The sequence below is a fragment of the Dipodomys merriami genome, unplaced genomic scaffold (assembly GCF_024711535.1).
Source record: "Dipodomys merriami isolate MVZ:Mamm:240054 unplaced genomic scaffold, mDipMer1.0.p SCAF_87, whole genome shotgun sequence".
Lineage (NCBI taxonomy): Eukaryota > Metazoa > Chordata > Mammalia > Rodentia > Heteromyidae > Dipodomys > Dipodomys merriami.
The window spans coordinates 4,794,660-4,861,802 of NW_027206479.1; positions in this window are offsets into that span (position 1 = coordinate 4,794,660).

Consider the following 67,143-nt stretch of genomic DNA (forward strand, 5'->3'; position numbering starts at 1 on the left):
TCTTTTCTTGTTTTCTTTCTCTTTTTCTTTCTTTCTTAATTATCTTTTTGTTTTTTGTCTAGCTCTACTGAACTTCTGATCTTTTCTTCTCCCTTTCCCATCCTTAAAGTTTTTCACATCTCCTCTATGTCCCTCCCCTTCTCTGAACATATTTACATTCCTCTCTAAATAGACGGTCTTTTAACCTCTATAATAACATTAATTTTTACGTTTCTATTTTTTTTCTGGTCTCTCTTCATTCCCCTTTCCGTCTCTACTTTTTCTCTCTCTCTCTACTTGCATCCTACCCAACCCATTTCCTGCATTGTGATTAGGACATAGTTAACTCTCCCTGTGCCTCCCCACACCAATCGATTCCTATTTTTTACCCACATCTCTCCCTAATCCTAATAATTTCTGGTTTTCCAAATTCTTTTCTGCGGTTCGAAGTCCTTTAACATATAGTTGTTTGATGTTGAATAGATGTATCTGTTGAACTAGATTGTATCTGTAGACTATTGACTGTACAAACGCAAACTTTGGTTGATGGTTGCCTTAAGATAGTGTTCTAGCACAAAACTGGTGCAATCTTCATCTCAAATGGTCCGAGTAAGCCGGAAAAACACAAGAAAAATGGCAAATTCGGGTATCTCAATTCCCAATCTTGATAATCAGGGATTAGAACAGATAAAGAATAATCCAGAGGAGAGTTCCCAAATAGCTCTACAAACACTAATAGCAAACATGATAAATGAGAAGTTTGACAATGTACAAAGGACTCTGTATGAGCGTGATAGGGAGAGAGAGGAGGCATCCCAGAAGTTTATACAGGAATATCACAAGCGTGAGGAAGCTACTCAAAAACTGATACAGGATTTGCGTGAACAACTTGAGAATACTCAAAGAGAAAGGGAGGAATGGCGTGAGCAGGCAGAGAACACTCAAAGAGAACTGCAGGAATCCCACAGACGGGAGGAAGCTAATCAAAGAGTAATTCAGGAATTGAGATACCAGGTAGAGAATACACAAAGATCACTAAAGGCATTCATGGAATCCATTAACAAAGAGCTGAAGGAAGTCAGGGAGACCACAAAGGGAATGCTGAATGGAACCCAACAGAAGGAATGGGAGTCCAAAGAAACCATAACCAATCAACTAAGTGATTTGAGAACAAACACTGAAAACCAAATTAAGGAAGTAAAGAAATTCATACAAGACCTAAAACAGAGCTTCAACAAAGAACTTGAAGCCATCAAAGCTGACCAATTAGAAGGAAAAGAGATAAAAAACAAAGTAGAGAGTCTTGACAGCAGGTTAGACAATGCAGAAGATCGAATCTCAGGGATTGAAGACAGCCTAGATATTATAGAGAAAGAACATACAACCATCCAAGACAAGTCCAAGAAATATGATAGGTCTATCCAACACCTGGAAGACACCATCAGAAGGCCCAATCTAAGGATAATGGGTGTAGAGGAGCACCTAGAAACAGAAGTTAATGGTCTAGGAAATTTGTTTAACAGGATCCTAGCAGAGAACTTCCCAAACATACAAAAAGATAGGCCTATTCAGATACAAGAAGCTTTTAGAACCCCAAATAGACCAGACCAGAATAGGACATCCCACTGTCACATTATAATCCACACAGGATCAACCCAGACCAAGGAAAAGATCCTTAAAGCTGTCAGGGAGAAAAGGGTAAACACCTATAAAGGGAAACCAATCAGAATTATCTCAGATTTCTCAGCAGAGACAATCAAAGCAAGAAGAGCCTGGAATGACGTATGCCATGCCCTAAAAACAAACAACTATCAACCAAGAATACTGTACCCAGCTAAACTCTCCTTCATAACTGAAGGCCAAATAAAAACCTTCCATAGCAAAGAAAAATTGAAACAATACATCTCCACCAAACCAGCCCTACAAAAGATTCTTAAAGATGTCCTACACATAGAAAACCAACAAGACCGCAACAAAGGCCAAGAAACTGCACCCAAACTGAGAATCCAAGAACCTTAGGAAGAACCCAGTTTTCGCAGCCCCCAATAAGGTGGATAACATGGCAGGAACTCCCAAATACCTCTCAGTCCTATCTCTTAACGTTAACGGACTGAACTCTCCAATTAAGCGACATAGACTGTCTAGTTGGATTAAAAAACAAGACCCTTCTATCTGCTGCCTGCAGGAGTCACATCTTGCCCGTAAAAACAAATACATTTTCAAGGTTAAAGGCTGGAACAAAATCTACCAAGCAAACGGCCCTCATAAACAGGCGGGAGTTGCAATCCTAATATCAGATAAAATAGACTTCAAATTAAAATTCGTGAGAAGAGATAAAGAAGGTCGCTGCATACTAATTAAAGGATCTCTCCTTCAGGAGGATATTACAATTCTAAATATCTATTAGCCAAACAATGGAGCACCCAAATTTATCAAAGAAACACTACTTTCCCTCAAATCCCATATAGATCCAAAGACATTAATTGTTGGGGATTTTAACACACCACTCTCCCCACTAGATAGATCAACTCGGCAAAACTCAACAGAGAAAACGCAGATCTAAACAGCTGCATAGATCAAGTAGACTTAACAGACATTTGCCGAACATTTCACCCAGCAGCATCAGAATACACGTTCTTCTAAGCAGCACATGGAACGTTTTCTAAAATAGACCACATTTTAGGCCACAAAGCAAACTTGTCTAAATTCAGAAACATTGAAGTTATACCTTGCATTCTCTCTGACCACAAGGGAATAAAATTAGAACTCAACACCAAAAGCCACCAAAGAATGTCCGGTATCACATGGAGGCTGAACAACACACTGCTGAATCATGAGTGGGTCATGGAAGAGATTAGAAAGGAAATTCAAATGTTCATGCTATTCAACAAAAATGAACACACAAATTACCAGCTCCTCTGGGACACAGCAAAGGCAGTACTCAGAGGCAAGTTTATAGCTCTGAGCTCCTACATCAACAAATTGGAGAGATCGGAAACTAACAATTTAATGACACATCTAAACCTCCTTGAAAAAGAGCAGCAAGATAAACCCCAATCCAGTAGACGGAAAGAAATAATCAAAATTAAATCAGAATTAAATGAATTAGAATCCAAAAAATCTATAGAAAGAATCAACAAAACAAAGAGTTGGTTCTTCGAAAAACTTAACAAAATTGACAGACCCTTAGCAAACCTTATCAGAAAAAGGAGAGAACACACCCAAATTAATAAACTCAGAGATGAGAATGGAAACATCACCACGGAAACAACCAAGATTCAGAACATTATAAGGGAATACTTCTCAAAACTTTATGCTAATAAGTTTGAGAACTTGACAGAAATGGACCTTTTCCTAGCAAATATTGACATGCCAAAACTAAACCAAGATGAGTTAAACCAGCTTAACAGGCCCATATCCAGCATTGAAATAGAAACAGCAATAAGAGACCTCCTAGCTAAGAAAAGTCCAGGACCAGATGGTTTTACATCGGAATTTTACAAGGCCTTCAAAGCAGAGCTCACACCAATACTCCTCCAATTCTTCAATGAAATTGAAAGAGAAAGCTCACTACCGAACACATTCTATGAAGCCATCATAACCCTCATCCCAAAACCAGGCAGGGACTCGTCAAAGAAAGAGAACTATAGACCCATTTCTTTGATGAACATCGATGCAAAACTTCTCAACAAAATTTTGGCCAATCGACTTCAACAATTCATCCAAAAAATCATACACCATGATCAAACAGGATTCATTTCAGGGATGCAAAGCTGGTTCAATATACGCAAATCAATTAATATTATTCATCACATCAACAGGAGCAAGAATAAGAACCACATGGTTATCTCAATAGATGCAGAAAAAGCATTTGACAAGATCCAACACCCCTTTATGATGAAGGTTCTGGAAAAATTAGGAATCCATGGAACATTCCTCAATACAATAAAGGCTGTATATGACAAACCTACAGCCAGCATTATACTCAATGGTGAAAAACTAAAGCCATTTCCTCTTGACTCAGGAACAAGACAAGGATGCCCACTCTCTCCACTTCTCTTCAATCTAGTATTAGAATGCCTAGCTACAGCAATAAGACAAGATGCAGACATAAAGGGGATCCAAATAGGGAAAGAAGAAATAAAACTCTCCCTCTTTGCAGATGACATGATCTTGTATTTAAAGAATCCCATAGACTCCACTCCAAAATTACTCAAGCTGATTCAAAACTTTGGCAAAGTAGCAGGTTATAAAATTAACCCCCCAAAATCAATGGCTTTTCTATATGCCAACAATGAGAAAAGTGTGGCTGAAATTAGGAAAGCAACTCCATTTGTAATAGCCCCACAAAAAATAAAATACCTAGGAATTAACTTAACCAAAGAAGTGAAGGACCTCTATGATGAAAACTTTAAAATCTTGAAAAAGGAAATCAACACAGAACTTAAAAAATGGCAAAACCTCCCATGCTCCTGGATTGGCAAGATTAACATCGTGAAAATGGCAATACTTCCCAAGGCTATCTACAAATTCAACGCGATACCTATCAAAATTCCACCCTCATTCTTCAAGGAAATAGAAGAGGCAATCCAAAAATTCATATGGAACAATAAAAGACCCCAAATAGCAAAAACGCTCCTCAACGGAAAGAACACTGCTGGAGGAATATCAATACCAAATTTCAAACTCTACTATAAAGCCATAGTAATCAAAACAGCTTGGTATTGGCATAAGAACAGACCTCAGGACCAATGGAATAGAATTGAAAACCCAGAAATGAACCTACAGACCTATAGCCATGTAATCTTCAATAAGGAAGCTAAAACAATAGAATGGAAGAAAGACAGCCTCTTCAGTAAATGGTGCTGGCAAAATTGGTTAACTACATGTAGAAAACTAAAGCTAGATCCTTATATATCACCCTGCACCAGAATCAACTCCAAATGGATCAAAGACCTTGAACTCAAAGCATACACTCTGAAAACATTACAGGATGGAATAGGAGAAACCTTAGGTCTCCTTGGCTCAGGCCGAAATTTTCTGAATAGAGACCCGGAAGCACAACAAATCAAAGAAAGGTTGGACAAATGGGATTGCATACGGTTGCAGAGCTTCTGCAGGGCAAATGACATAGCTAGCAAGATCAATAGAAAGCCCACCGATTGGGAGAAGATCTTTACTAGCCATACAACGGACAAGGGTCTCATATCTAAAATATACTTGGAACTCAAAAAATTAAACCACCCAACAACAAATCCTCAAAGAAACAACTGCCCAATAAATAAGTGGGCGAAAGACTTAAAGAGAAGCTTCTCTGAAGAAGAAAGAAGGATGGCCAATAGACACATGAAGAAATGTTCAACATCCCTAGCCATAAAAGAAATGCAAATCAAAACAACATTGAGATATCACCTCACTCCAGTTAGAACAGCAAAAATCAAGAACTCTAACAACAACAGATGCTGGAGGGGATGTGGACAGAAAGGAACCTTACTTCATTGTTGGTGGGAATGTAAACTTGTTCAACCACTTTGGAAAGCAGTATGGAGGTTCCTCAAAAGACTTCACATAGATCTCCCCTATGATCCAGCAATCCCACTTTTGGGTATTTACCCAAATGTTTACAAACAAGACCACACTAAAGCTACCAGCACAACTATGTTTATTGCAGCATTATTTACCATAGATAAGATATGGAACCAACCCAGATGCCCCTCAGTAGATGAATGGATCAAGAAAATGTGGTATATATACACAATGGAATTCTATGCCTCCATCAGAAAGAATGACATTTCCCCATTTGTTAGGAAATGGAAAGGTTTGGAAAAAATTATATTAAGTGAAGTAAGCCAGGCCCAAAGAAGCATAGGTCCCATGGTTTCCCTTATTTGCAATATCTAGTATAGGTATGAGTCAAGCAGAAAAGGTCAGATAATGTGATGTTAGGAAAATGAACCCTTAAATATGTATTTTAATGTTTTTGTTTTTTTCATGCATGTGTTTCTAACGCATTTATAAGATTATTTCTTTGTTGCTTTGTATGTCCCTCCCCCACAGTGTAACCCCCGCTTTCGCTATATTTGATATCAGTATAACATGTGGAGGAGATGGGGACAAACAAGTCGTTTAAGGATTCAGGTGGACCTGTTGCAACAATGAGAAGTACAAAATGTCATGTCAAAACCAGCTTTACAATGTCGGTGTGGGGGGGGAGGGGGGTATAATTGGGTGGGGGGAGGGGGGAGGCTGGGAAGGGAGGTGAAGGATAAACAAAGGAGGAGGCTGCAATGCTTGGTAAGAAATGTATGCATTATCCTGCCCATGTAATTGTTGCCCCTCTGTACAGTATGTTCTCAAATAAAATAAAATAATATTTAAAAAATTAAAAAAAAAAAGAATTAGTGTGACGGTTAGGGTGAGGGTGAGGTTTAGGGTTAGGATTTGGGTTATCGTTAGTGTTACGGTGAGGGTGATGGTGAGGGTGAGGGTGAGTTTTAGGGTTAGGGTTAGGGTGAGGGCTAGGATTACGGTTAGGGTTAGGGTGAGATTTAGGTTTAGGGTGAGGGTTCGGGTTACAGTCAGGGTTAGTTTGAGGGTGGTATGAGGGTGAGGTTTAGGGTGAGGGTTAGGGTTATGGTTAGGGTTAAAATTAGGGTGAGGGTTAGGGTTAGGGGTAGGGTTATGGTTATGGTGAGTATTAGGGTTAATGTGTGGGTTAAGGTTAGGGTGAGGATAAAGTAAGGGTTAGGGTTAGGGTGAGGGTGAGGTTTATGGTTACTGTTAAAGTGAGGGTTAGGGTTAGGTTTAGTGTTAAGATAAGCGTGAGGGTGAAGGTTAGGGTTAGGCTTAGGTTTAAGGAGATGGTGAGGGTGAGTGTGAGGTTTAAGGTTAGGTTTAGGGTTAGGCTGAATGTTAGGGTTAGAGTGGAGGTTAGGATTAGGGTTAGGGTGAGGGTTAGGTTTTGGGTTAGGCTGAGGGTTAGGGTTAGGATTAGGGTGAGGTTTAGGGTGAGGGTTAGGGGGAGGGGGAGGGTTAGGTTTAGAGTGAGGCTTAGGGTTAGGATTAGGGTTAGGGTCAGGGTTAGGGTGACTGTGAGGTTTAGAGTGAGGGTTATGTTTAGGGTTAAGGTGAGGGTTAGGGTAAGGGATAGGGTTAGGATGAGGGTGAGAGTTAGGTTTAGTATGAGAGTAACGGTTAGGGTAAGGGTTAGGATTAGTGTGAGGGAAAGAATTAGGGTGATGGTTATGGTGAGGGAGAGGTTTAGGTTTAGGATTAGGGATAGAGTTAGTGTTACGCTGAGGGTGAGGAAGAGGGTGAGGGTGAGCGTTAAGTTTAGGGTTAGGGTGAGGGCTGGGGTGAGGGTTAGGGTTAGGGTGAGGGTAAGGATTAGGTTTAGTTTGAGGGTGGTGTGAGGGTGAGGTTTAGGGTGAGGCTTTGGGTTAGGGTGAGGGCTAGGTTGAGGGTGAAATTTAGGGTTATGATGAGGGTTAGCATTAGGTTTAGGGTGAGGGTTAGGTTTAGTGTGAGATTTACGGTTAAGGATAGGTTGAGGTTGAGGGTAAGGGTTATGTTGAGGGTTCGGGTGAAGGTGAAGGTAAGGGTTATGATTAGAGATAGGGTTAGGTTTAGGCTGAGGGTGAGAGTGAGGGTGCAGGTGAGGTTTAGGGTTAGGGTTAGGGTGAGGGTGAGGGCTAGGGTGAGGGTCAGGGTTAGGGTGAAGGTGAGGTTGAGGGTGAGGCTGAGGGTTAGGGTGAGGGTGAGGGTTTGGTTTAGGGTTAGGGTTAGGGTGAGGTTGAGGTTTAAGATTAGATTTAGGGTTATTGTTAGGGTTAGAGTGAGGGTCAGAGTTCAGTTTAGGGTGAGGGTGAAAGTGAGGGTTATGGTTAGGGTTAGGGTGAGGTTTAGGGTTAGGGTTAGGGTTAGTGTTAAGATGAAGTTTATGGTGAGGGGTAGGGTTAGGGTTAGTGTGACAGTTAGAATGAGGGTTAGGGTTAGGGTGAGGGTTAGGGTGAGGTTAGGGTTTTGGTTAGAATTAAGTTGAGGGTGAGGGTTAGGGTGAGGTTTAGGGTTAGGGTTAGGGTTAGGGTGAGGGTTAGGGTTAGGGTGGAGTTTAGGATTAACTTTAGGGTTATGGTTAGGTTGAGAGTTAGGTTTAGGTTTAGCTGAGGGTGAGGTTTAGGGTTATGGTGAGGGTTTGGTTTAGGGTAAGGGTTAAGGTGAGGGTGAGTTTTAGGGTTAAGATTAGGGTTAGGGTTAGGGTGAGGGTAAAGGTTAGGGTTAGGTTTAGGGTTAGGGTTATTGTTAGGGTAAGGGTTAGGGTTACGGTTACTGTGAGGGTGATTTTGAGGGTTAGGGTTAGGGTGAGGTTTAGTGTTAGGGTTGTGGTTAGAGTTAGGGTTAGTGTGAGGGTGAGGTTTAGGGGTAGAGTTATGTTTAAGGTGTGGATTAGGGTGAGGGTTCGTGTTAGGGTGAGGTTTAGGTTTAGGGTGATGGTTAGGGTTAGTGTGAGGGTTAGTGTTAGGGTTAGGGTTAGGGTGAGGGTTTGGGTTAGGGTGAGAGTTATCGTTAAAGTGAGTGTTAGGGTTAGGGATAGGGTGAGTGTTAGGGTTAGGGTTAGGGTTATTGTTAGGGTTAGGGTTAGGGTTACGGTTGCGGTGAGGGTAAGGGTGAGGGTTAGGTTTGGGGTTAGGTTGAGGTTTAGGTTTAGGGTTAGGGTTAGAGTTAGGGTTAGGGTTAGGGTGAGGGTGAGGTTTGGGTTAGATTTAGGGTTAGTGTTATGGTTAGAGTTATGGTGAGGGTTAGGGTTAGGGTTAGGCTTAGGCTTAGGCTTAGGCCGAGCAAGAGGTTGAGTGTGAGGGTTATGGTTATGGTGAGGGTTAGGGTTAGGGTTAGGGTGAGAGTTAGGATGAGGTTTAGGGTTAGGATAAGGGTTAGGGTGAGGGCTAGGGTGAACGTTAGGGTTATGGTAAGCATTAGGCTTAGGGTTAGGATGAGGGTTAGCGTTATGGTTTGGGTTAGAGTGAGGGTGTGGCTGAGGATTAGATTTAGGTTTATGATTAGGGGTAGGGTTAGGGTTAGGTTTGAGGTGAGGGTTAGGCTTAGGGTTAGGCTTAAGGTGAGGGTGGGGGTGAGGATTAGGGTTAGGGTTAGGGTTAAAATTCGGGTTATTGTTAGTGTTTTGGTTTGGGTTAAGTGTGTGGTGAGGGTGAGGCTGAGGGTGAGGGTAATGGTTAGGGTTAGGATTAGGCTTAGGGTTAGGCTGAGGGTGAGGTTGGGGGTGAGGAATAGGTTTTGGGTGATGGTTAGGGTTAGGGTTAGGGTGAGGGTTAGGATGAGGGTTAGGGTTAGTATTAGTTTTAGGGTGAGGGCTAAGGTGAGGGTGAGGGTTAGGCTTAGGGTTAGGCTTAGGCTTATGTTTAGGCTGAGGTTGAGGGTGAGGATGAGAGTCATCGTTAGGGTGATGGACTGGGTTAGGGTTAGGGTGATTGTTAGGATGAAGGTTAGGGTTAGAATGAGGATTTGGGTGAGCGTGTTGGTAAGAGTAAAGGTGAGGCTTAGGTTGATGGTCAGTGTTCCCCTAAGGGTGAGGGTTTGGTTTAGGGTGAGGGTTAGGGTAAGGTTTAGGGTGAGGGTTAGGATGAGGGTGAGGGTTAGATTGAGGATTATTGTTAGGGTTAGTTTGAGGTTTAGGGCGAGGATGAGGGTTAGGGTTGGGTTTAGGGTTAAGATTACAATTAGGGTTAGGGTGAGGGCTAGGGCGAGGCTGAGGTTTACGGTTAGGTTTAGGGTGAGGTTTCAGGTGAGGGTGAGATTTAGGGTTACTGTGAGGGTTAGTGTTAGATTTAGGGTTATTGTTAGTGTGAGGGTAAGTGTTAGGGTGAGTGTTAGGGTTAGGGTGAAGGTTGTGGTTAGGGTGAGGGTTAGGGTTAGAATGAAGGTTTTGGTTAGGGTGAGGATTAGGGTTATGGTGAGGGTGAGGTTGAGGGTTAGGGTTAGAGTGAGGTTTAGGGTAAGGGTTAGGGTTAGAGTTAGGGTTAGCGTGAAGGTGAGGTTTAGGGTTAGATTTAGGGATCAGGTGAGGGTTAGGATGAGGGTTAGGGTTAGGGTTAGGGTTAGGTTTAGGGTTAGGGTGAGGTTTATTGTTAGGGTTATGGTTAAGATTAGGGTTAGTGTGAGGGTTAGGGTGAGGGTTAAGTTGAGGGTTAGGTTTAGGATTAGGGTTAGGGTTAGGGCTAGGGTGAGAGTGAGGTTTAGGGTTAGTGTTAGGGTGAGGTTAAGGGTTAGGGTTAGGGTTAGGATCAGTGTGAGTTTGAGGTTTAGGGTTAGAGATTAGTGTTAGGTTGTGGGTTACGGTGAGAGTTAGGTTTAGGGTTAGTGTTAGGGTTAGGGTTTGGGTGAGGGTTAGGGTGAGGGTGTGTGTTAGGGTTAGGGTTAGGTTGAGGATTGGGATAGGGTGAGTGTGAGGTTTAGGATTAGGGTTAGGGTGAGGGTTAGGGTGAGGGTTTGTGATAGGGTTAGGGTTAGGGTGAGGTTTAGGGTTAGAATTGGGGTTAGGGTGAGGGTTAGGATTAGGGTTAGGTTTAGGGGTTTTTTGAGGTTTAGGGATAGTGTGAGGGTTAGTGTTAGGGTGAGGGTAAGAGTTAGGGTGAGGTTTTGTGTTAGGGTGAGGGTTATGGTTAGGGTGAGGTTTAGGGGTAGGGTTAGGGTTATTGTTAGGGTTAGGGTTATGGTTACGATGAGGATGAGGGTGAAGTTGAGGTTGAGTGTTAGGGTTAGAATTAGGGTTAGGTTGAGTGCTAGGGTGAGGGTGAAGTTTAGGGTTAGTGTTAGGGTGAGGTTTAGGGTTAGGGTGAGGGTTTGGGTTTGTGTGAGGGTTAGTATTAGGGTGAGGTTAGTGTTACCTTGACGGTAAGTTTTAGGGTGAGGGTTAGGATTAGGGTGAGGTTTATGTTTGGGGTGAGGGTTAGTGTTAGGGTTAGGTTTATTGTTAGGGTTAGGATTAGGATTAGGGTTAGTGTGAGGGTGAGGTTAGGGTTAGGGTGAGGTTTAGGGTTAGGGTTAGGGTTAGGGTGAGGTTGAGGTTTAGGTTTAGATTTAGGGTTAGTGTGAGGGTTAGAGTTAGCGTTAGTGTTAGGTTTAGGGTTAGGGTTAGAGTTAGGCTTAGGTTTAAGCTGAGGGTGAGGGTGCAGTTTAGGGTTAGGGTGAGGGTGAGGTTTAGGGTTAGAGTTAGTGTTAGGATGAGGGTTAGTGTTAGGGCTGGGATAAAGGTTAGGTTTAGGGTGAGGGTGAGTGTGAGGATTAGTGTTAGGGTTAGAGTTAGGCTTAGGTTTAAGCTGAGGGTGAGGGTGAGGTTTAGGGTTAGTTTGAGGGTGAGGTTTAGGGTTAGAGTTAGGGTTAGGGTGCGGGTTACTGTGAGGGTTAGTTTTAGGATTAGTGTTAGGGTTAGGGTTTGGGTGAGGGTGAGTGTGAGGGTTAGGGTTAGGGATAGGGTTACATTTAGGTTTATGGTTAGGGTGAGGGTGAGGGTCAGGGTTAGGGTTAGGCTTAGGCTTAGGGTTAGGCTGAGGGTGAGGGTGAGTGTTAAGGTTAGGATGAGGTTTAGGGTTAGGTTTAGGATTAGGGTTAGGATGAGGTATAGGTTTAGGATTCAGGTTAGGTTGAGGGCTAGGTTGAATGTTAAGTTTAGGGTTAGGGTTAGTGTGAGGTTTAGGGTTTGGGTTTGGTTTAGGTTTAGGGTGAGGGTTAGGGTTAGAGTTACTGTATGGATGAGGGTTAGGGTTAGGTTGAAGGTTACAGTTAGGTTTAGTGTGAGTTTTAGGGTTAGGATTAGGGTGAGGGTTAGGTTGAGGGTTATCGTTTGAATTAGGGTTAGGGTGTGAGCTGGGTTGAGGGTGAGGTTTAGGGTTAGGGTTAGGCTTAGGCTTAGGGTTAGGCTGAGGGTTAGGGTGGGGATGAGGAATAGGTTTTGGGTGATGGTTAGGATTAGGGTTAGGGTGAGGATTAGGATGAGGGTTAGGGTTAGGATTAGGTTTAGGGTGAGGGCTAAGGTGAGTGTGAGGGTTAGGGTTAGGTTTAAGGTTAGTCTGAGGGAGAGGGTGAAGGTAAGGTTTAAGTTTAGGGAAAGGGTTAGACTTAGGGTTAGGGTACGGGTTAGGTTAGGGTTAGGGTTGGAGTTAGCCTTAAGGTGAGGTTTATGGTTAGGGATAGGGTTAGGGTTCTGGTAAGGGTGAGGTTTAGAATTAGCATGAGGGTTAGGGTGAGGGGTAGGGTTAGGGTTATGGTGAGAGTTAGGGTTAATGTGAGGTTTAGGGTTAGGTTTAGGGTTAGGGTTAGGGTGAGGGTTAGGTTGATCTTTAGGTTTCGGGTTACAGTTAGGGTGAGGGTGAGGGTTATTGTGAGTTTTAATTTAGGCTTAGTGTTAGGATTAGGGTGAGGTTACGGGTTAGGGTGAAGGTTAGGGTTAGGGTGAAGGTGAGGCTTAAGATTATGGTGAGGGTTACAGTGAGGGTCAGTGTTAGGGTTCGGGTGAGGGTTAGGTTTAGGATTAGGGTTAGGGTGAGAGTGATGGTTAGGATTAGGGTTAGGATCATTGTAAGTGTTATGGTTAGGGTTACATTTGCAATTAGGGTGAGGCTGAGGTTGAAGGTTAGCGTTAGGGTTAGGGTTAGTTTTAGGTTTAGGATTAGTGTTAATGTTAGGGTTAGGGTTAGAGTTACGGTTTGGGTGAGGGTGAGGGTGAGAGTTAGGGTTAGGGTTAGTGTGAGGTTTAGGGATAAGGTTAGGATTAGGGATAGGGTGATGGTGAGGTTTAGAGTTAGAGTTAGATTGAGTGTGAGGGTTATGGTGACTGTTAGGGTTAGTGTTAGTGTTAGGGTTAGCGTTAGGTCTAGGGTGAGGGTTAGGTTGAGGTTTAGGGTTAGGTTTAGGGTTAGGATTAGGCTTAGGGTGAGGGTGAGTGTGAGGGTTAGGATAAGGATTAGGCTTAGGCTTAGGGTAAGGTTGAGGGTGACGGTTGGGGAGAGGATTAGGCTTAGGGTGATGTTTAGCCTTAGGGTTAGGGTGAGGGTTAGGGTTAGGGTTAGGGTTAGGATTAGGGTTAGGGTGAGTGCTAGGGTGAGGGTGAGGGATAGGGTTAGGGTTAGGCTTAGGCATAGGGTAAGGATGAGGGTGAGGGTGAGGGTGGGGGTTAGGGTTATAGTGATGGATTAGTTTAGGTTTAGGGTGAGGGTTAGGATGAGCGTGACTGTAAGAGTAACGGTGAAGGTTAGCCTGAGTTTGAGGGTTAGGGTAAGGGTTAGGGTTAGGGTTAGACTGAGGATTTGGGTTAGGGCTAGTGTGAAGTTTAGGGTGAGGATGAGGGTTAGGGTTAGAATTAGGGTTAGGGTGAAGGCAAGTGTGAGGGTGAGGTTTAGGGTTAGGGTTATGTTTAGGGTGAGGGGTAGGGTTAGGTTTAGGATGAGAGTTAGGTTTAGTGTGAGGGTTACGTTTAGGGTGAGGGTGAGGGTGGGGGGAAGGGTTATGGTGAGGGTTAAGGTGAGGGTGAGGGTTAGGGTTATGTTTATGGTTAGGGTGAGGTCTATGGTGAGGGTGAGGGTTAGGGTGAAGTTGAGGTTTAGGCTGAGGGTCTTGGTTACGTAATGGTTAGGGTTAGCGTGAGAATTAGGTGAGGTTTAGTGTGAGGGTGAGCTTGAGCGTTAGGTTGTGGGTGAGGGTTAGGTTTAGGGTGAGGTTTCGGGTAATGGTGAGGGTTAGGGTGTCGTTGAAGGTTAGGGTTAGGGTTAGGTTAGGGTTAGGGTTAGGGTTAGGGATAGGGTGAGGGTGAGGGTTAGGATTAGTTTTAGGGTTAGGATGAGGTTTAGTGTGAGGGTGAGGTTTAAGGTTAGGCTTAGGTTTGGGGTGTGGGTAAGTGATAGCATGAGGGTTAGGGTGAGTGTTAGAGTTAGCATTAGGGTTAGGGTGAGGGTTAGGGTGAGGATTAGGGTGAGGGTGAGTGTGAGAGTGAGGGTTAGGGTGAGGATTAATGTGAGTTTTAGGGTTAGGGTGAGGGTTAGGTAAAGGGTGAGTGTTAGGGTGAGGTTTAGGTTTATGGTTATGCTTAGGGTTAGGGTGAGGTTTAGGGTTAGGATTAGGGTGAGGGTTAGGGTGATGGTTAGGGTGAGGGTAAGGGTTAGGAGTCGGGTGAGCGTTAGGTTTATTATTAGGGTTAGGGTCAGGTTTAGGATGACGGTGAGGTTTAGGGTGAGGGTTGGTGTGAGGTTTAGGGTTAGGATATGAGGGTTAGGATAAGGGTTAGTGTTACGGTTAGGGTGAGGGTTAGATTTAGTGTGAGATTTAGTGTTAGGGTTAGGTTTAGGATTAGTGTGAGGGTAAGAATTACGGTGATGATTAGGGTGAGGGTGAGGTTTAGGGTTAGGAATAGTGATAGGGTTAGTGTTACACTGAGGGTGAGGGTGAGGGTGAGGGTTAGGGTTAGGGTTAGGCTGAGGGCAAGGGTGAGGGTTAGGTTTAGGGTGAGGGTTAGGTTGAGGGTGATGGTAATTGTAAATGTGAGGGTTAGGCGGAGGGTGAGGGTTAAGATAAGTTTGAGGGTTAGGGTTAGGGTGAGGATTAGGATAAGGTTTTGGGTTAGGGTTAGGGTGAGGATTAGATTGAGGATTAGGTTTAGGGTTAATGTGAGGTTTAGGGTGAGGATGAGGGTAAGGGTTCAGTGGAGGGTTAGGGTCAGAATTAGTGTTAGGGTGAGTACTTGGGTGAGGTTTTAGGTAAGCGTTAGGGTTAGGGTGAGGTTTAGGGCTAGGATGACGGTGAGGTTATGGTTCAGGGTGAGGGTTAGGCTGAGTGTGAGGTTTAAGGTTAGGGTTAGAGTTAGGGTGAGGGGAAGGGTGAGGGTTAAAATGAGTGATAGGGTGACAGTGAGGGTGAGGTTTAGGGTTGGGGTTAGGGTTAGGCTGAGGGTTAAGGTGAGGGGTAGGGTTATGGTAAGGGTGAGGATTAGGGATAGTGTGAGTGTTAGGGTTAGAGTGAGGGTAAGGGTTAGGTTCAGGGTTAGGGTTAGGGTGAGGGTTAGCGTTAGGGTTAGGGTGAGGGTTAGTGTTAGGTTGGAGGTTAGGGTGAGGGTTAGGGTGAGTGTTAGGGTTAGGGTGAGAGATAGGATTAGGGTTAGTGTGAGTGTTATGGTTAGGGTGATGTGTAGAATGAGGCTGAGGGTTAGGGTGAGGGTGAGTGTGAGGGTTAGGGTATGGGTGAGGGTTAAGGTTGGGTGAGGGTTACAGTAACGGTGAGGGTTAGGGTGAGGGTGAGGTTAAGGGTTAGGATTAGGGTGAAGGTTAGGGTTACGGTTATGGGGACGGTTAGGTTTAGGGTTATGTTTAGGGTGAGGGTGAGTGTTAGAGTGAGGATGAGGGTTTTGGAGAGTGTGAGGGTTAGGGTTTCGGTGAGGCTTAGGGTTAGGGTGAGTGTTAGGGTTACGGTGAGGATAAGGTAAGGGTGAGGGTTGGGGTGAGGGTGAGGTTTAGGGTTACTCTTAGTGTGAGGTTTAGGGTTACGGTTATGGTGAGGGTTAGGTTTAGGGTTATGTTTAGGGTGAGGGTGAGTGTTAGAGTGAGGATGAGGGTTTTGGAGAGTGTGAGGGTTAGGGTTTCGGTGAGGGTTAGGGTTAGGGTGAGTGTTAGGGTGACGGTGAGGGTGAGGTTTAGGGTTGGGGTTAAGGTTAGAGTGAGGGGTAGGGTTATGGTTAGGGTGAGGGTTAGGGTTACTGTGAGGGTTATGGTTAGGGTAAGGTTTAGGGTTACTGTGAGGGTTCAAGTTAGGGTTAGCCTTAGTGTTATGGTGAGGGTAAGGGTTAGGTTGAGGGTTAGGGTTAGGGTGAGGGTTAGGGTTAATGTGAGGGTTAAGGTTAGGGTGAGGGTTAGGGTTAGGGTGATGTTTAGGGTGAGGGTAAAGGTTAGGGTGAGGTTGAAGTGAAGGTTCGGTTGAGTGTTTGAGTTAGGTTGAGGTTGAGGTTGAGGGTGAGGGTGAGGCTTAAGGTTAGTTTTAGTGTAAGGGTGAGTGTGAGGGTTAGGGATAGGGTTAGGCTTAGGCTGAGAGTGAGGGTGAGGGTTACGGTTAGGGTGAGGGTTAGCGTTAGGGTTATGGTGAGGGTTAGGGTTAGGCTGGAGGTTACGGTTAGGGTGACGGTTTAGGGTTAGAAATAGGTTTAGGTTGAGGGTGAGTGTGAGGGTTAGGGTTAGGGTTAGGATTAGGGTTAGGGTGAGCCTGAGGGAGAGGGTGAGTGTGAAGATTAGGGTTAGATTGAGGGTTAAGCTAAAGGTTAGGTTGAGGGTTAGGTTTAGGGTGACGTTTAGGTTGAGCGTGAGTGTTAGGGTGAGTTTGAGGGTGAGGATTCGGTTGAGGGTTTGGGTTAGGGTTATGGTGAGGGTGAGGGTGAGTGTTAGGTTTAGGGTTAGGGTTAGGGTTAGGCTTAGGATGAGGGTGATTGTGAGGGTTATGGTTAGGGTTATTGTTAGGCTTAGGTTTAAGCTGAGGGTGAGGTTCAGTGTGAGGTTTAGGGTTAGGGTGAGTGTGAGCGTTAGGGTTAGGGTTAGGGATAGGCTGATGGTTAGATGCCGGTGAGGGTTAGGGTTAGGATGAGTGTTAGGCTTAGGGTTAGGGTGAGGGTTAGGTATAGGTTGATGTTTAGAGTGAGGTTGAAGGTTAGGCTGAGGCTGATGGTGAGCGTGACTGTTAGGGTGCAGGTGAGGTTTAGGATTAGGTTTAGGGTCAGGGTGAGGGTTTAGAGTTAGGGTTAGGATGATGGTTAGGATGAGGGGCAGGGTTAGGGTTAGGGTGAAGTTCAGGGTTAGTTTAAAGGTTACGGTTAGTGTTTGGGTTAGGGTGAGGATTAGGGTTAGGTTTAGAGTTAGGGTGTGGGTTAGGGTGAAAATAAGTTTTAGGGTGAGGGTTAGGGTGAGTGTGAGGTTAGGGTTAGGGTGAGGGTTAGTGTTATTGTTAGGATTAGGTTTAGGGTTACGGTTACAGTGAGGTTGTGGGTGAGGTGAGGTTTAGCGTCAGGGTTAGTGTTAGGGTGAGGGTTAGGGTGAGGGTAAGTGTTTGGGTGAAGGTTAGGCTTAGGGTGAGGTTTAGGGTGAGAGTGAGGGTTAGTTTTAGGGTTAGGTTTAGGGTGAGGTTAAGGGTTAGTGTTAGGGTGAGGGTTAGGGTTAGCATTAGCTTTAGGTTGAGGGCTAGGGTGAGGGTTCAGGTTAGGTTAGGATGAGGGTTAGGGTTAGGGTGAGGGTTAGGGTGAGAGTAAGAATAAGTGTAAGGGTGAGTGTTAGGGTGAGATTGAGGGTTACGGTAAGAGTGAAGGTTATGGTGAGGGTGAGGGTTAGGGTTAGAGTGAGGGTGAGGTTGAGTTTTTGAGTGAGTGTTAGGGTTAGGTTTAGGGTGAGGGTTAGGATTAGGGTTAGGGTGAGGTTTAGGGTGAGGGTTAGGGTTAGGGTTAGGGTTAGGGTGTGGGATAGGCTGAGGGATAGTGTTAGGATTAGTGTGAGGTTTAGGGTGAGGGTAAGGGTCAGGGTGAGGGTTAGGGTTAGGGTGAGGGTTAGGGTTAGGATTAGGGTTAGGGTCATGTTTAGGGTGACTGTGAGGTTTAGGGTGAGGATTAGCTTTAGGGTTAAGGTGAGGGTTAGGGTAAGGGGTAGGGTTACAGTTAGGGTGACGGTTAGGTTTATTGTGAGAGTTATGGTTAGGGTTGAGGTTAGGATTAGTGTGAGGGTAGGAATTAGGGTGATGTTTAGGGTGAGGGTGAGGTTTAGGTTTAGGAATATGGATAGGATTAGAGTTTCGCTGAGGGTGAGGATGAGGGTGAGGGTGAGGGTTAGGTTTAGGGTTAGGGTTAGGGTGAGGGTTAGGGTTAGTTTTAGTTTGAGACTGGTGTGAGGGTGAGGTTTAGGTTGAGGCTTGGGGTTAAGGTGAGGGCTAGGTTGAGGGTGAACTTTAGGGTTATGATGAGGGTTAGGGTTATGTTTAGGGTGAGGGTTAGGGTGAGGGTTAGCTTTAGTGTGAGGTTTACAGTTAAGGTTAGGCTGAGGGTTAGGGTAAGGGATATGGTGAGGGTTAGGGTGAGGGTGAGGGTTAGGGTTATGATTAGAGATAGGGTTAGGTTTAGGCTGAGGGTGAGGGTGAGGGTGAGGGTGCAGGTGAGGTTTAGTGTTAGCGTTAGGGTTAGGGTGAGGGCTAGTGCGAGGGTGAGGTTTAGGGTGAAGTTGAGTTTGAGGGTGAGGCTGAGGCTTAGGGTGAGGGTGAGGGTTTAGGTTAGGGTTAGTGTTAGGGTGAGGGTGAGGGTTAAGATTAGGTTTAGTGTTAGGGTTATTGTTAGGGTTAGAGTGAGGGTTACAGTTCAGTTTAGGGTGAGGGGGAAGGTGAGTGATATGGTTAGGGTTAGGGTGAGGTTTAGGGTTAGGGTTAAGGTTAGTGTTAGGAGGAAGTTTAGGGTGAGGGGTAGGGTTAGGGATAGGTTGAGGGGTAGGGTTTTGGTTAGGGTTAAGGTGAGGGTTCGGCTTAGGGTGAGGTTTAGGTTTAGGGTTAGGGTTAGGGTGAGGGTTAGGGTTAGCAATAGGATCAGTGTAAGGGATATGGTGAGGGTGAGGGTTAGGGTTAGGGTTAGGTTTAGGGTGAGGGTTAGGCTTAAGCTGAGGGTTAGGGTTAGTGGGAGGGTTGGTGTTAGGGTTAGGCTTAGTGTTAGGGTGAGGATAAGGGTTAGAGTGAGGGTTAGGGTTAGGGTGAGGGTTAGGGTTAGGGTGAGGGTCAGGGTTAGGGTTAGGGTTAGGCTGAGGGTTAGGTTATAGTTAGGGTTAGGGTTAGGGTAAGGGTTAGCGTTAGGGTGAGGGTTAGGTTTAGGATTAGTGTTAGAGTTATGGTTAGGTTTAGGGTGAGGCTTTCGGGTTAGGGTTAGGGTGAGGGTTAGGTTGAAGCTTAAGGTGAGGGTGAGGGTTAGGGTTAGTTTTAGTTTTATCATGTGGGTAAGTGATAGTGTGAGGGTTAGGGTGAGTGTTAGAGTTAGCATTAGGGTTAGAGTGAAGTTTAGGGTGAGGGATAGGGTTAGGGTTAAGGTGAGCTTGAGGGCGAGGGTTAGGGTTAGCTTTATGGTGGGTTTTAGGGTTAGGGTGAGGGTTAGGGTCAGTGTGAGCGTGAGGGTAAGGGTGACGGTTAGGGTTAGAGTTAGGCTGAGGGTTAGGTTTAGTGTGAGGTTTAGGGTGAGAATGAGGTTGAGGCTTATTGTGAGGTTTAGGGTAAGGGTGAGGGTTAGGGTTAGTGTTAGGGTGAGGGTTAGGGATAGGGTTAGGGTTAGGGATAGGGTTAGGGTTAGGGTGAAGGTTAGGGTAATGGGTATGGTTATGGTTAAGGTGAGGGTTAGGTTTAGTGTAAGTATTAGGGTTAGGGTTATGGTTAGGATTAGTGTGAAGGTAAGAATTAGGGTGACGGTTAGGGTGAGGGAGAGGTTTAGGGTTAGGATTAGGGTTATGGTTAGTGTTATGCTGAGGGTGATGGTGAGGGTGAGGGTGAGTGTGAGTTTTAGGGTTAGGTTTAGGGTTAGGTTGAGGGTAAGGATTAGTGTGAGGGTTAAGGTGAGGGTGAGTGTTAGGGTTAGGCGGATGGTAGGGGTTAAGGTGAGGGTTAGATTGATGGTGAGGATTATGGTTAACATTAGTGTTAGGGTTAGGGTGAGGCTTAGGGTTAGGGTTAGGGATAGGGTGAGTATTAGGATTAGGATTAGTGTTAGGGTGAGCATTAGGCTGAGGGGTAGGTTTAGGGTTAGGCTTAGTCTTAGGGTTAGGCTTAGGGTGAGGGTGAGGTTGAGGATTAGGGTTAGAGTGATGGTTAGGGTTAGGGTTAGGGTGAGGCTTAAGATGAGGGTTAGGGTGAGGGTAAGGTTTAAGGTGAGGTTTAAGTTGAGGGTGAGGGTTATGGTTACCATTAGGGTTAGGGTTAGAGTTAGCGTGAGGGTTAGGTTTAGGTTTAGGGTTAGGGTGAGTGTGAGGGTGCGTGTTAGGTTGAGGGTTAGGATTAGCGTTAGGGTTCGGGTTTGGGTTAGGGTTAGGGTTAGTGTGACGGTGAGGGTGAGGGTTAGGGTGTGGGTGAGGGTGAGATTTAGGGTTAGGAATAGGGTGGGGGTGAGTGTGAGTGTGAGTGTGAGGGTTAGGGTGAGGAATAGGGATAGGGTGAGGGTGAGTGTTTGGGTGAGGTTTAGTGGTAAGTTAGGGTTAGGGTTAGAGTTAGTGTGATGGTTAGTATGAGAGTTAGTTTAAGGTTCAGGGTCAGGGTTAGGGTGAGGGTTAGGGTTAGGATTAGTTTAGGGTGAGGGTGAGGGTGAGCGTTAGGGTTAGCGTTAGGGTTAGGGATAGGTTTAGGTTTAGAGTGAGGTTTAGGATGAGGGTTAGGATTAGGGTTAGGGTTAGGGTTTACGTGAGAGTTAGGGTCAGGGTGAGGGTTAGTGTTAGGGTTAGATTTACGGTGAGAATAAGGGTTAGCATGAGGTTTAGGGTGAGTGTGAGGGTTAGAGTTAGCATTAGGGTTAGGGTGAGGGTTAGGGTTAGGTTTATGGTTAGGGTGAGGTGAGGGTGAGGGTGATTGTGAGGTTTATGGTTAGTGTGAGAGATAGGTTTAGGGTGAGGGTTAGGCTTTGGGTTAGGGTGCGGGTGAGCGTGAGGTTGACAGTGAGGCTTAGGCTGAGGGTGAGGGTGAGTGTGAGGGTTAGGCTTAGAGTTAGGTTTAGGGTTAGGGTGAGTGTGAGGGTGAAGGTGAGGGTAAGGGTTAAGAGTAGGGTTAGGTTTAAATTTAGGCTGAGGGTGAGCGTGAGGGAGAGGGTAATGGTTAGGCTTAGGGTTAGGGTTGGTGTGAGGGTTAGGGTGAGGGTAAGGTTAAAGGTTAGGGTGAGGGTGAGGGTGAGGGTTACGGTTAGGGTTAGGGTGAGGGTTAGGGTTAGGGTGAGGTTAGAGTTAGGGTGAGGTTTATTGTTAATGTGAGTGTTAGTGTTAGTGTTAGGTTGAGGGTAAAGGTTAGGTTGAGGGTTAGGGATAGGGTTAGGTTTAGGGTGAGGTTTCGGGTTAGGGTGAGGGTTAGAGTCAGGGTGAGTGTTAGGGTTAGCATTAAGTTTAGGGTGAGGGTTAGTGTGAGGGTAAGCATAAGGTTAGTGTGAGGGTTAGGTTTAGGGTGAGGGTTACGTTGAGGGTGAGAGTAATGTTAAGTGTAAGGGTTAGGGTTATGGTGAGGATTATGGTAAACTTGTGGGTTAGGGTGAGGGTTAGGTTTAGGTTTACAGTAAGGGTGAGTGTTAGGGTGAGTGTTAGGTTTGGGGTTAGGGTTAGGGTGAGGGTGAGATTGAGGGTTGGGAATAGGGTGAGGGTTAGGTTTAGGGTGAGGGTTAGGATTAGGATTAGGTTTAGGGTGAGGCCTAGGGTGAGGGTGAGGGTTAGGGTTAGGGATAGGTATAGGTTGAGGGTTAGGGTTAGGCTGAGGATTAGGGTTAGTGTAATGGCTAGTTTTAGGGTTAGGGTTAGTGTTAGGGTGAGCGTAAGTTTTAGGGTTAGGTTTAGGGTTACGGTGAGGTTGAGGGTTAGGTTAAGGGTGAGGGTTAGCGTTAGGGTGAGGGTGAAGGTGAGGGTTAGGATAAGGGTTAGGGTTAGGGTTATTTTTAGGGTTAGGGTTAGGTTTATGGTTACGTTGAGGGTGAGGGTGAGGGTGAGGGTTAGGGTTAGTGTGAGGTTTAGGGTTAGGGTTAGGTTTAGGGTTAGGGTTAGGATGAGGTTTAGGGTGAGGGGTAGGGTTAAGGTTAGGGTGAGGGTTAGGGTTAGTGTGAAGGTTAGGGTTAGGGTTAGGATGAGGGTTAGGTTGAGGGTTAGGGTTTAGATGAGGGTTAGGGTGAGAGTGAGGGTTAGGGTGAGGTTAAGGGTTAGCTTAGGTTTAGGGTTAGGTTGAGGTTAAGGGTTAGGCTGAGGGTTAGGCTTAGGTTGAGGTTTAGGGTGAGGTTGAGGGTTAGGGTTAGTGTTAGGTTGAGGTGAAGGTTTAGGGTAAGTTTTAGGGTGAGGGTGAGTGTTAGGGTTAGCATTAGGGTTACGGTGAGGTTTAGTGTGAGTGTTTTGGTTAGTTTAGGGTGAGGTTTTGGGTTAGTGTGAGGGTTAGGGTGAGGGTAACGTAAGGGTAAGGGTGAGGTTTTTGGTGAGGGTGAGGGTTACGGAAAGGGAGAGGGTTAGGGTTAGGGTGAGGGTTAGAGTTGCGGTTAGGAAAAGGATTAGTGTGAGGGATAAGGTGAGGGTGAGGATTAGGGTTAGGGTTAGGTTTAGGTTGAGGGTTAGGTTTAGGCTGAGGGTTAGGGTTAGTGTGAGTGTTGGTGTTAGGTTTAGGCTTAGTATTAGGGTGAGGGTAAAGTTTAGGGTGAGGGTTAGTTTTAGGGTGACGTTTAGGGTTAGGGTGAGGGTGAGGGTTAGGTTTAGGGTGAGGGTAAGGGTTAAGGTTAGGTCTAGGTTTAGGGTTATTGAGGGTTTTGTTGAGGTTTAGGATTAGCATTAGTGTAAGGGTTAGGGTTAGGGTTAGTGTGAGGATTAGGTTGAGGGTTAGCTTGACGGTTAGGGTTAGTGTGAGGGTTAGGGTTAGGCTGAGGGTGAGGGTGAAGATGAGAGTTAGTGTTAGGATTAGGGTGAGGGTTAGGTTTAGTGAGAGCATTACGGTTAGGCTTAGGGTGAGGGTGGGGGTAAGGGTTATGGTGAGGGTTATGATGGGGTTGATGGTTAGGGTTAGGATTAGGGGTAGAGTTAGGGTAAGGCTGAGCATGAAGGTGAGAGTGCTGGTGAGGTTTACGGGTAGGGTTACGTTTAGGGTGAGGGCTAGGGTGAGGGTGAGGGTTAGGGTGAAGGTTAGGGTGAGGGTGAGGGTCAGGGCCTTTGTTAGATAATGGTTAGGGTTAGGGTGAGGATTAGGTGAGGTTGAGGGTGAGCTTTAGGGTTAGGGTGTGGGTGAGTGTTAGATTTAGGGTGAGGGTTCAGGTGATGTTGAGTGTTAGAGTAAGGTTGAGATTTAGGGTTAGGTGAGGGTTAGGTTTAGGGTTAGGGTTAGAGTTAGGATGAAGGTTTGGGTGAAGGGTACTGTTAAGGTTAGGGTGAGCATTAGGGTTAATGTGAGGGTTAGGGTTAGGGTGAGGATAATGTTAGGGTGACGGTTAGGGTGAGAGTGAGGGTTAGGGTTACTGTTAGGGTGAGGGTTAGGGTTAGCTTTAGTGTTATGTTGAGGGTGAGGGTGAGGGTTAGGGTTAGGCTTAGGGTTAAAGTGAGGGTGAGGGTGAGGATGAGGGTTAGCTTGAGGGTTAGGGTTAAGGTGATGGTTAGGTTTATGATTAGGGTTATTGTTAGGATTAGGTTTAGGGCGAGGGTGAGGATGAGGGTGAGGGTGAGTGTGTGGGATAGGGTTAGGGTTAGGTTTAGGGTGAGCATGAGGGTTAGGGTTAGGCTGAGGGGTAGGGTTAAGGTAAGTGTGAGGGTTAGGGTTAGTGTGAAGGTTAAGGTTAGGGTTAGGGTGAGGTTTAGGCTGAGGGTTAGGGTTTGGATTAGGGTTAGGGTGAGGGTGAGGGTTAAGGTGAGGTTTATGGTTAGCTTAGGGTTAGGTTTAGGGTGAGGGTTAGGGTGAGGGTAAAGATTAGGGTGAGGGTTAGGGTTACGGTGAGGTTTAGGGTGAGGTTGTGGGTTAGGGTTAGGGTTAGACTGAGGTTCAGGTTTAGGGTGAGGGTTAGGTTGAGGGTGAGTGTTAGGGTTAGCATTAGGGTTAGGGTGAGGTTTAGTGTGAGTGTTTTGATTAGGTTACGTTGAGGTTTTGCGTTACTGTGAGGGTTAGGGTGAGGGTAAGGTAAGGGTAAGGGTGAGGTTTTTGGTGAGGGTGTGGGTTACGGAAAGGGTGAGGGTGAGGGTTAGGGTTACTGTTAGGGTTAGGGTTAGGGTTAGGGATAGGAAAAGGGTTAGTGTGAGGGATAAGATGAGGGTGAGCATTTGGGTTAGGGTTAGGTTTAGGTTGAGGGTTAGGTTTAGGCTGAGGGTTAGAGTTAGTGTGAGAGTTTGTTAGGGTTAGGCTTAGTTTTAGGGTGAAGGTTAGGGTTAGGGTAAGGGTGAGGGTTAGGGTGAGGTTTATGGTTAGCTTAGGGTTAGGTTTAGGGTGAGGGTTAGGGTGAGGGTAAGGATTAGGGTGAGGGTTAGGGTTAGGGTGAGGTTTAGGGTGAGGTTGTGGGTTAGGGTTAGGGTTAGAGTGAGGTTCAGGTTTAGGGTGAGGGTTAGGGTGAGAGTGAGTGTTAGGGTTAGCATTAGGGTTAAGGTGAGGTTTAGTGTGAGTGTTATGATTAGGTTAGGTTGAGGTTTTGGGTTAGTGTGAAGGTTAGGGTGAGGGTAAGTTAAGGGTAAGGGTGAGGTTTTTGGTGAGGGTGAGGGTTACGGAAAGGGTGAGGGTTAGGCTTAGGGATAGGAAAAGGGTTAGTGTGAGGGATAAGTTGAGGGTGAGGATTTGGGTTAGGGATAGGTTTAGGTTGAGGGTTAGGTTTAGGCTGAGGGTTAGGTTTAGTGTGAGGGTTTGTGTTAGGGTTAGGCTTAGTGTTAGGGTGAAGGTTAGGGTTAGGGTGAGTTTTAGGGTTAGGGTGAGGGTAAGGGTTAGGGTTAGGACTAGGTTTAGGGTTATTGAGGATTTTGGTGATGTTTAGGGTTAGGGTTAGTGTAATGGTTATGGTTAGGGTTAGTGTTGAGGATTAGTTTGAGGGTTAGCGTGATGGTTATTGTTAGAGTGAGGGTAAGGTTTAGGCTGAGGGTGAGGGTGAGGGTGAGAGTTAGTGTTAGGGTTAGTGTTAGTTATGATGAGGGTGAGGGTTAGGGTTAGGATTAGGGTTAGGGATAGGTTTTGGGTTAGGTTTAGGGTTAGGATGAGGGTTAGGGTGAGGGGTAATGTTAGGTTTAGGGTGAGGGTTAGAGTTATTGTAAGCATCAGCGTTAGGGTTAGGGTTAGGGTGAGGGTGAGTATAAGGTTTAGGGTGAGAGTTAGGGTGAGGGTTAGGGTTTGGGATAGGGTTAAGGATAGGGTGACACTTAGCTTGAGGGTTAGGTTTAGGTTTAGGGTTAAGGTTTCAGGTGAGGGTTAGGGTTCAGGTTAGGGTTAGGGTTTCGTGTTTGGGTTAGGGTTAAGTTTAGGGTGAGATTTAGGGTGAGGGTGAGGGTGAGGGTTAAGTTTAGGTTTATCGTGTGGGTAAGCGATAGCGTGAGGGTTAGGGTGAGTGGTAGAGTTAGCAGTAGGGTTAGAGTGAAGGTTAGGGTGAGGGTTAGGGTTAGGGTTAAGGTGAGCTTGAGGGTGAGGGTTAGGGTTAGGGTTAGGGTGAGATTTAGGGTTAGGGTGAGGGTTAGGGTTAGGGTTAGCATGAGGGTGAGGGTGAGGGTGACGGTTAGGGTTAGAGTTTGGGTGAGATTTAGGTTTAGTGTGAGGTTTAGGGTGAGGATGAAGTTGAGGGTTAGGGTGAGGGTTAAGGTAAGGGTGATGTTTAGGGTTAAGGTTAGTGTTAGGGTGAGGGTTAGTGTTAGGGTTAAGTGTAGGGTTAGGGTGAGGGGGAGAGTTAGGGTTCGGTTTAAGGTGAGGGCTAGTGTGTGGGTTAGGGTAGTTTGAGGGTGGTGTGAGGGTGAAGTTTAAGATGAGGGTTAGGATTAGGGTGAGGGCTAGGGTGAGGGTGAGGGTGAGATTTAGGTTTAGGTTGAGGTTTGGGTTGAGGGATAGGGTTAGGTTTAGGGTGAGGGTTAGGTTTAGTTTGAGGGTTAAGGTTAGGGATATTGTGAGGGTGAGGGTAAGGGTTATGTTGAGTGTTATGATCAGGTTGAGGGTTAGGTTTAGGATTAGGGGTAGGGTTAGGGTAAGGCTGAGCATGAGGGTGAGGGTGCAGGTGAGGTTTAGAGTTAGGGTTACGTTTAGGGTGAGGGCTAGGGTGAGGGTGAGGGTTAGGGTGAAGGTTAGGGTGAGGGTGAGGGTGAGGGTCTTTGTTAGATAATGGTTAAGGTTAGTGTGAGGATAAGGTGAGTGTTAGGGTTAGGGTGAGGGTTCAGGTGATGGTGAGGGTTAGGGTAACGTTGAAAATTAGGGTTAGGTTTAGATGTGGGTTAGCTTTAGGGTTAGGATTAGAGTTAGGGTGAGGGTTCTGGTGAGGTGTACTGTTAAGGTTAGGGTGAGCATTAGGGTTAATTTAAGGGTGAGGGATAGAGTGAGGATAAAGTTCGGGTGACGGTTAGGGTGAGGGTGAGGGTTAGTGTTACTGTTACGGTGAGGGTTAGAGTTAGCTTTAGTGTTAAGGTGAGGGTGAGAGTGAGGGTTAATGTTAGTCTTAGAGTTAAGGTGAGGGTGATGGTGAGGATGAGGGTTAGAGTGAGGGTTAGAGTTAGGGTGAGGTTTAGGTTTAGTGTTAGGGTTATTGTTAGGGTTAGATTTAGGATGAGGGTGAGGATGAGGGTGAGGGTGAGGGTGTGGGTTAGGGTTAGGGTTAGGTTTAGGTTGATGTTTTGGTTCAGGGTTTGGGTTAGGATTAGGGTGAGTGTGAGGGTGAGTAAGAGGGTTAGGATTAGTGTTTGGGTTAGGTTTAGGGTGAGGGTGAATGTGAGGGTTAGGGTTCGGGTTATTGTTAGGCTTAGGTTTAAGCTGAGGGTGAGGGTGAGTGTGAGGGTTAGTGTTATGTTGACTGTGAACATTAGGGTTAGGTTTAGGGTGAGGGTGTGGTTGAGGGTTAGGGTGAGGGTTAGGGTGAGGGTTAGATGAGGGTGAGGTTTAGGGTTAGGTGATGGTTAGATGAGGGTGAGTGTTAGGTTGAGGGTGAGGATTAGCGTTAGGGAGAGGGTTAGGGTTTTGGTGCTGATTAGGGTGAGGGTTAATGTTAGGGTGATGTTTAGGGTGAGGGTGAGCTTTGGTTTGAGGGTTTGCATTAGGTTTAGGGTGAGGTTGAGGGTGAGAGTGAGGCTTAGATTTAGGGTTAGGGTGAGGGTGACTCTGAGGCTTAGGGTTAGGGTTAGGCTTTAGGCTGAGGGTTAAGCTGAGGATGAGGGTGAGGGTGATGGTTAGGTTTACGGTGAGGGTTAGGGTTAGAGTTAGGGTGAGGGTTAGGGTTCGGGTGAGTTTTAGGGTTACTGTGAGGGTTCATGTTAGGTTTAGGCTTAGTGTTAGGGTGAGGGTAAGGTTTAGGGTGAGGGTCAGGTTTAGGGTGAGGTTTAGGGTTAGTATGAGTGTTAGGGCTAGGGTGAGGGTAAGGGTGATGTTTAGGGTTAGGGTGATGTTTAAGGTGAGGTTGAGGGTTAGGGTGAGGGTGAGGGTTAAGTTGAGGGTTTGGGTTAGGGTTAGGGTGACATTGAGACTTAGGGTTAGGTTTAGGGTGAGGATGAGTGTGAGGTTTAGGGATAGCGTTAGGCCTAGGTTTAGGGTTAGGCTGAGGGTGACTGTGAGCTTGAGGGTTAGGGTAATGGTCACCATTAGGGTTGGGGTTAGGGTGAGGGTAAGTGTTGGGTTGAGTGTTAGGGTTTTTGTGAGGGTTAGCGTTAAGTTTAGGGTTAGGGTTAGGTTGGAGGTTAGGGTTAGGGTGAGGGTTTAGGGTTAGGGTTAGTTTAGAGGTTAGGGTTAGGGTGAGGGTTAGCGTTAGGGGTAGGGTTAGGTTGAGGGTGAGGATGAGGGTTAGGGTTAGGATTAGTTTTAAGGTGAGCCTGAGGGTGAGGGTGAGGGTGAGGGTTAGGGTTAGGATTAGGGTGAGGGTTAGGCTAAGTGTTAGGGTGAGGGTTAGGTTTAGGGTGATGTTTAGGTTGAGGGTTAGGGTTAGGTTGAGGGTGAGGGTGAGTGAGAGGTTAGGTTTAGGGATAGGATTAGGTTTAGGGTGAGAGTGAGTGTGAGGGTTAGGTTTCGGGTTATTGTTAGGTTTAGGTTTAAGCTGAGGGTGAGGGTGAGTGTGAGGGTTAGGGTTATGTTGAGTGTGAGCATTAGGTTAGGTTTAGGGTGTGGGTGAGGTTGAGGGTTAGGTGAGGGTTAGGTTTTGTGTTAGGGTGATGGTTAGATGAGGGTGAGGGTTAGGGTTAGGGTGAGGGTTAGGGTTAGGATGAGGGTGACGGTTAGCGTTAGGGTGAGGGTTAGGGTTATGGTGCGGATTAGGGTGAGTGTTAGGGTTACGGTGATGTTTATGATGAGGGTGAGGGTTGGTTTGAGGGTTACCGTTAAGGTTGGGTTTAGGGTGAAGGTTAAGGTGAGGGTTAGGGTTAGCTTTAGGGTTAGGCTGAGGGTTAGGGTCAGGGTAAGTTTTAGGGTGAGGGTTAGGGTGAGTGTGATGGTTAGGTTTAGGGAGAGGTTTAGGGTTATGGAGAGGATTAGGTTCGGTTTAGGGTGAAGGTGAGGGTGATGGTGTGGGTTAGGTTAAGGATTAGGTTTAGGGTTAGGGTTAGGGTTATTGTTAGGGTTAGGGTTATGTTTAAGGTGAGGTTGCGGGTTAGGTGAGGTTTAGCGTTAGGGTTAGCGTTAGGGTGAGGGTTTTGGTTAAGATAAGTGTTGGGGTGAGGGTTAGGGTTAGGGTGAGGTTGAGGGTGAGGTTGAGAGTTAGTGTTAGGGTTAGGGTTAGGGTGAGGTTTAGGGTGAGTTTGAGGTTTAGTGTTAGGGTTAGTGTAGGGTGAGATTAAGGGTTAGGTTGAGGGTTAGGGTGAGTGTTAGGGTTAGGTTAGGGTGAGGGTTAGGGTTAAAGTGAGATTTAGGGTTAGTGAGGGTTAGTGTTAGGGTTAGACTTAGTGTTAGGTTGAGGGTAATGTTTAGATTGAGGGTTAGGTTTAGGGTGAGGGTTAGGGTGAGGGTGAGGGTTAGGGTTAGGGTGAGGATTAGGGTGAGGTTTAGGGTGATGTTTAGGGTGAGGGTTAGGGTGAGGTTGTGGGTGAGGGTTGGTTTGAGGGTTTGGGTTTTAGTTAGGGTGAGGTTTAGGGTGAGGGTGAGGATTAGGGTTAGGGTTAGTGTGAGCGTGAGTGTGAGGGTTAGGGTTAGGCTTAGGCTTAGGCTTTGGGTTAGGCTGAGGGTGGGAGTGAGTGTGAGGGTTAGGGTTAGGGTGATGGTTAGGGTTAGGGTTAGGGATAGGGTGATGTTTAGGGTGAGGGTTATTGTGAGAGTAGGTGTTAGGTTTACACTTAATATTAGGGTGAGTGTAAGGGTTAGGTTGACGGTAAGCATTAGGGTGAGGGTTAGGGTTAATTTGAGGGTTAGGGTTTTGGTAAGGGTGAGGTCGAGGGTGATGGTGAGGCTTAGGGTTAGGGTGAGTGTGAGGGTGAGTGTGAGTGTTAGGGTTAGGTTTAGGCTTAGGCTGAGGGTTAGGCTGAGGGTGATTAGCGTGAGGGTTTGGGTTAGGCTTAAGTTTAGGATGAGGGTTGGGTTGAGGGGTACGGTTACGGTTAGTGTGAGCATTAGGGTTAGCGTTAGGGTTAGGGATAGGTTTAGGGTTAGGGTGAGGTTAGGATGAGGTTTAGGGTTATGGTAAGGGTTAGGGTTAGGGTTAGGATGAGGGTTAGGGAGAAGGTTAGGATGAGGGTTAGGGTGAGGGTTCGGGTTAGGGTTATGGTGAGGGTAGGGGTGAGGGTGAGAGTGAAGGTTAGGGTTAGAGTTAGGATGAGGGTGAGGATTAGGGTTAGGGTTAGGGTTAGGGTTAGGTTTAGGCGGAGGATAAGGCTGAGGGTGTGGGTGAGGATTAGGGTTAGGTTGAGTGTTCGGGTTAGTGTTAACGTAAGGGTTTGGGTTAGGGTTAAGGTTAGGATGAGAGTTAGTTTAAGGGGTACGGTTACAGTTAGATTGAGCATTAGGGTTAGCATTAGGGTTAGGGATAGGGTTAGGGTTAGGGTGAGGTTTAGGATGAGGGTTAGGGTAAGGGTGAGTGTTAGGGTGAGGGTTAGGGTGAAGGTTATGGTTAGGGTTAGGGTTAGGGTAAGGGATAGGGTGAGTGCGAGGGTTAGGGTTAGGGTTAGATTTATGCTGAGAGTAAGGGTTAGTGTGAGGTTTAGCGTGAGTGTGAGGGTTAGAGTTACATTAGGGTTGGGGTAGGTTTAGCTTGAGGGTTAGGGTTAGGTTTAGGGTTAGGGTGAGGTGAGGGTGAGGGTGATTGTGAAGTTTATTGTTAGGGTGAGGGATAGGTTTAGGGTGAGGGTTAGGTTTAGGGTTAGGGGGAGGGTTAGGGTTTGATTTAGGGTGAGGGTTAGGGTTAGGGTTAGGGTGAGGGTTAGTGTTAGGGTGAGGGTGAGGAATAGCGTTAGGGTGAGGGTTAGGGTTAGGGTGATGTTTAGGGTGAGTGTGAGGGTTGGTTTGAGGGTTTGCGTTCAGTTTAGGGTGAGGTTGAGGGTGAGGGTGAGGCTTAGAGTTAGGGTTAGGGTGAGGGTAACTCTGAGGGTTAGGGTTAGGGTTAGGCTTTAGGCTGAGGGTTAGGCTCAGGTTGAGAGTTAGGGTGATGGTTAGGGTTAGGGTGAGGTTTAGGGTTAGGGTTAGGGTGAGGGTTAGGGATAGTGTGAGGGTTAGGGTTCGGGTGAGTTTTAGGTTTACTGTGAGGGTTCATGTTAGGTTTAGGCTCTGTGTTAGGGTGAGGGTAAGGGTTAGGTTGAGGGTCAGGTTTAGGGTGAGGTTTGGGGTTAGTATGAGGGCTTGGGTGAGGTTAAGGGTGATGGTTAGGGTTAGGGTGATGTTTAGGGTGAGGGTGAGGGTTAGGGTTAGGGTGAGGGTGAGGGTTCAGTTGAGGGTTTGGGTTAGGGTTAGGATGAGGTTGAGACTTAGGGTTAGGTTTAGGGTGAGTGTGAGTGTGAGGTTTAGGGATAGGGTTAGGGTTAGGTTTAGGGTTAGGCTGAGTGTGACTATGAGCTTGAGGTTTAGGGTTATGGTGAGCATTAGGGTTGGGGTTACGGTGAGGGTAAGTGTTCGGGTGAGTGTTAGGGTTTGGGTGAGGGTTAGCGTTAGGTTTAGGGTTAGGGTTAGGTTGGAGGTTAGGGTTAGTTTGAGGGTTAGCGTAAGCGGTAGGTTTAGGTTGAGCATGAGGGTGAGGGTTAGGGTTAGGATTAGGTTTAAGGTGAGCCTGAGGGTGAGGGTGAGGGTGAGGGTTAGGGTTAGGGTGAGGGTTAGGCTAAGGTTTAGGGTGAGGGTTAGGTTTAGGGTGATGTTTAGGTTGAGGGTTAGGGTTAGGTTGAGGGTGAGGGTGAGTGAGAGGGTTAGGTTTAGGCATAGGATTAGGTTTAGGGTGAGAGTGAGTGTGAGGGTTAGGGTTCGGTTTATTGTTAGGCTTAGGTTTAAGCTGAGGGTGAGGGTGAGTGTGAGGGTTAGGGTTATGTTGAGTGTGAGCATTAGGGTTAGGTTTAGGGTGAGGGTGAGGTTGAGGGTTAGGGTGAGGGTTAGGGTTTGGGTTAGGGTGATGGTTAGATGAGGGTGAGGGTTAGGGTTAGGGTGAGTTTTAGGGTTAGGATGAGGGTGACGGTTAGCGTTAGGGTGAGGGTTAGGGTTATGGTGCGGATTAGGGTGAGTGTTAGGGTTACGGTGATGTTTATGGTGAGGGTGAGGCTTGGTTTGAGGGTTTGCGTTAGGTTTAGGGTGAGGTTGAGGGTGATGGTGAGGCTCAGGTTTTGGGTTAGAGTGAGGGTGACTCTGAGGGTTAAGGTTAGGGTTAAGCTTTAGGCTGAGGGTTAGGCTGAGGGTGAGGGTGAGGGTAACGGTTAGGGTTAGGGTTAGGGTTAATGAAAGGGTGATATTTAGGCTGAGTGTTAGTGTGAGTGTTAGTGTTAGGGTTAGGCTTAGTGGTAGAGTGAATGTAAGTGTTAGGTTGAGGGTTAGGGTTAGGGATAGGGTGAGGGTTGGGATGAGGGTTAGGGTGAGGGTCAGGTTTAGGGTGAGGGTTATGGTAAGTGTGAGGGTTAGGGTTAGGGTTAGAGTGAGGGTGCGGGTGAGGGTGATGGTTCAGTTGAGGGTTTGGGTTAGGGTTAGGGTGAGGTTGAGGGTGAGGGTGAGACTAAGGGTTAGGTTTAGGGTGATGGTGAGTGTGAGGATTAGGGATAGGGTTAGGCTTAGGTTTAGGATTAGGCTGAGGGTGACTGTGAGCTTGAGGTTTAGGGTTAGGGTGAGGGTTAGGTTTAGGGTGAGGGTTAGCGTTAGGGTTAGGGTTAGCGTTCGGTTGGAGGTTAGGTTTAGGGTGAGGGTTAGCGTTAGGGGTAGGGTAAGGTTGAGCGTGAGGGTGAGGGCTAGGGTTAGGATTAGGTTTAGGTTGTACTGTGGGTGAGGGTGAGGGTGAGGGTTAAGGTTATGGTGAGGGTTTGGTTAAGGGTGAGGGTGAGGGTTAGGTTTAGGGTGATGTTTAGGTTGAGAGTTCGGGTTAGGGTTAGGGTGAGTGTGATGGTGAGTGAGAGGGTAAGTATTAGGGTTAGGGTTAGGTTTAGGGTGAGGGTGAGTGTGAGGGTTAGCGTTCCGGTTATTGCTAGGCTTAAGTTTTAAGCTGAGGGTGAGAGAGTGAGTCTCACACTCACAGTTAGGGTTATGTTGAGTGTGAGCATTAGGGTTAGGTTTAGGGTGAGGGTGAGGTTGAGGGTTAGGGTGAGGGTTAGGGTTTGGTTTAGGGTGAGGGTTAGATGAGGGTGAGTGTTAGGGTTATGGTGAGGGTTAGGGTTAGGGTGAGGGTGAGGATTAGCGTTAGGGTGAGGGTTAGGGTTTTGGTGGGGAGTAGGGTTGAGGGTTAATGTTAGAGTTATGTTTAGGCTGAGAGTGAGGGTTTGTTTGAGGGTTTGCCTTAGGTTTATGGTGAGGTTGAGGGTGAGAATGAGGCTTAGATTTAGGGTTAGGGTGAGGGTGACTCTGAGGCTTAGGGTTAGGGTTAGGCTTTAGGCTGAGGGTTAGGCTGAGGGTGAGGGTGAGTGTGAGGGTTAGGGTTAGGGTGAGGGTTAGGGTTAGGGTTAGGATGATGGTTAGGGATAGTGTGAGGGTTAGGGATAGGGTGAGGTTTAGGGTTACTGTGAGGGTTCACGTTAGGTTTAGGCTTAGTATTAGGGTGAGGGTAAGTGTTAGGTTGACGGTCAGGTTTAGGGTGAGGTTTAGGGTTAGTATGAGGGTTAGGGCTAAGTTGAGGGTAAGGGTGAGGGTTAGTGTTAGGGTGATGTTTAGGGTGAGGGTGAGGGTTAGGGTGAGGGTGAGGGTGAGGGTTTGGGTTAGGGTTAGGGTGAGGTTGAGATTTAGGGTTAGGTTTAGGGTGAGGGTGAGTGGGAGGTTTAGGGATAGGGTTAGGCTTAGTTTTAGGGTTAGGCTGAGGGTCAATGTGAGCTTGAGGGTTAGTATTAATGTGAGCATTAGGGTTGGAGTTAGGGTGAGGGTAAGTGTTGGGGTGAGTGTTAGGGTTTGCGTGAGTGTTAGCGTTAGGTTTAGGGTTAGGGTTAGGTTCGATGTTAGGTTAGGGTGAGGGTTAGCATTAGAGGTAGGGTTAGGTTGAGCATGAGAATGAGGGTTAGGGTTAGGATTAGGTTTAAGGTGAGCCTGAGGGTGAGGGTGAGGGTGAGGGTTAGGGTTAGGGTGAGGGTTAGGCTAAGGGTTAGGGTGAGGGTTAGGTTTAGGGTGATGTTTAGGTTGAGGGTTAGGGTTAGGTTGAGGGTGAGGGTGAGTGAGAGAGTTAAGTTTAGGGTTAGGATTAGGTTTAGGGTGAGGGTGAGTGTGAGGGTTAGGGTTAGGGTTATTGTTAGGCTTAGGTTTAAGCTGAGGGTGATGGTGAGTGTGAGGGTTAGGGTTATGTTGAGTGTGAGCATTAGGGTTAGGTTTAGGGTGAGGGTGTGTTTGAAGGTTAGGGTTTGGGTTAGGCTGAGGGTTAGATGAGGGTGAGTGTTAGGGTTAGGGTTTGGGTTCGGGTTAGGGTGACATGAGGGTTAGCGTTAGGGTGAGGGTTAGGGTTATGGTGTAGATTTGGGTGAGTGTTAGGGTTACGGTGATGTTTATGGTGAGGGTGAGGGTTGGTTTGAGGGTTTGCGTTAGTTTTAGGTTGAGGTTGGGGGTGAGGGTGAGGCTTAGGGTTAGGGTTAAGTTGAGGGTGACTCTGAGGGTTAGGGTTAGGTTTAGGCTTTAGGCTGTTGGTTAGGCTGAGGGTGAGGGTGAGGGTTAGTGTTAGGGTTAGGGTTAATTATAGAGTGATATTTAGGGTGAGGGTTAGTGTGAGAGTTAGTGTTAGGATTAGGCTTAGTGTTAGAGTGAGTGTAAGGGTTAGGTTGAGGGTTAGGGTTAGGGATAGGGTGAGGGTTGGGATGAGGGTTAGGGTGAGGGTAAGGTTTAGGGTGAGGGTTATGGTGAGTGTGAGGGTTAGGGTTAGGGTTAGGGTGAGGGTGAGGTTGAGGGTGAGAGTTCAGTTGAGGGTTTGTGTTAGGGTTAGGATGAGGTTGAGGGTGAGGGTGAGACTCAGGGTTAGGTTTAGGGTGATGGTGAGTGTGAGGATTAGAGATAGGTTTAGGCTTAGGTTTACGGTTAGGCTGAAGGTGACTGTGAGCGTGAGGGTTAGGGTTAAGGTGAGGGTTAGGTTTAGGGTGAGGGTTAGCGTTAGGGGTAGGGTTAGGTTGAGGGGGAGGGGGAGGGCTAGGGTTAGGATTAGGTTTAGGGTGAGCCTGTGGGTGAGGGTGAGGGTGAGGGTTAAGGTTATGGTGAGGGTTTGGTTAAGGGTTAGGGTGAGGGTTAGGTTTAGGGTGATGTTTAGGTTGAGAGTTTGGGTTAGGGTTAGGGTGAGTGTGAGGGTGAGTGAGAGGGTTAGGATTAGGGTTAGGGTTAGGTTTAGGGTGATGGTGAGTGTGAGGGTTAGGGTTCGGGTTATTGTTACGCCTAGGTTTAAGCTGAGAGTGAGGGTGAATGTGAGGTTTAGGGTTATGTTGAGTGTGAGCATTAGGGTTAGGTTTAGGGTGAGGGTGAGGTTGAGGGTTAGGGTGAGGGTTAGGGTTTGGGTTAGTTTGAGGGTTAGATGAGGGTGAGGGTCAGGGTTAGGGTGAGGGTTAGGGTTAGGGTGAAGGTGACGGTTAGCGTTAGGGTGAGGGTTAGGTTTATGGTGCGGATTAGGTTGAGTGTTAGGGTTACGGTGATGTTTATGGTGAGGGTGAGGGTTGGTTTGAGGGTTTGCATTAGGTTTAGGGTGAGGTTGAGGGTGAGAGTGAGGCTTAGGGTTAGGGTTAGGGTGAGGGTGACTCTGAGCGTTAGGGTTAGGGTTAGGCTTTAGGCTGAGGGTTAGGCTGAGGGTGAGGGTGAGGGATAGGGTTAGGGTTACGGTTAATGATAGGGTGATATTTAGGGTGAGGGTTAGTGTGAGAGTTAGTGTTAGGGTTAGGCTTAGTGTTAGAGTGAGTGTAAGTGTTAGGTTGAGGGTTAGCGTTAGCGATAGGGTGAGGGTTGGGTCAGGGTTAGGGTGAGGATAAGGTTTAAGTTGCGGGTTATGGTGAGTGTGAGGGTTAGGGTTAGGGTGAGTGTTAGGGTGAGGGTGAGGTTTCAGTTGAGGGTTTGGGTTAGGGTTAGGGTGAAGTTGAGGGTGAGGGTGAGACTTAGGGTTAGGTTTAGGGTGACGGTGAGTGTGAGGATTAGGGATAGGGTTAGGCTTAGTTTTAGGGTTAGGCTGAGGGTGACTGTGAGGGTGAGGGTGAGGGTTAGGTTTAGGGTGAGGTTTAGCGATAGGGTTAGTGTTAGGGTTAGGTTGGAGGTTAGATTTAGGGTGAGGGTTAGCGTTAGGGGTAGGGTTAGGTTGAGGGTGAGGGTGAAGGCTAGGGTTAGGATTAGTTTTCGGGTGAGGGTTACGGTCAGAGTGAGGGTTAAGGTTAGGTTTAGATTTACGATGAGAGAAAGGGTTAGAGTGAGGTTTAGGGTGAGTGTGAGGGTTAGAGTTAGCATTAGGATTAGGGTGACTTTTAGGGTGAGGTTTAGGTTTAGGTTTAGTGTTAGGGTGAGGTGAGGGTGAGGGTAATTGTGAGGTTTATGGTTAGGGTGAGAGATAGGTTTAGCATGAGGGTTAGGGTTAGGGTTATTGTGAGTGTGAGCGTGAGGGTGACAGTGAGGCTTAGGTTGTGGGTGAGGGTGAGTGTGAGGGTTAGGCTTAGGGTTAGGGTTAGAGTTAGTGTGAGGGTGAAGTTGAGGGTTAGTGTTAGGAGTAGCGTTAGGTTTAAAGTTAGGCTGAGGGTGAGCGTGAGGGTGAGGGTGACGGTTAGGGTTAGGGTTAGGGTGAGGGTTAGGGTTTGTGTGAGGGTTAGGGTGAGCCTAAGGTTAAAGGTTAGGGTGAGGGTGAGGGTTAGGCTTAGGGTTAGGGTGAGGGTTAGGGTGAGGTTTAGGGTTAGGGTTACGGTTAGGGTTAGGTTGAGTTTGAGGGTTAGGTTGAGGGTAAGGGTGAGGTTAGGGTGAGGGTAAGGGTTAGGTTGAGGGTAAGGGTGAGGTTAGGGTGAGGGTTAGGGTTAGGGTGAGGTTTAGGGTGAGGATGAGTGTGAGTGATAGAGTGAGGGTTAGGGTTCGGGAGAGTATGAACGTTAGGGTTTGGTTGAGTGTTAGGGTTGGGTGAGTGTTAGGGTGACGGTGAGGGTGAGGGTTAGGGTTGGGTTTAGGGTTAGAGTGAGGGGTAGGGTGAAGGGTAGGTTTAGTGTTAGGGTTAGGTTGAGGGTTAGGCTTAGTGTGAGGGTTAGGGTTAGGGTGAGGTTTAGGGTTACTTTGAGGGTTTATGTTAGGTTTAGGCTTAGTGTTAGGGTTAGGCTTAGGGTTAGGTTGAGGGTTAGGTTTAGGGTGAGGTTTAGGGTTAGTATGAAGGTGAGGGTATGGATGAGGGTTAGGGTTAGTGTGATGTTTAGGGTGAGGGTGAGGGTTAGGGTTAGGGTGAGCGTGAGGGTTAAGTTGAGGGTTTGGGTTAGCGTTAGGGTGAGGTTGAGGGTGAGGGTCAGTCGTAGGGTTAGGTTTAGTGTGAGGGTGTGTGTGAGGGTTTGGAATGGGGTTAGGCTTAAGTTTAGGGTTAGGCTGAGGGTGACTGTGAGCGTGAGGGTTAGGGTTAGGGTGAGGTTTAGGGTTAGGGTGAAGGTAAGGGTTGGGGTGAGTGTTAGGGTTAGGGTGAGTGTTAGCGCTAGGGTTAGGATTAGGTTGGAGTTTAGGGTTAGTAGGTGTGTTAGCGTTAGGGGTAGGGTTAGGTTGAGGGTTGGGTGAGGGTTAGGGTTAGGTTGAGGGTGAGGGTGAGGGTTCGGTTGAGGGTTTTGGTTAGGGTTAGAGTGAGGGTGAGGGTGAGTGAGAGGGTAAAGTTTTTGGTTAGGATTAGGTTTAGGGTGAGGGTGAATGTGAGGGTTAGGGTTAGGGTTATTTTTAGGCTTAGGTTTAAGCTGAGGTTGAGTGTGAGTGATTATGTTGAGTGTGAGAATTAGGGTTAGGTTTAGGGTGAGGGTGAGGTTGATGGTTAGGGCGAGGGATAGGGTGAGGGTTAGTGTGAGAGTTAGGTTTAGGGTTAGTGTTAGGGTTAGGGTTGGGGTTAGGGATAGGCTTAGTGTTAGGCAGAGGGTGAAGGTGAGGGTGAGGGTTAGGGTTTGGGTGAGGATGAGGTTTAGGGTTAGAGTTAGCATTAGGGTGAGGTTTAGTGTTAGGGTTAGGGTTAGTGTTACAATTAGGTTTAGGATGAGGGAATGTGAGGGTTAGGGATAGGATTAGACTTAGGGTGAGGGTGAGAGTGAGGGTAAGGGTGAGGGTTAGGCTAAGGCTTAGGGTTAGAGTATGGGCTAAGGTGAGTGTGAGGGTTAGTTTTAGGATTGGTGTTAGGGTTAGGGTGAGTGTGAGGGTTACGGTTAGTCTTAGTCTTAGTCTAAGGCTTAGGCCGAGCATGAGTGTGAGGGAGAGGGTTAGTGTTAGGATGAGGGTTAGGGTTTTAGGGTTAGGGTGAGGGTTAGGATGAGGTTTAGGGTTAGGATTAGGGTTAAGTGAGGGCTAGAGTGAGGGTGAGGGTTCGGGTTAGCGTTAGGGTGAGGTTTAGGTTTAGGGTTAGGTTGAGGGTGAGCGTTAGGGTTGGGGTGAGGGTTAGGGTTAGGGTTAGGGTTAGGGTGAGGGTGAGGTTTAGGATCAGGTTTAGGGTTAGGGTTAGGTTTAGGATTAGTGTTACAGTGAGGGTGAGTGTGTGGATTAGGGTTAGGCTTAGGCTTAGGCTTAGGATTAGGCTGAGGGCGATAATGGGGATGAGAATTCACTTTTGATTGATAGGGTTATGGTTAGGTTGAGGGTTAGGATGAGGGTTAGGGTTAGGATTAGGGTTAAGGTGAGGGCTAGGATGAGGGTGATGTTTAGGGTTAGGCTTAGGCTTAGGCTTAGGGATAGGCTGAGGATGAAGGTGAGGGTGAGGGTTACGGTTAGGGTGATGTTTAGGGTTACAGTTAGGGTGAGTATTAGGATGAGGATTACGGTTAGGGTGAGGGTTAGGGTGAGGGTGACAGTACGGGTAAAGGTGAGGGTTAGTCTGAGGGTGAGTGTTATGGTAATTGTGAAGGTTAAGGGTTAGGGTGAGGGTTAGGTTGAGGGTTAGATTTAGGGTTAGTGTTAGTGTTAGGATGAGGGTTAGTGTTAGGGTTAGTGTTAGGGTTAGGGTTACGATTAGGGTTAGGGCGAGGGTGAGTGTGAGGGTAAGGGTTAGTCTTAGGCTTATGCTTAGGCTTAGGCCCAGCTTGAGGTTGAGTGTGGGGGTTACGGTTAGGGTGAGTGTTAGGGTTAGGGTAATGGTTAGGGCAAGGTTGAAGGTTAGGGTTAGGGTTAGGATGAGTTTTAAGTTTAGGGTGATGTTTAGGGTTAGTGTGAGGGTTAGTGTTCGGGTTAAGGTGAGTTTTAGTGTGAAGGTGTTAGGTTGAGGTTTAGATTTAGGGTGAGGTTTAGGGTTAGAGTTAGTGTATGGTGAGTGTTAGGGTTATGGTTAGTGGTAGGGTTAGGGTTAGCTTGAGGTTTAGGGTGGGGGTGAGTGTTAGGGTTAGGGTTAGGATTAGGATTAGGTTAAGGTGAGGGTGAGTGTGAGGGTTAGGGTTAGAGTTAGGGTTAGGATTAGAGTTATGGTGAGGTTGAGGTAAGGGTTAGGGTTAGGGTGAGGGTTGGGGTTATGGTTAGAGTGAGGTTCAGGGTGAGGGTTAGGTTTAGGCTTAGGGTTAGGGTATGGGCTTAGGTGAGGGTGACGGTTATGGTCAGGGTTAGAGTGAGGTTTAGGGTGAGGGTCAGTTTTAGGGTTAGTTTTAGGGTTAGGGTTGGGGTTAGGGATAGTCTTAGTCTTAGGCGGAGGGTGAGGGTGAGGGTGAGGGTTAGGGTTGGGGTTTGTGTGTGGTTTATGGTTAGTGTTAGTGTTACGGTGCGGGTTAGTGTGAGGGTTAGGTTTACGGTGACTGTTACTTTTAGGGTTAGGGTGAGGGTGAGTGTGAGGGGTAAGGGTTAGTCTTAGTCTTAGTATTAGGCTTAGTCCGAGCCTAAGGGAGAGGATGAGGGTTAGGGTTAGGGTGAGGGTTAGGGTTAGGGTGCAGGTGAGGTTTAGGGTTAGTGTTAGCATTAGGGTGAGGGTTAGTGTAAGGGTTAGGGTTAGGGTGAGTGTTACTGTTAGGGTTAGGGTGAGGGTGAGTGTAAGGGTAAGGGTTAGTCTTAGGCTTAGGCTTAGGTTTAGGCTGAGCCTAAGTGTGAGGGTGAGGGTTAGGGTTAGGGTGAGGGTTATGGACAAGGTGAGGGTTAGCGTTAGGGTTAGGGTTATTGGTAGGATTAGGTTTAGGTTGAAAGTTACTGTGAGGGTGAGGGTTAGGGTTAGGGATAGGATGAGGTTTAGGTTTAGGGATAGGGTTAGAGTTAAGGTTAGGGTAAGGGTGAGGTTTGGGGTTAGAGTTAGGGTTAGTGTTAGGGTTAGGGTTAGGGTGAGGGTTAGCGTGAGAGTTAAGGTTAGGGTTAGGCTTAGGCTTAGGCCTAGCATGAGGGTGAGTTTTAGGGTTAGGTTTAGTGTGAGGGTTAGGCTTAGAGTGAAATTGAGTGTGAGGGTTACGGTTAGTCTTAGGCTTAGGCTTAGGCTGAGCGTATGGGTGAGGGTGAGGGTTAGGGTTAGGGTCAGGGTTAGGGTTAGGAGGAGGGTTTGGTTTAAGATGAGGGTGAGGGTTAGGGTTAGGGTTAGTTAGTATTACCATTAGGGTTAGGGTTAGAATAACAGTGAGGGTGAGGATTAGGGTTAGGCTTAGGATGAGGTTAAGGGTTAGTGTTAATGTTAGGGTTAGGGTTAGGTTTAGGGTTAGGGTGAGAGTTAGGAGGATGGTTAGGGTTAGGTTTAGGGTTAGGATTAGTGTTAGGGTGAGGGTGAGGGTGTTGTTTAGGGTTATGGTTGGGGCTAGGCTTAGGGTTTGGCTGAGGGTGAGGCTGAGGGTGAGGGTTAGGGTTAGGCTTAGTGTTAGAGTTAGGGTTAGGGTGAGGGTGAGGGTTAAGTTTAGGGTTAGGATTAGGGTTAGGGTGAGTGTGAGGTTTAGGTTTAGGGTTAGGGTTAGGCTTAGGTTTAGGCTGAGGGTGAGCATTAGGTTGAGGGTTAGGATTAGGTTTAGGGTTAAGGTATGGGCTAGGGTGAGGGTGAGGTTTAGGGTCAGGGTTAGGGTGAGGGTTAGTGTGAGGGTTAGGTTTAGGGTTAGTGTTAGGGTTAGGGTTGGGATTAGGGATAGTCAGTGTTAGGCGGAAGGTGAGGTTGAGGGTGAGGGTTAGGGTTATGGTTATGGTTACGGTTAGGGTTTGGTTGAGGGTGATTGTTTGGGTTAGGGTTAGTCTTACGCTTATGCTTAGGCTAAGGACCAGCTTGAGGGTGAGGGTGGAGGTTACGGTTAGGGTGAGGGTTAGGGTTAGGGTAATGTTTTGGGCTAGGTCGAGGTTGAGGGTTAGGGTGAGGGTTAGGGTGAGTTTTAAATTTAGGGTGATGGTTAGGGTTAGTGTGAGGGTTAGTGTTCGGGTTAAGTTTAGTTTTAGTGTGAAGGTAAGTGTTAGGATGAGGTTTAGAGTTAGGGTGAGGTTTATGGTTAGAGTTAGTGTTAGGGTGAGGGTTAGGGTTATGGTTAGTGTTAGGGTTAGGGTTAGCTTGAGGTTCAGGTTGGGGGTGAGTGTTAGTGTTAGGGTGAGGATTAGGATTAGGGTTAAGGTGAGGGTGAGTGTGAGGGTTAGGGTTAGGGTTAGAGTTAGGATTAGAGTTATGGTGAGGGTGAGGTGAGGGTTAGGGTTAGGGTGAGGGTTGGGGTTAGGGTTAGAGTGAGGTTTAGGGTGAGGGTTAGGTTTAGGCTTAAGGTTAGGGTATGGGCTAAGGTGAGGGTGAGGGTTACGGTCAGGGTTAGAGTGAGGGTTAGGGTGAGGGTTAGTTTTAGGGTTAATGTTGGGGTTAGGGATAGTCTTAGTGTTAGGCGGAGGGTGATGGTGAGGGTGAGGGTTAGAGTTAGGGTTTGGGTGAGGTTTATGGTTAGTGTTAGTGTTAGGGAGAGGGTTAGTGTGAGGGTTAGAGTTAGGGTGAGTGTTACTTTTAGGGTTAGGGTGAGGGTGAATGTGACGGTAAGGGTTAGTCTTAGTGTTAGGCTTAGTCCGAGCCTAAAGGTGAGGGTGAGGGTTAGGGTGAGGGTTAGGGTTACGGTGAGGGTTATGGACAGTGTGAGGGTTAGGGTCAGGTTTAGGGTTATTGTTAGGATTAGGGTTAGGATTAAAGTTACTGTGAGGGTGAGGGTTTGGGTGACGGTTAGGGTTAGAGTGAGGGTTAGGGTGAGGGATAGGGTTAGGTTTAGGGTGAGTGTTAGGGTTAGTGTGAGGTTTAGGGTTAGGGTGAGGTTGAAGGTTAATGTGAGGGTTCATGTTAGGTTTAGTCTTAGTGTTTGGGTGAGGGTAAAGGTTAGGTTGAGTGTTAGGTTTAGGGTGAGATTTAGGGTTAGTATGATGGTTAGGGCTAGGGTGAGGGTAAGGGTGAGGGTTAGGGTTAGGGTGATGTTTAGGGTGAGGGTGAGGGTTAGGGTGAGGGTGAGTGTGAAGGTTCAGTTGAGGGTTTGGGTTAGGGTTAGGGTAAGGTTGAGATTTAGGGTTAGGTTTAGGGTGATGGTTAGGGTTAGGGTTAGGGTTAGGGTAAGTGTTATCATTAGGATTAGGGTTAGAATAAGGGTGAGGGTGAGGATTAGGGTTAGGTTTATATTGAGTTTTAGGGTTAATGTTAATGATAGTGTTAGGGTTAGGGTTAGGGTGAGATTTAGGAGGAGGGTTAGGGTTTGGTTTAGGTTTAGGATTAGGGTTAGGGTGAGGGTGAGTGTGAGGTTTAGGGATAGGGTTAGGCTTAGGTTTAGGGATAGGCTGAGGGTGATTGTGAGCTTGAGGGTTAGGGTTATGTTGCGCATTAGGTTTGGGGTTAGGTTGAGGGTAAGGGTGGCGGTGAGTTTTAGGGTTTGGGTGAGGGTTAGAGTTAGGTTTCTGGTTAGGGTTAGGTTGGAGGTTAGAGTTAGGGTAAGGGTTAGTGTTAGGGGTATGGTTAGGTTGATGGTGAGTGTTAGGGTTAGGATTAGGTTTAAGGTGAGCCTGAGGGTGAGGGTGAGGGTGAGGGTTAGGGTTAGGGGGAGGGTTAGGCTAAGGGTTAGGGTGAGGGTTAGGTTAGGTTTAGGGTGATGTTTAGTTTGAGGGTGAGCGTTAGGGTTAGTGTGAGGGTGAAGGTTCAGTTGAAGGTTTGTGTTAGGGTTAGTTTGAAGGTGAGGGTGAGTGAGAGGATTAGGTTTAGGGTTAGGATTAGGTTTAGGGTGAGGGTGAGGGTGAGTGTGAGGGTTAGGGATAGGTTTATTGTTAGGCTTAGGTTTAAGCTGAGAGTGAGGGTGAGTGTGAGGTTTAGGGTTATGTTGAGTGTGAGCATTAAGGTTTGGTTTAGGGTGAGGGTGTTGTTGAGGGTTAGGGTGAGGTTTAGGGTTTGGGTTAGGGGTAGGGTTAGATGAGGGCGTGGGTTAGGGTTAGAGTGAGGGTTAGGGTTAGGGTTAGGGTGAGGGTTAGGGATAGTGTGAGGGTTAGGATTAGGCTGAGGTTTAGGGTTACTGTGACGGTTCATGTTAGGTTTAGCCTTAGAGTTAGGGTGAGTGTAAGGGTTAGGTTGAGGGTTAGGTTAGGGTGAGGTTTAGGTTAGGCCTGGGTGAGGGTATGGGTGAGGGTTAGGGTTAGGGTGATGTTTAGGGTGAGGGTGAGGTTTAGGGTGAGGTGAGGGTGAGGGTTAAGTTGAGGGTTTGGGTTAGGGTTAGGCTGAGGTTGAGACTTAGGGTTAGGGTTAGGGTGAGGGTGAGGGTTAGGGTAAGGGTTAGGGTTAGTGTTATCGTTAGGGTTAGGTTTAGAATAACGGTGAAGGTGAGGATTAGGGTTAGGGTTAGGGTGATGTTTAGGGTTAATGTTAGTGATCGTGTTAGGGTTAGTTTTAGGGTGAGAGTTAGGAGGAGGGTTAGGGGTAGGGTTAGGTTTAGGGTGAGAGTTAGGAGGAGGGTTAGGGTTATGATTAGGGTTAGGGTCAGGGTGAGTGTGAGGTTTAGGGATAGGGTTAGGATTAGGTTTATGGTTAGGCTGAGTGTGACTGTGAGCTTGAGTGTTAGGGTTATGGTGAGCATTAGGTTTGGGGTTTGGGTGAGGGTAAGGGTTGGGTTGAGTGTTAGGGTTTGTGTGAGGGTTAGCGTTAGGTTTAGGGTTAGTTTTAGGTAGGAGGTTAGGGTTAGGGTGAGGGTTAGCGTTAGGGGTATGGTTAGGTTGAGGGTGAGGGTGAGGATTAGGGTTAAGGTTAGGTTTAAGGTGAGCCTGAGTGTGAGGGTGAGGGTGAGGTTTAGGTTTAGGGTGAGGGTTAGGTTAAGGGTTAGGGTGAGTGTTAGGTATAGGGTGATGTTTAGGTTGAGGGTGAGGGTTAGGGTTAGGGTGAGGGCGAATGTTCGGTTGAGTGTTTGGGTTAGGTTTAAGTTGAGCGTGAGGGTGAGTGAGAGGATTAGTTTTAGGGTTAGGATTAGGTTTAGGGTGAGGGTGAGTGTGAGGGTTAGGGTTAGGTTTATTGTTAGGCTTAGGTTTGAGCTGAGGGTGAGGGTGAGTGTGAGGGTGAGTGTGAGAGTGAGGGTTATGTTGAGTGTGAGCATTAGGGTTAGGTTTAGGGTGAGGGTGTGGTTGACGGTTAGGGTGAGGGTTAGTGTGAGGGTTAGGGTGAGATTTAGATGAGGGTTAGGGTTAGGGTTAGGGTTAGGGTTAGGGTTAGGGTTAGGGTTAGGGATAGTGTGAGGGTTACGGTTAGGCTGAGGTTTAGGGTTACTGTGAGGGTTCATGTTAGGTTTAGCCTTAGTGTTAGGGTGAGGGTAAGCTTTAGGTGGAGCGTTAGGTTAGGGTGAGGTTTAGGGTTAGTATGAGGGTTAGGGTGAGGGTGAGGGTGAGGGTTCAGTTGTGGGTTTGGGTTAGCGATAGGGTGAGGTTGAGGGATACTATGAGGGTTAGGACTAGGGTGAGGGTAAGGGTGAGGGTTAGGGTTAGGGTGATGTTTATGGTGAGGGTGAGGGTTAGTTTGAGGGTTTGCTTTAGGTTTAGGATGAGGTTGAGGGTTAGGGTGAGTATTATGGTTAGGGTTAGGGTGAGGGTGACTCTTAGGGTTAGGGTTAGGTTTAGGCTGAAGCTGAGTTTTAGGCTGAGGGTGAGGGTTAGGATTAGGGTTACTGATAGGGTGATATTTAGATTGAGGGTTAGTGTGAGAGTTAGTGTTAGAGTTAGGCTTAGTGTTAGAGTGAGTGTAAGGGTTAGGATGAGGGTTAGGATTAGGGATATGTTGAGGGTTGGGATGAGGGTTAGGGTGAGGGTAAGGTTTAGGGTGAGGGTTATGGTGAGTGTGAGAGTTAGGGTTAGGGTTAGGGTTAGAGTGAGGGTGAGGTTTAGGGTTATGATAAGGGTTAGGGTTAGGGTAAAGATGAAGGTTTGGAAGAGGGTTAGGATGAGGGTTAGGGTGCGGGTTTGGTTTAGGGTTCGGGTTAGGGTTCGGGTGAGGTTGGGGGTGAGGTTGAGAGTGAAGGTTAGGGTTAGAGTTAGGATGAGGGTGAGGATTAGTTTAAGATTAGGGTTAGGGTTAGGTTTAGGCTGAGGATGAGTCTGAGGGTGTGGGTGAGGATTAAGGTTAGGTTGAGTGCTATGGTTAGGGTTAGGGTGAGGGTTAGGTTAGGGTTAAGTTTAGGATGAGAGTTAGTTTGAGGGGTACGGTTATGGTTAGGATGAGCGTTAGGGTTAACGTTAGGGTTAGGGATAGGGTTAGGGTTAGGGTGAGGTTTAGGATGAGAGTTAGGGTTAGGGTTAGGTTTAGGGTCAGGGTTCGGGTGAAGGTTATGGTTAGGGTTAGGGTTAGGGTGAGGGTTAGGGTTAGGGTTAGGGTTAGGGTTATTGTTAGTGTTATGGTTAAGGTTACCTTTGCAGTGAGGATGAGGCTGAGCGTGAAGGTTAGGGTTAGGATTAGGGTTAGGTTGAGGTTGAGGGTTAGGGTGAGGTTGAGGGTTAGGGTGAGGTTTAGGGTTAGGGTGAGAGTTAGGGTTAGTGTGAGGGTTAGTGTTAGGGTTATGGTTAGGGTTAGGGTGAGGGTTAGGCTTAGGGTCAGGGTTAGGTTTAGGGTCAGGGTTAGGGTTATGGTTAGTGTTAGGGTTAGGGTTAGGGTGCGGGTTAGTTTGAGGTTTAGGGTTAGGGTTAGGTTTAGGATTAGGTTTGGGTGAGGGTGAGTGTGAGGGTTAGGGTTACCCTTGGGCTTAGGCTGAGGGTGAGGGTGGGGGTGAGGATTAGTGTTTGGTGATAGTTAGGTTTAGAATTAGAGTGACGGTTAGGATGAGGTTTAGGGTTACGATTAGGGTGAGGGCTAGGGTGAGGGTGAGGGTTAGTGTTAGAGTTAGGCTTAGGCTGAGGTTTAGGCTGAGGGTGAGATTGAGGGTGAGAGTTATGGTAAGGTTGATGGTTAGGGTTACGGTTAGCTTGAAGGTTAGAATGAGGTTTAGGGATAGGGTAAGTGTTAGGGTGAGGGTGATTGTAAGGGGAAAGTTGAGGGTTAGGCTGTGGGTGAGGGTTAAGATAAGGGTGAGTGTTAGGGTTAGGGTGAGGGTTAGGGTAAGTGTGAGGGTTAGGGGTTAGGGTGAGGATGAGGGTTAGGTTTAATATGAGGTTTAGGGTGAGGATGAGGGTTAGGGTTAGGTGAGGTTAAGGGTTAGAATTAGGGTTAGGGTGTGGGCTAGGGTGAGGGTGAGGGTTAGGGTTAGGTTTAGGGTTAGGGTGAGGTTTAGGGTTAGAGTGAGTGTTAGGGTTAGTGTGAGGGTTAGTGTTAGGGTTATGGTCAGGTTTAGGGTCAGGTTTAGGGTTAGGGTCAGGGTTAGGTTTAGGGTCAGGTTTAGGGTTAGGGTTAGTGTTAGGGTTAGGGTTAGGGTGAGGGTTAGTTTGAGGTTTAGGGTTAGGGTTAGGTTTAGGATTGGGTTTGGGTGAGCGTGATTGTGAGGGTTAGTGTTACGCTTGGGCTTAAGCTGAGGGTGAGGGTGGGGGTGAGTATTAGTGTTTGGTGATAGGTTTAGAATTAGAGTGACGGTTAGGATGAGGTTTAGTGTTGGTATTAGGGTTAGCATGAGGGCTAGTGTGAGGGTGAGGGTTAGGGTTAGAATTATGGCGAGGTTTAGGTTTAGGGTTAGAGTGAGGGTTAGGGTTGGGGTTAGTGTTAGGGTGAGGGTGAGGGTTAGGATTAGGTTTAGGGTTAGGGTTATTGTTAGTGTTATGATTAAGGTTAAATTTAAGGTGAGGGTGAGGCTGAGGGTGAGGTTTAGGGTTAGGGTTATGGTGAGGTTTAGGGTTAGGGTTAAGGTTAGGTTTAGGGTGAGGGCTTGGGTTAGGGTTAGGGTTAAGGTGAGGGTGAGGGTTAGGGTTAGGGTTTGGCTTAGGGTTATTTTAGGGTTTGGGTAACGGTTAAGCTGAGGGTGAGTGTGAGGGTTAGGTTAAGGTTAGGGTGAGGTTTAGGTTTAGGGTTAGGGTTAGAGTTAGGTTTAGGGTGATAGTGAGGTTTAGGGTTAGAGTTAGGGTTAGTGTTAGGGTTAGGGTTAGTGTGAGGGTTAGGATGAGGGTTAGGGTTAGGTTTAGGGTGATGGTTAGGGTTATGTTTAGGGTGAGGTTTAGGATGAGTTTTATAGTTAGGTTTAGTTTTAGGGTTAGGATTAGGGTTAGGGTTAGGGTGAGGGTGAGGGTTAGGGTTAGGGTAAGGGTTAGGGATTGGCTTAGGCTTAGAGTTAGGGTTATTGTTAGTGTTATGGTTAGTGTTAAGTTTGCGGCGAGGGTGAGGCTCAGGGTGAGGGTTATGGTTAGTGTTAGTGTTTGGGTTAGGGTTAGTATTATTATTAGGGTTATGGTTAGAGTTAAGGTCATGGTGAGAGTGAGGGTGAGGGTTAGGGTGAGGTTTAGGGTGAGGTTTAGGGTTAAGGTTAGGGTTAGGTTTAGGGTACTGGTGAGGTTTAGGGTTAGAGTTAGGGTGAGGGGGAAGGTTAGGGTGAGGGTTAGGGTTAGGTTTAGTGTTAGTATTAGGGTGAGGGTGAGGGTTAGGTTGTGGTTTAGGGATAGGGTTAGGGTTAGGATTAGGGATAGGGTGAGGGTGAGGGTGAAGGTTATGGTTAGGTTTAGGCTTAGGGTTAAGGTGAGGGTGAGGCTGGGGGTGAGGATTAGGGTTAGGGTGATTGTTAGGGTTAGGGTTAGTGTTATTGTTAGGGTTAGGGTTAGAGTTACCATGACAGTGAGGGTGAGGGTAGGGTTAGGGTTAGGGTTAGGCTGAGGTGTAGTGTTAGGTTTAGAGATAGGTTTAGGTTGAGGGTGAGGTTTAGGGTTAATGTTAGGGTTAATTTTAGGGTTAGGCTAAGGGTTAGGATGAGGGTGATGGTGGGGTTGAGGACTAGGGTTAGGGTTAGGGTTAGAGTTAGGTTTAGCGTTAGTGTAAGGGTTAATGTTGGTGTTATGGTTAGGTTTAAGTTTGCAGTGAGAGTGAGGCTGAGGTTGAGGTTTATGGTTAGGGTTAGGGTTATGGTTAGTGTTACTCTTTGGGTTAGGGTTAGAGTTTCGGTGAGGGTGAGGGTGAGGGTTAGGTTTACGGTGAGATTTAGGGTAAGGTTTACGGTTAGAGTTAGGTTGAGGGTGAGGATTAGGTTTAGAGTTAGGGTTAGTGGGAAGGTTAGATTGAGGGTTAGGGTTAGGTTGATTTTTAGGGATAGGGTTAGGGTTAGGATTAGGGTTAGGTTGAGGTTGAGTGTGAGGGTTAGGCTAAGGCTTAGGGTTAGGCTGAGGGTGATGTTAGGGGTGAGGGTTAGTGTTACACTGAGGGTGATGATTAGGGTTAGGGTGAGGGTTAGGATGAGGGTTAGGGTTACAGTGAGGGTGAGGTTTAAAGTTAGGGTTAGGGTTTGGGTTACGATTAGGGTTAGGGTGAGGTTGAGGGTTAGGATTGGGGTTAGGGTTAGGTTTATTGTTAGTGTTATGGTTAAGGTTACTTTTGGAGTGAGCGTGAGGCTGAGGGTGAGGGTTAGGGTTACGATTAGGGTTAGGGTTAGGATTAGGGTTAGGGTGAGGGTGAGATTGAGGGTGAGAGTTAGGGTTAGGGTGATGGTAGGTGTTATGGTTAGCTTGCAGGTTAGGATGAGGTTTAGGGATAGATTGAGTGTTAAGGTGAGGGTGAAGGTAAGGGTAAAGTTGAGGGTTAGGCTGTAGGTGAGGGTTAAGATAAGGGTGAGGGTTAGGGTTAGGGTCAGGGTTAGGGTAAGTGTGACAGTTAGGGGTTAGGGTGAGGGGGAGGGTTAGATTGAGGATTAGGGTTAGGGTTAGTGTGAGGTTTATGGTGAGGGTAAGGGTTGAGGGTTAGGTGAGGGTAAGAGTTAGAATTAGGGTTAGGGTGAGGGCTAGGTTGAGGTTGATGGTTAGGGTTAGAGTTAGGGTTAGGGTGAGGTTTAGGGTGATGGGGAGTTTTAGGGTTAGAGTGAGGGTTAGTGTTAGGGTTACGGTTAGTGTTAGGGTGATGCTTAGGGTTAGGGTGAGGGTTACAGTTAGGTTGAGGGTTAGGGTTCGTGTTAGGGTTATTTTTAATTTTAGGTTTAGGGTTACGTTGAGGGTGAGGATAAGGGTGAGGTTAGGGTTAGGGTTAGTGTGAGGTTTAGGGTTAGGATTAGAGTTCGAGTTAGGGTTAGGGGTAGGGTGAGGTTTAGGGTTAGATAGGCTTAGGGTGAGGGTTAGGTTGACGGTTAGGGTTAGGGTTAGTGTTAGGTGAGGGTTAGGATGAGAGTTAGTGTGAGGGTTAGGGTTAGAGTTAGGGTTAGGATTAGGATTAGGGTTAGGGTGAGGGTGAGTGTGTGGTTTAGGGTTAGGTTAAGGGTTAGGCTTAGGGTTAGGCTGAGGGTGAGGTTGAGGGTGAGGTTTAGGTTTAGGATGAATGTTAGAATTAGGGTTAGGGTGAGGGTTGGGGGAGGGTTAGGGTGAGGGTTAGGGTTAGGATTAGGGTTAGGCTGAGGGCTAGCTTGAGGGTGAGGTTTAGGGTTAGGGTTAGAGTGAGGTTTAGGGTTAGGGTTAGGTTGAGGGTGAGGTTTAATTTTAGAGTTAGGGTTAGAGTGAGGTTTAGGGTTAGGGTTAGTGTTAGGGTTAATGTTTTGGTTAGTGTTAGGGTTAGGGTGAGGGTATGGGTTATGGTTAGGATTAGGATTAGGGTTACTGCGAGGGTGAGTGTGAGGGTTAGGTGAGGGTTAGGGTTAGGCTTAGGGTTAGGCTGAGGGTGAGGGTGAGGTTGAGGGTTAGGGTTAGGGTGAGGGTGAGGTTTAGGGTGAGAGTTAGTGTTAGTGTGAGGGTTAGTGTGAGTGTGAGTGTTAGGTTTAGGTTGTGGGTTAGGGTTAGGATTAGGGTGATGCTTAGGGTTATGGTCAGTGTGAGGGTTAGGATGAGGGTTAGGGTAGTGTGAGGGTTAGGGTGAGGGTGACAGTTAGGGTAAAGTTGAGTGTTAGGCTGAGAATGAGGATTACAGTAAGGGTGAGGGTTAGGTTTAGGGTGAGGTTTAGGGTTAGGGTTAGGGTGTGGTTTAGATTGAGGATTCGTTTTTGGGGTTAGTGTGAGGTTTAGAGTGAGGATGAGGGTTAGGATTAGGTTGAGGTCTAGGCTGAGGATGAGGGTTAGGTTTAGGGTTAGGGTGAGTGTTAGTGTTAGGGTGATCGTTAGAATTAGTGTGAGGATTAGTGTTAGGGTTAGGGTTAGTTTTAGGGTGAAGGTAAGTGTTAGGGTGAGGGTTAGTGTTAGGGTGAGTTTTATGTTTAGAATGAGGGTTAGGGTCAGGTTTAGGGTTATTTTTAGGGTTAGGGTTCGCATGCGGGTCAGGGTTAGGATTAGGATTAGGGTGAGGGGTAGGGTGAGGGTGAGGATTAGGGTAGAGTTAGGCATAGGCTTTAGGCTGAGGCTGAGGGTGAGGTTGAGGGTTAGGGTTAGCATGATGGTTAGGTTCATGGTTAGGGTGAGGGTTAGGATGAGGATTAGGGTTAGGGTGAGGGTTAGGGTGAGGATGACAGTAATGGTCATGTTGAGGGTTAGGGTGAGGATTAGGGTTAGGGTTAGGGTGAGGGTGAGGATTAGATTGAGGATTAGTGTTAAGGTTAGAGTGAGGTTTAGGGTGAGGATGAGTGTTAGGGTTAGGTTGAGGGTTAGTGTTAGGACTAGGATTAGTTTTAGGGTGAGGGTTATGGTTAGGGTTAGGGTTAGTGTTAGGTTTGGGGTTATTGTTAGTGTTATGGTTAGTGTTAAGTTTGCAGTGAGGGTGAAGTTCAGGGTGAGGTTTATGGTTAGTGTTAGTGTTAGGGTTAGGGTTAGGGTTAGTATTTTTGTTAGGGTTAGGGTTAGAGTTACGGTCATGGTGAGAGTGAGGGTGAGGGTTTGGGTGAGTTTTAGGGTGAGGTTTAGGGTTAGGGTTAGGGTTAGGGTTAGGGTTAGGGTGCTGGTGAGGTTTAGGGTTAGAATTCGGGTGAGTTGGAGGGTGAGGGTGAGGGTTAGGGTTAGGTTTAGTGTTAGCATTAGGGTGAGGGTGAGGGTTAGGTTGAGGTTTAGGGATAGGGTTAGTGTTACGATTAGGGGTAGGGTGAGGGTGAGTGTGAGGTTTAGGCTTAGGCTTAGGGTTAAAGTTAGGCTGAGCTTGAGGCTGGGGGTGAGGATTCGGGTTAGGGTGATGATTAGGGTTAGGGTTAGTGTTATTTTTAGGGTTAGAGTTAGAATTACCATGAGGGTGAGTGTGCGGGTAGGGTTAGGGTTAGGGTTAGGCTGAGGTTTAGGGTTAGGTTTAGAGTTAGGGTTAGGGTGAGGGTGAGGTTTAGGGTTAAAGTTAGGGTTAGGGTTAGGGTTAGACTTAGGGTTAGGCTGAGGGTGAGGGTGGGGTGAGGATTATTGTTAGGGTTAGGGTTAGAGTTAGGGTTAGGGTTAGGGTTAGGGTAAGGGTTAAAATTAGTGTTAGGTTAGGTTTAAGTTTGCAGTGAGGGTGAGGCTGAGGGTGAGATTTATGGTTAGGGTTAGGGTTATGGTTAGTGTTATTTTTAGGGTTAGGGTTAGACTTACGGTGAGGGTGCGGGTGAGGGTGCAGGTTAGGCTTACGGTGAGACGGTGAGATATAGGGTGAGATTTAGGGTTAAGGTTAGGTTGAGGGTGAGGATTAGGTTTAGAGTTAGGGTTAGTGGGTGGGTTAGGGTGAGGGGTAGGGTGAGGGTTAGGGTTAGGCTTAGGGTTAGGCTGAGGGTGAGGGTGAGGGTTAGGGTTAGGGTGAGGGTGAGGTTTAGGTTTAGATTTAGGGTTGGGGGAGGGTTAGGGTGAGGGTTAGTGTTAGGGTTAGTGTTAGTGTTAGGATTAGGATTAGGGTTAGGATGAGGTTGAATGTGAGGTTTAGGGTAAGGCTTAGGCTTAGGCTTAGGCTGAGGGTGAGGTTGAGGGTTAGGTTTAGGGTGAGGTTTAGGGTTAGGATTAGGGTGAGGGATAGGATGAGGTTTAGGGTTAGGATTAGGTTTAGGATGAGGGCAAGGGTGAGTGTGAGGGTTAGGGTTAGCATTATGGCAAGTTTTAGGATTAGGGTTAGGTTTAGGGTTAGGGTGAGTGTTAGGGTTAGGGTTACGGTGAGGTTGAGGTTTAGGATTAGGGTGAAGGTTAGGGTTAGGATTAGTGTGAGGGTGATGGTTAGGATTAGGGTTAGGATTAGGGTTATCGTTAGTGTTATGGTTAAGTTTTCGGTGAGGGTGAGGCTGAGGGTGAGGGTTAGGATTAGGTTTAGGGTTAGGGTGAGGGCTTGGGTTAGGTTTAGGGTTATGCTGAGGGTGAGGGTTAAGGTTAGTGTTAGGGTTAGGGTTATTGTTAGGGGTAGTTTTAGAGTTATGGTGAGGGTGAGGGTGAGGGTCAGGTTGAGTGTTAGGTTTATTGTTAGAGTTAGGTTTAGGGGGAGAGTTAGGGTGAAGGTTAGGGTTAGGTTTAGTGTTAGGGTTAGGGTTATTGTTAGGGTTAGGTTTAGAGTTATGGTGAGGGTGAGGGTGAGGTTGAGGTTTAGGTTGAGGGTGAGGGTAAGGTTTAGGTTTAGAATTAGGGTTAGGGAGAGAGTTAGGGTGAGGGTTAGGGTTAGGTTTAGTGTTAGGGTTAGGGTGAGGGTGAGGGTTAGCTTGAGGTTTAGGGTTAGGGTTAGTCTTAGGATTAGGGTTATGGTCAGGGTGAGGGTGAGGGTTAAGGTTAAGGTTAGGCTTAGACTTAGAGTTAGGCTGTGGGTGAGAGTGGGGATGAGGATTAGGTTTTGGGTGATGGTTAGGGTTAGTGTTAGGTTTAGGGATATCATTAAGGTTAGGGTTAGGATTATGGTTAGGGTGAGGGTAGAGTGATGGTGAGGGTTAGTGTTAGGGTTAGGCTTAGGCTTTATGGTTAGGCTGATGGTGAGGTTGAGGGTCAGGGTTAGGGTTAGTTTGATGCTTAGGATTATGGTCAGCGTGAAGGTTAGGATGAGGGTTATGTTTAGGGTGAGTGATTTGGGTGAGGGTGACAGTAAGGATAAAGCTGAGGGTTAGGCTGAGAGTGAGGATTAAGGTAAGGTCTAGGGTTAGGGTGAGGGTTAGGGTTAGGGTGAGGGTGAGGTTAAGATTGATGATTAAGTTTAGGGTTAGTGTGAGGTTTAGAGTGAGGATGAGGGTTAGGCTTAGGGTGAGGGCTAGGTTGAGGGTGAGGGTTAGGGTTAGGCTTAGAGTGAGGTTTAATGTTAGGGTGATGGTTAGGGTTAGTGTGAGTGTTAGTGTTAGGGTTAGTGTTAGGGTGAGGGTAAGTGTTAGTTTGAGGGTTAGGTTTAGGGTGAGGGTTATGGTTAGAACGAGGGTTAAGGTTAGGGTTATGGTTATTGTTAGGTTAGGGTTAGTGTTACATTTATGGTGAGGGTGAGAGTTAGGGTTAGGGTTAGGGTGTGGTTTATGTTTAGGGTTAGGGTTAGAGTTAGGTTTAGGGTGAGGGTTAAGTTTAGAGTTAGAGTTAGCGTTAGTGATAGTGTTAGGGTTAGGGTGAGGGTCAGTGTGAGGGTTAGGGTTAGGCTTAAGCTTAGGGTTAGGCTTAGGCTTAGACCGAGCCTGAGTGTGAGGGTTAGGGTTAGGGTTGGGGTGAGGTTTAGGTTTAGGGTTACGGTTAGGGTTAGGGTTAGGGTTAGTGATAGTGTTAGGGGTAGGGTTAGGGTGAGGGTGACAGTAAGGGTAAAGGTGAGGGTTATGGTTAGGATCAGGTTTAGATTGAAGGTAAGTGTAAGGGGTAGGGTTAGGCTTAGGGTTAGGGTGAGAGTTAGGGTTAGGGTTAGGGTTAGTGTTGGTGTTAGGGGTAGAGTTAGGGTGAGGGTTAGGGTGAAGGTGAAGATTAGGGTTAGGATTAGGATTAGGATTAAGTTGAGGGTGAGTGTGAGGGTTAATGTTATGGTTAGGGTTAGGGTGAGCTTGAGGGTTAGGGTTAGGGTTAGGGTGAGGGTTAGGGTTAGGGTTAGTGTTAGTGTTAGGGTTAGAGTGAGGGTTAGGGTTAGGGTTAGTGTTAGGGTTAGGGTGAGGGTTAGGATGAGGGTGAGGGTTAGGGTTAGGGTTTGGATTACGATTAGGGGTAGTGTTAGGGTGAGTGCTTGGGTTAGGCTTAGGGTTAGGATTAGGCTTAGCATTAAGCTGAGGGTGAGGGTGAAGGTTAGGGTTAGGGTTCATGTTAGGGTTAGCATTTGGGTGACAGTTAGGGTTCGGGTTTAGTTTAGGGTTAGGGTGATAGTTTTGAGTTAGGTTTTTGGTTAAGGATTAGGGGGAGTGTTAGGATGAGGATTAGGTTTAGGATTAGGGTTAGGGTGATGGCTAGGGTGAGGGTGAGGTTTAGAGTTATTGTTAGGGTGAGGTTAAGGGTTAGTGTTAGGGTTAGGGTGAGGGTTAGGATGAGGGTTAGGTTTATGGTGAGGGAGAGGGTTAGGGTTAGGGTGAGAGTTAGGTTGAGGATGAGGGTTAGGGTGAGGGCGAGGGTTAGGATTAGGGTTAGGGTTAGGATTATTGTTAATGTTATAGTTCTGGTTACCTTGGCAGTGATGGTGAGGCTGAGGGTGAGGCTTAGGGGTAGGATTAGGGTTAGGTTTACATTTCATGTTAGGATTAGTGTTATTGTTAGGGTTAGGGTTAGAGTTACGGTGAAGGTGAGGGTGAGGGTAAGCGTGAGGGTTAGGGTTAGGGTTAGGGTGAGGTTTAGTGTCAGGGTTAGGATTAGGGTTAGGGTGAGGGTGAGTATGAGGGTTAGGGTTAGGGTTAGGCTTAGGCTTAGGTTTAGGCTGAGGGCGAGGGTGAGTGTGAGGGTTGGTGTTAGTTTGAGGTTTAGGGTTAGAATTACAGTGAGTGTCAGGGTTAGCATTAGTTTGAGGGTTAGGGTTAGGGTTAGGGTGAGGGTTAGATTTAGGTTTAGGTTTAGGGTTAGGGTTAGGGTTAGGATTACGGTTAGGCTGAGGGTGAGTTTGAGGGTTACTGTTTGGGTTAAGCTTAGGCTTAGGGTTAGGCTGAGGGCGAGAGTGAGTGTGAGGGTTGGTGTTAGTGATGGTGGGGATGAGGATTAGGTTTAGAGTGATCGTTCCGGTAATGGTTAGGTTGAGAGTTAGGATGAGGGTTAGGGTTAGGCTTAGGCTTAGGGTTAGGCTGAGGCTGAAGTCGAGGGTGAGGGTTAGGGTTAGGGTGATGGTTAGGGTTACGGTTAGTGTGAGGGTTAGGATGAGGGTTAGCTTTGGGGTGAGGGTTAGGATGCGGGTGACAGAGTAAAGGTGAGGGTTAGGCTGAGGGTGAGGGTTATTGTAAGTGTGAGGGTTCTGGTTAGGGTGAGGGTGAGGGTGAGGGTTAGATTGAGGATTAGTGTTAGGGTTAGTGTGAGGTTTAGGGTGAGGATGCATGTTAGGTTTATGGTGAGGGCTGGGAGAAGTTGAGGGATAGGGTTTGGATAGGGTGAGGTTTAGGTTTAGGGTGATTTTTAGCGTTAGTGTGAGGGTTAGTATTAAGGTTAGTGTAAGTGTTAGGGTGAGGGTAAGTGTTAGGGTAAGGTTTAGGTTTAGGGTGAGGTTTAGGATTAGGGTTAGGGTTAGGGTGAGGGTGAGGTTTAGGGTTAGAGTTAGGGTTAGGGTCAGGCTGAGGTTTAAGGTTAGGGTTAGTGTTAGGTTAGAGTTAGGGTGAGGTTTAGTGTGGGTGTGAGGGTTAGTGTTAGGTTTAGGATTAGGGTTAGGGTGAAGGTGAGGATGAGTGTGAGGTTTAGGGTTAAGGTTACAGTTAGGTTTAGAATTAGGGTGAGGGTGAGGGTGAGGGTTACGGTTAGGGTGAGTGTTGGGGTTAGGGTTAGAATGAGGGTTAGGTTGAGGGTTAGGCTTAGGCTTAGGGTTTGGGTATAGGCTAGCTTGAGGGTGAGGGTTAGGGTTCGTATGAGGGGAAGGGTGAGGGTTAGGGTTAGTGTTAGGGTTAGTGTTGGGGATAGGGTAAGTTTTAGTGTGGGTTTGAGGGTTAGTGTTAGTTTGGATTAGGGTTAGGGTTAAGGTGAGGGTGAGTGTGAGGGTTAGGGTTAGGGTTAGGGTTAGGTTTAGAGTTAGGGTGAGGGTGAGGGTGAGGGTTACAGTTAGGGTGAGTGTTAGCTTAGGCTTATGGTTTGGGTATGGGCTAGGGTGAAGGTGAGGGTTAGGGTTGGGGTGAGGGGTAGGTTGAGGGGTAGGGTTAGTGTTAGGGTTAGGGTTGGGGTTAGGGTTAGGCTTAATGTTAGGCGGATGGGGAGGGTGTGGGTGAGGGTTAGGGTTAGGGTGAGGGTGAGCTTTAGGGTTAGAGTTAGCGTTAAGGTAAGGGTTAGTGTGATCGTTAGGGGTAGGGTTAGTGTTACTGTTAGGGTTAGGATGAGGGTGAGTGTGAGGGTCAGGGTTAGTCTTAGAATGAGGCGGAGGCTTAGGCAGAGCGTGAGGGTGAGGGTGAGGTTTAGGGTTAGGCTTTTAGGGTTAGGGTGAGTGTTAGGATGAGGTTTAGGGTTAGCATTAGGGTTAGGGTGAGGACTAGAGTTAGGGTGAGGGTGAGGGTTAGCGTTAGGGTGAGAATTAGGGTTAGGGTTAGGGTAAAGTTTAAGGTGAGGATGAGGGTTAGGATTAGGGTTAGAGTTACGGTGAGGGTCAGGGTTTGGGTTAGGTTTAGGGTTAGTGTTATAGTTAAGGTTAGGATTAGAATTACAGTAAGGGTGAGGGTGAGGGTTAGGATCAGGGTTAGGGTGCTGTTTAGGGTTAGGATTATTGTTAGTGTGAGGGTGAGAATTAGGGTTAGAGTTAGTGTTAGGGGGAGGGTTAGGTTGAGGGTTAGGTTTAGGGTTAGTGTTAGGGTTGGGGTGAGAGTTAGGTTGAGTTTGAATGTTAGGGTTAGGGTTAGGTTTAGGATTAGGTTGATGGTGAGTGTGTGTGAGGGTTATAGTTAGAGTTTGGCTTAGGCTTAGGGTTGGGCTGAGATTATGGGTGGGGATGAGGATTAGGTTTAGAATGATGGTTAGGGTTATGGTTCGTTTAAGGGTTATGATGAGGGTTAGGGTTAGGATTAGGGTTAGGGTGAGGGCTAGGATGAGGGTGAGGGTTAGGCTTAGGGTTAGGCTTAGGCTTAGGGTTAGGCTGAGGCTGAGGGTGATGTGAGGGTTAGGGTTAGGGTGATGGTTGGGTTTGCCTTTAGGGTGAGGTTTAGGATGAGGATTTAGGTTATGGTGAGGATTAGGGTGAGGTGACCATAAGGATAAATGTGAAGGTTAGGCTGAGGGTGAGAGTTATGCTAAGGGTGAGGGTTAGGGTTAGGGTGAGGCTGAGGGTTAGATTCAGTATTAGTGTTAGGGTTAGTGTGAGGTTAAGGGTGGGGATCAGGGTTAGGGTTAGGTTGAGGGCTAGGTTGAGGGTGAGAGTTAGTGTTAGGGTGAGGTTTAGGGTTAGGGTGATGGTTAGGGTTAGTGTTACGGTTAGGGTTAATGTTACGGTGAGGGTAAGTGTTAGGGTGAGGGTTAGGGTTAGGGTGAAGGTTATGGTTAGGATGAGGGTTAAGGATAGGGTTAGGTTTATTGTTAGGGTTAGGGTTAGGGTTATGTTGAGGTTGAGGGTGAAGGTGAGGGTTAGATTAGGGTTAGGGTTAGGGTTATTGTTGGTGTTATGGTTAGGGTTAAGTTTACAGTGAGAGTGAGGCTGAGGGTGAGGATTAGGGTTAGGGTTAGGGTGAGGTTTAGGGTTAGGGTTAGGGTCATGGTGAGGGTTTGGTTTAGGGTTAGGTTTAGGCTGACGGTGAGGGTGAGGGTAGGGGTTAGGGTTTGGGTGAGGTTTAGGTTTAGGGTTAGGTTAGGGTTAGGGTGAGGGTGAGGTTTAGGGTTAGATTTAGGTTTAGGGTGATGGTTAGGGTGAGGGTTAGTGTTAGGGTTAGGGTGAGGGTTAGGATGAGGTTGAGGGTTAGGGTTTGGGTTAGGATTATGATTAGGGTTAGTGTGAGGGTGAGTGTTTGGGTTAGGCTTAGGGTTAGGGTTAGTCTATTGGTTAATCTGAGGGTGAGGTTAAGGTTGAGGTTTAGGGTTAGGGTTTGGGTTAGGGTTAGCGTTAGGGTGAGATTTTGGGCTCGGGTTTAGTTTAGGGTTGGATGAGGTTTAGAGTTCGGGTTACAGTGAGGGTGAGGGTTAGGGTTAGGTTGAGGGTTAGGGTTAGGATTAGGCTTAGGGTGAAGATTAGGGTTAGGGTTAGGGTGAGTGTTAGGATGAGGATTAGGGTTAGGATTAGGTTTAGTGTGAGGGCTAGGGTGTGGGTGAGGGTTAGGGTTATTGTTAGGGTGAGGTTTAGGTTTAGGGTTAGGGTTAGGGTGAGGGTTAGGATGAGGTTTAGGGTTATGGTGAGGGAGAGGGTTAGGGTTAGGGTGAGGGTTAGGGTGAGGATGAGGGTTAGGGTGAGTTTGAGGGTTATGGTGAGGGTTAGGTTTAGGGTTAGAATGAGGGATAGGGTTAGGATTAGGGTTAGGGTGAAGGCTAGGGTGAGGGTGAGGGTTAGGGTTATTGTTAGGGTGAGGGATAAGATGAGGTTTAGGGTTTTGGTGAGGTTAGGATTAGGGTTAGAGTGAGGGTTATGGTTAGGATTAGGGTTAGGTTGAGGGTGATTGTTTGGATTAGGGTTAGGGTTAGGATTATTGTTAGTGTTATGGTTCTGGTGACTTTTGCACTGATGGTGAGGCTGAGGGTGATTGTTATGGATAGGATTAGGGATAGGTTTAGGTTTCGAGTTAGGATTAGTGTTATTGTTAGGGTTAGGGTTAGAGTTATGGTGAGCATGAGGGTGAGGGTAAGGGTGAGGGTTAGGGCTAGGGTTAGGGTGAGATTTGGGGTCAGGTTTAGGATTAGGGTTAGGGTGAGTGTGATGTTTAGGGTTAGAATTCGGGTTAAGGCGAGGGTTAGTGTGAAGGTTAGGGTTAGGTTTAGTGTTATGGTTAGGGTTAGGGTTAGGGTGAGTGTGAGGGTCAAGGTTAGTCTTAGGCTGAGGCGGAGGCTTAGGTGGAACGTGAGGCTGAGGGTGAGTGTTAGTGTTAGGGTTTTAGAGTTAGGGTGAGATTTAGGATGATGTTTAGGGTTAGCATTAGGTTTAGGGGGAGGGCTAGAGTTAGCATGAGTGTTAGGGTTAGCGTTAGGGTGACGTTTAGGGTTAGGGTTAGGGTTATGGTGAGGGTGAGAGTTAGGGTTAGGGTTAATGTTAGGGTTAGGGTTAAGGTGAGGCTGAGGGTTAGGGTGAGGGTTTGTGTTAGGGTTATCGTTACGGTGAGGTTCAGTATTTGGGTTAGGTTTAGGATTAGTGTTATAGTTAAGGTTAGGGTTAGAGTTACAGTAAGGGTGAGGGTGAGGGTGAGGGTTAGGATCAGGGTTAGGGTGAGGTTTAGTTTTAGGATTATGGTTAGGATGAGGGTGAGGTTTAGGGTTATAGTTAGGGTTAGGGGGAGGGTTAGTTTGAGTTTTAGGGTTAGGGTTAGTGTTAGGGTTAGGGTGAGGGTTAGGTTGAGGTTTAATGTTAGGGTTAGGGTTAGGGTTAGGATGAGGTTGACTGTAGGGTGAGTGTGAGGGTTAGGTTTAGGGTTTGGCTTAGGCTTACGGTTAGGCTGAGGTTATGAGTGGGGATGAGGATTAGGTTTAGAATGATGGTTAGGGTTGTGGTAGGTTAAGGGTTAGGATGAGGGTTAGGGTTAGGATTAGGGTTAGGGTGAGGGCTAGGGTGAGGGTGAGGGTTATGATTAGGGTTAGGCTTAGGCTTAGGGTTAAGCTGAGGCTGAGGGTAAAGGTGAGGGTTAGGCTGAGTGTGAGGGTTATGGTAAGGTGAGGGTTAGGGTTAGGGTGAGGTTGAGGGTTAGATTAAGGATTAGTGTTAGGGTTAGTGTGTGGTTAAGGGTGAGGATGAGGGTTAGGGTTAGGTTGAGGGATAGGTTGACTGTGAGAGTTAGGGTTAGGGTGAGGTTTAGGGTTAGGGTGATGGTTAGGGTTAGTGTGAGTGTTAGTGTAAATGATTAGGGTTAGTGTTAGGGTGAGGGTATGTATTAGAGTGAGGATTAGGGTTAGGGTGAAGTCTGTGGTTAGGATGAGGGTTAGTGTTAGGGTTAGGGTTATTGTTTGTGTTAGGGTTAGGGTTCTGTTGAGGGTGAGGGTGAGGGTTAGGGTTAGGATGAGGTTTAGGTTTCAGGTTAGGGTTAGATTTAGGGTTATGGTGAGGGTGAGGTTTAGGGTTAGAGTTAGGGTTAGTGTTAGGGTTAGGGTTAAGGTGAGTGTAAGGGTGAGGTTTAGAGTTCGGGTAAGGTTTAGGCTTAGGTTTAGGCTCAGGGTGAGTGTGGGGATGAGGAATAGGTTTAGGGTGATGGTTAGGGTTAGGGTTAGGTTTAGGTTTAGAATTAGGGTTAGGGTTAGGATTAGGGTTAGGATTAGGGTGAGGGTTACGGTGAGGGTTAGGGTTACATTTATTTTTAGGGTGAGGGTGAGGGTTAGGGTTAGGGTTAGGGTGAGGGTGAGGGGTAGATTGAGGGTTAGGGTTATGTTGAGGGTTATGGTTAGGGTGAGGGTTAGGTTTAGTGTTAGGGTTATTGTTAGTGTTAGGCTTAGGGTTACGGTGAGGTTGAGGGTGAAGGTTAGGTTTAGGGTTAGGGTGAGGTTTAGTTTTAGGGTTAGGGTTAGAGTTAGGGTTAGGGTGATGATGATGTTTAGGGTTAGAGTTAGGGTTACTGTTAGGGTTAGGGTTAAGGTGAGGGTTAGGGTGAGGTTTAGAGTTCAGGTTAGGCTTAAGCTTAGGCTTAGGCTTAGGCCGAGAGTGAGGGTTAGAGTTAGGGTTAGGTTTAGGATGAGTGCTAGGATGAGGTTTAGGGTTAGGGTTAGGGTTAGGTTTATGTTTAGTGTTAGTGGTAGGGTTAGGGTTAGGGTTAGGGTGAGGTTTAGGGTTAGGGTTAGGTTTAGGCTTAGGCTTAGGATTAGGGTTATGTTTAGGGTTATTGTTAGTGTTATGGTTAGTGTTACGTTTGCGGTGAGGGTGAGGCACAAGGTGAGGTTTATGGTTATTGTTAGGGTTAGGCTTAGGGTTACTGTTATTGTTAGGGTTAGGGTTAGAGTTACGGGCATGGTGAGAGTGAGGGTGAGGGTGAGGATTAGGGTGAGGTTTACGGTGAGGTTTATGGTTAGGTTTAGGGTTAGTGTAAGGGTGCTGGTGAGGTTTAGGGTTACAGTTCGGGTTAGGGGGATGGTTAGGGTGATGGTTAGGGTTAGGTTTAGTTTTAGCATTAGGTGAGGGTGAGGGTTAGGTTGAGGTTTAGGGATAGGGTTAGGGTTAGGATTAGGGTTAGGGTGAGAATGAGGGTGAGGGTTAGTGTTAGGGTTAGGCTTAGGCTGAGGGTTAGGCTGAAGGTGAGGGTGGGGTTGAGGGTTAGGGTTAGGGTGATCGTTAGGGTTAGGGTTAGTGTTATTGTTAGGGTTAGGGTTAGAGTTACATTGAGGCTGAGGGTGGGAGTGAGGTTTAGGATTAGGGTCAGGGTGAGGTTGAGGGTTTGGTTTAGAGATAGGGTTATGGTGAGGGTGAGGTTTAGGGTTAGAGTAGGGGTTAGTGTTAGGGACAGGCTTAGGGTTAGGCTGAGTGTGAGAGTGGGGTTGAGGATTAGGGTTAGGGTTAGGGTTCGGATTAAGGTTAGAGTTAGGGTTAGGGTAAGGGTTAGGGTTAGGATTAGGATTAAGTTTAAGGTGAGGGTGAGTGTGAGGGTTAGAGTTAGGGTTAATGTTAGGATTAGGGTTAAGGTATGTGCTGGCATGAGGGTTAGGTTTAGATTTAGGGTTAGGGTGACGTTTAGCCTTAGTTTTAGTGTCAGAGTTAGTGTTAGGGTGAGGGTTTGGGTTAGGGTTAGAGTTACGGTGAGGGTGAGGTTTAGGGTTAGTTTTAGGATTAGGGTTATTCTTAGGGTTAGGGTTAGGGTTAAGGTTAAGGTAAGGGTGAGGGTGAGGGTGATGTTGAGGGTTAGGGTTAGGGTTAGGATGAGATTTAGTGTTAGGGTTAGGGTTAGGGTTAGGGTCAGGGTGAGGTTTAGGGTAGAGTTAGGGTTAGGGTTAGGGTTTGTGTGAGTGTTAGGGTTAGGGTTAGTGTTGCAGTTAGGGTTATGGTGAGGGCTAGTGTGAGGGTGAGGGTTAAGGTTAGCGTTAGGCTTTGGCTTTGGGTTAAGCTGAGGGTCAGGGTGAGGGTGAGGTTTAGGGTGAGGGTGACGGTGAGATTGAGGGTTAGAGTTAGTGTTAGGGTGAGAGTTAGGGTTAGGGTTAGGGTGAGGGTTATGGTTATGGTAAGGGTGAGGCTTAGGTTTAGGGTGAGGGTTAGGGTGAGGATGAGGGTTAGGGTGAGGGTGAGGATTAGGATTAGGGTTAGTGTTAGGATTATTTTAAGTGTTATTGTTCTGGCTAACTTTGCAGTCAGGCTGAGGGTTAGGGATAGGATTATTGTTAGGGTTTGGTTTAGGGTTAGGATTAGTGTTATTGTTAGGTTTATGGTTAGAGTTTCGGTGAGGGTGAGGGTGAGGGTAATGGTGAGGGTTAGGGTTAGGGTTAGGGTGAGGTTTAGGGTCAGGGTTAGGATTTGGGTTAGGGTGAGTGTGAGGTTTAGGTTTAGAGTTAGGGTTAGGGGGAGGGTTAGCGTGAGGGTTTGGGTTAGGGTTAGTGTTAGGGTTAGGGTTAGGGTGAGGTTTAGGTTGAGGTTTAGTGTTAGGGTTAGTGTTAGGATTAGGGTTAGAGTGAGGGTGAGTGTGAGGGTTAGGGTTAGGGTTTGGGTTAGGCTTAGTGTTAGGCTGAGGGTCAGATTGAGGTGAGGGTTATGGTTAGGGTGAGGGTCGGGGTTAGGTTAAGGGTGAGGGTGAAGTTTAGGTTGAGGATTAGTGTTAGGGTTAGTGTGAGGTTTAGTGTGAGGATGAGTGTTAGGGTTAGGTTGAGGGCTAGGGTGAAGGTGAGGGTTAGCTTTAGGGTTAGGGTGAGGTTTAGGTTTAAGGTGATTGTTAGCGTTAGTGTGAGGGTTAGTGTTAGGTTTAGTGTTAGTGTTAAGGTGAGGGTAAGTGTTAGGGTAAGGTTTAGGTTTAGGCTGAGGTTTAGGATTAGGGTTAAGGTTAGGGTTAGGGTGAGTGTGAGGGTTAGGGTTAGGGTTAGGGTTAGAGTTAGGGTGAGGGTGATGGTGAGGTTTACGGTTAGGGTGAGTGTTGGGGTTAGGGTTAGAGTGAAGGTTAGTGTGATGGTTAGGCTTAGGCTTAGGATTTGGGTATGGGCTAGGTTGAGGGTGAGGTTTAGGATTAGGGTTAGGGTGAGGGATGGGGTGAGGGTTAGAGTTAGTGTTAGGGTTAGAGTTGGGGATAGGGTGAGGTTTAGTGTGGGATTGGGGGTTAGTGTTAGGGTTAGGATTAGGGTTAGGCTTAAGGTAAGGGTGAGTGTGAGGGTTAGGGTTAGGGTTAGGATTAGAGTTAGAGTTAGGGTGAGGATGAGGGTTAAGTTTTAGCGTGAGTGTTGGGGTTAGAGTTAGAGTGAGGATTAGGGTGAGGGTTAGGCTTAGGCTTATCGTTTGTGTATGGGCTACAATGAGGGTGAGGGTTTGGTTTAGGGTTAGGGTGACGGGTAGGGTGAGGGTTAGGGTTAGTGTTAGGGTTAGGGTTGGGCTTAGGGTTAGACTTAATGTTAGGCAGAGGGTGAGGGTCAGGGTGAGATTTAGGTTTAGGATGAGGGTGAGGTTTAAGGTTATAGTTAGCGTTAGGGTGAGGGTTAGTGTGAGGGGTAGAGTTAGGTTTAGTGTTAGGGTTAGGGTTAGGGTGAGGGTGAGTGTGAGGGTCAGGGTTAGTAATAGGCTGAGGCGGAGGCTTAGGCAGAGCGTGAGGGTGAGGGGAAGGGTTAGTGTTAGTGTTTTAGGGTTAGGGTGAGTGTTAGGATGAGGTTTAGGTTTAGCATTAGGGTTAGGGGGAGGACTAGAGTTAGGGTGAGGTTTAGGGTTGGGGTTAGGGTTATGGTGAGGGTGAGGTTTAGGGTTAGGGTTAGGGTTAGGGTTAAGGTAAGGCTGAGGATTAGGATTAGGATTAGGGTGAGGGTTTGTTTTACGGTTAGACTTAGGGTGAGGTTCAGGGTTTGGGTTAGGTTTAGGGTTAGTTTTATAGCTAAGGTTAGGTTTAGAGTTACAGTAAGGGTGAGGGTTAGGTGAGGTTTAGGATCAGGGTTAGGGTGAGGTTTAGGGTTAGGATTATGGTTAGGGTGAGGGTGAGGTTGAGGGTTAGAGTTAAGGTTAGGGGGAGGGTTAGGTTGAGTGTTAGGGTTAGGGTTAGTGTTAGGGTTAGGGTGAGGGTTAGGTTGAGTTTTAATATTAGGTTTAGGGTTAGGTTTAGGATTACGTTGACGGTGAGGGTGAATGTGAGGGTTAGGGTTAGGGTTTGGCTTAGTCTTACGGTTAGGCTGAGGGTATGGGTGCGGATGAGGATTAGGTTTAGTATGATGGTTAGGGTTATGGTTAGGTTAAGGGTTAGGATGAGGGTTAGGGTTAGGATTAGGGTTAGGGTGAGGGCTATGGTGAGGGTGAGGGTTAGGGTTAGGCTTAGGCTTAGGCTTAGCGTTAGGCTTAGGCTGAGGGTGAACGTGAGGGTTAGGTTTAGGGTGATGGTTATGGTTGCCATTAGGGTGAGGGTTAGGATGAGGATTTATGCTATGGTGAGGGTTAGGTTGAGGGTGACCGTAAGGGTAAAGGTGAGGGTTAGGCTGAGTGTGAGGGTTACGGTATAGGTGAGGGTTAGGATTAAGGTGAGGGTGAGGGTTAGATTCAGGATTAGTGTTAGGGTTAGTGTGAGGTTAAGGGTGAGGATGAGGGTTAGCGTTAGGTTGAGGGCTAGGGTGAGGGTGAGAGTTAGGGTTAGGGTTTGGTTTAGGGCTAGGGTGATGGTTAGGGTTAGTGTGAGGGTTAGTGTTATGGTTGGGGTTAGTGTTAGGGTGAGGGTAAGTGTTAGGGTGAGGGTTAGGGTTAGGGTGAAGGTTATGGTTAGGATGAGGGTTAGGGTTAGGGTTAGGGTTATTTTTAGGGTTAGGGTTAGGGTTATGTTGAGGGTGAGGGTGAGGATGAGGGTTAGGGTTAGGTTGAGGTTTAGGTTTCAGGTTAGGGTTAGAGTTAGGGTTAGGGTGAGGGTGAGGTTTAGGGTTAGAGTTAGGGTTAGTGTTAGTGTTAGAGTTAGGGTGAGGGTGAGGGTGAGGTTGAGGGTTAGATATAGCGGTAGGGGGAGTGTTAGGGTTAGGGTTAGGGTTTGGGTTAGGGTTAGTGTTAGGATGAGGGTAAGTGTTAGGGTGAGGGTGAGGGTTTGGGTGAGGGTTAAGTTTAGGGTGAGGGTGAGGGTTAGGATTCGGGGTGGGGTTAGGATTATTGTTAGTGTTATCGTTAAGGTTAAGTTTACCGTTATGGTGAGGTTGAGGGTGAGGGTTAGGTTTAGGGTTAGGGTGAGGTTTAGGGTTCGGGTTCGGGTTAGGGTTAGGGTTAGGGTGAGGGTTTGGGTTAGGTTTAGGGTTACGGTGAAGGTGAGGGTTAGGATGAGGTTTAATGTTAGGGTGAGGGTTAGGGGGAGGGTTAGGTTGAGGGTTAGGGCTAGGGTTAGTGTTAGGGTTAGGATTAGGGTTAGGGTTAGGTTGAGGTTTAGGGTTAGGGTTATGCTTAGGTTTAGGATTAGTGATATTATGAGGATGAGTGTGAGGGTTCGGGTTAGGTTTAGGCTTAGGTTTAGGCTGAGGGTTAAGGTGAGGGTAAGGGTTACGTTTAGGGTTAGGGTTAGGGTGAGGGTTAGGGTTAGGGTTAGGGTGAGGGTGAGGGGTAGATTGAGGGTTAGGCTTATGTTGAGGGTTATGGTTAGGGTGAGGGTTATGTTTAGTGTTAGGGTTGTTAGGGTTCGGGTTCTGTTTAAGGTGAGGTTGAGGGTGAGGGTTAGGTGTAGGTTTAGGGTGAGGTTTAGTTTTAGGTTTAGGGTTAGAGTTAGGGTTAGGGTGATGGTGAGGTTTAGGGTTAGAGTTAGGGTTAGTGTTAGGGTTAGGTATAAGGTGAGGGTAAGGGTGAGGTTTAGAGTTCGGGATAGGCTTAGGCTTAGGCTTAGGCTTAGGCTGAGAGTGAGGGTGAGGGTTAGGGTTAGTGTTAGGGTGAGGATTAGGGTTTGGTTTAGGGTGAGGGTTAGGATGAGGTTTAGATATAGGGTTAGGGCTAGGGTTAGGTTTTGTGTTAGGGTTAGGGTTAGTTTTATGGTTATGGTTAGGGTTAGGGTTAGGCTTAGGCTTCGGTTTAGGGTTAGGTTTAGGGTTATTTTTAGTGTTATGGTTAGTGTTAAGTTTGCCTTGAGGATGAGGCACAGGGTGAGGATTATGGTTATTGTTAGGGTTAGGGTTACTGTTATTGTTAGGCTTAGGGTTAGAGTTACCTTCACATTGAGAGTGAGGGTGAGGGTGTCTTTAGGGTGAGGTTTACGGTGAGGTTTAGGGTTAGGGTTAGGGTTAGTGTAAGGGTGCTGGTGAAGTTTAGGGTTTGAGTTCAGGTTAGGGGGAGGGTTAGGGTGAGGGTTAGGGTTAGGTTTAGTGCTAGCATTAGGGTGAGGGTGAGGGTTAGGTTGAGGTTTAGGGATAGGGTTAGGGTTAGGATTAGGGTTAGGGTTAGAGTGAGGGTGAGGGTTAGTGTTAGGGTTAGGCTTAGGCTTAGGGTTAGGCTGAGGGTGAGGGTGGGGTGAGGATTAGGTTTAGGGTGATCGTTAGGTTTAGGGTTAGTTTTATTGTTAGGGTTAGGGTTAGAGTTACAGTGAGGCTGAGGTTGCAGGTGAAGGTTAGGGTTAGGGTCAGGGTGAGGATTAGGGTTAGGTTTAGAGATAGGGTTAGGGTGAGGGTGAGGTTTATGGTTAGAGTTAGGGTTAGTGTTAGGGACAGGCTTAGGCTTAGGCTGAGGGTGAGGGTGGGGTTGAGGATTAGGGTTAGTGTTAGTGTTAGGGTTAGGGTTATAGTTAGTTTTACAGTTAGGGTTAGGGTTAGGATTAGGATTAAGTTTAAGGTGCGGGTGAGCGTGATGGTTAGGGTTAGGATTAGGGTTAGGGTGAAGGTGAGGTTTAGGGTTAGGGTTAGGTTTAGAGTGAGCTTTAGGTTGAGGGTTAG